General features: G+C 41.0%; 2 protein-coding genes and 1 long non-coding RNA gene across 3 annotated transcripts; 2 read left to right on the top strand and 1 right to left on the bottom strand.

The window, feature by feature from the left end:
* The first annotated feature begins 4,792 nt into the window (after positions 1-4,792).
* LOC145441759 (uncharacterized) lies at positions 4,793-6,626 on the top strand. Its single transcript, XR_013915886.1, has 2 exons — positions 4,793-5,985; positions 6,054-6,626. It is a non-coding gene; the product is annotated as an uncharacterized LOC145441759 (long non-coding RNA).
* Positions 6,627-17,517: 10,891 nt separating this feature from the next.
* LOC145441758 (A disintegrin and metalloproteinase with thrombospondin motifs 18-like) lies at positions 17,518-42,234 on the top strand. The gene is made up of 24 exons (XM_080319697.1): positions 17,518-18,105; positions 20,636-20,741; positions 22,774-23,084; positions 24,888-25,050; positions 30,731-30,999; positions 31,063-31,146; positions 31,406-31,562; positions 31,713-31,818; positions 31,887-32,024; positions 32,092-32,248; positions 32,477-32,578; positions 32,649-32,861; positions 33,211-33,325; positions 33,389-33,519; positions 33,582-33,705; positions 33,764-33,875; positions 34,578-34,719; positions 34,780-34,915; positions 34,978-35,104; positions 36,547-36,748; positions 37,213-37,386; positions 37,711-38,031; positions 38,454-38,604; positions 40,555-42,234. The coding sequence occupies exons 1-24, from the start codon at positions 18,049-18,051 to the stop codon at positions 40,677-40,679; spliced, it is 3,723 nt and encodes a 1,240-aa protein (XP_080175823.1). The 5' UTR covers positions 17,518-18,048; the 3' UTR covers positions 40,680-42,234.
* A 4,020-nt stretch (positions 42,235-46,254) lies between these two features.
* LOC145441757 (solute carrier organic anion transporter family member 4A1-like) lies at positions 46,255-58,845 on the bottom strand. The gene is made up of 12 exons (XM_080319696.1): positions 57,873-58,845; positions 57,096-57,227; positions 51,989-52,264; positions 51,807-51,922; positions 51,134-51,224; positions 50,377-50,592; positions 49,678-49,850; positions 49,455-49,616; positions 48,354-48,517; positions 47,764-48,012; positions 47,508-47,678; positions 46,255-47,411 (listed from the first exon to the last, which is right to left on the bottom strand). The coding sequence occupies exons 1-12, from the start codon at positions 58,211-58,213 to the stop codon at positions 47,322-47,324; spliced, it is 2,181 nt and encodes a 726-aa protein (XP_080175822.1). The 5' UTR covers positions 58,214-58,845; the 3' UTR covers positions 46,255-47,321.
* Between the last annotated feature and the right edge of the window lie 2,188 nt (positions 58,846-61,033).

The following is a 61,033-nucleotide window of genomic DNA, read 5'->3' as shown; positions in this document are numbered from 1 at the left end:
ATCCCATATCGTATACATTGGCTATATCGGGTGGTAATTGTCCGTAGGCTCATACTGCATGTGTTTTGGAAAGTATTTACACAATTATGGCATAATTTTACAACTTATGTTTAAAACACTTTGTTTAAAACAGGGGTGTCAAACTCAACTTGCGTTGCGGGCCGAATTGAAACCTTCGGGACGCTCCCGATCCGCACCAAACAAATGACTTCATAATGTTACCTCGAAAATCCATGGCCTCGTTTTTCTCTTAAATACTTTCATTATATTTAGGATATTAGGGGTTCCATTCTAGCAACACCGTTATTCGCAAGAAACGAAATTGGCAAAATTCGATGATTTACTGGTTTAATACATATATTAACCACTAAAACAGTAGCTCCAACGGCGATGTAAGTGGTCATATGTTAATGCTCCCTAGTTTTAGTCGTTGACGTTACCCTTGCGTTTTGTGAATACAAGAGATAATAACCGTACACGCGGACGTTGGAATTTGGTTTATTAGGCTATTATCATGAAATCGTGATACCAGTTTATGTGGAGGTCAGAAACTTTTTGAGACAGAAGAGATACAGCACTGCGATCACGGATATTTGAAGTATAATTCTGTGTAACTATTATATTCTGCATGTAACCGGAAAATGACAGTCTGCACTGCCGTTTTCGCATCTGTGAATAACTACTTCTCGATCATTTTGTGCATGAAACTTGAAATCCAGTGTGAAAATTTTGTCTTCTCGGAATTGGGTGTTAATGTCGCCCACTTATTTCCTAATGGTGAGTAGAGTTAAACTACAATACCAATGTCGGATGGTTATGTGGCCTATTCATACCCGACATTTGCTGCCTTGATGGGTTGCTTGATGGAAGTAATCCCTACCAAAAATTTCAACATTTCATAGAAATGTGCTTGATAATACAAGCAATTCTTTATCTACTCAGAATGGCTTTACGGGCCGGATGAAATCGTCTGGCGGGACGTATGTTTGACACTCTTGGCTTAAAACAACCGTTTATTTTAAATACAACCCTATACCTGCAACGCATAGGTGCTGCAGCGGAAGATGACGAGACACTACACTGTAACCGCCACCTCCAAGAGTAAGTGTTAACCAGAGGCCTACGATATCGTAGGCCCCGGTTAACCATATTCTGCTGATCCTACTTTAATATTATGTATCAAATTTTGTTTATACAGAAAATATGACACCGAGTATGCGAAGGCACGAGACGTCATCAGAAAATACGTTGGCGGGCCGTCTCAAAAATGTTAACTATATTCTGCGGCGTAGATTGAAAGCGCGTAATTGTTACATGGTGCTCAGTGGATTTATTGATATTAGACAGTTTATTGGTTATTGGTAATATATGGGATTGTTAATGTATAGGCAATGGGAAATGACAAAATTAATATTTATTTGTCGTCATAATTCAAAACAGTGGTAAAAACGATACATTTTAAACTCTTTTTTAGCCGACAGACACGTTGTATATAAAGACATTAAAATGTATCGAGGATATTACAAAGCTTGCCGAGGTCGCTGCCTCCCGAGCAGTGTACAGTTTACGGCTTGGTGAAAAAGGCTTTGTTGTTGATGGAAACTAGCAGTGCTTGCGAAATTAGCCCCCCCTCCCTTAGCCGAGTGTGTGTCTTCGTGTTGTTTTGCCATAATACCAACTTAAATAATACTCCACAGCGACGTGCTCGCCACAGACTGAAAGGACGGGTCCAACCTTGACTCCAGTAAACAAATAGGCAGTGTTCCGAATCTTCTTGGAATTTCGGCCGTCGGCCCTCGCCTTTCTTTTTTAGGCATGCCCGCCCGTTCATCGTTTCATCACGAGCACTGGTTGACTTGTTATACGAATTAGCGATTTGGAAACTTATCGCGTACAAATTGAAGCACAGAGTGTGCGAGTGTGACAATGGTAACAGAGAAGGGTTGAACGAAACTATATGGAAACAGTGACATTTTGTGACTTTAATTGTTACGGCACACGTTACTACATGGTTTTATTTCGAGCCTGCGTTACTCGTATGACGTACCTAGGCTACGTAAAAGTTAAAAACCACTGTCAATATACTCTTGAACTTTGGCCACACGAATATCTTCTGGCAAAGTGGCCATATGGATATTTATCGGATGCTAAAACGCTACTAGGTGTTCATATACCGTATAGTAGTTTACAAACTCACCACAAACATGTGATACCAGCAACACAACAATATAGGTCGTTAACTCGTTATACTTAAACTCGATGGCGAAAAACGGAAATGCGCCTCTTGTAACTAATCTACGGACCGTAAACCAGTTCAGACAAATAAATTAGTTTCAATTATTACCAAGATAACACGGGTTCAGTCATCAATAAAGCACGCATCGTTGCTGCATAGTCATTTATCTGTTTTCGCGACGATCGCGATGGTATTGATGCTCTTTCTTGATAAGCATGTACCTGAAAATGAAAATCCAGTTGTGCGGTCAACAGGTCACATGGGAGAAAACGCGAATGCTACTCACCTACTTTTGTGGCATCATCGATACGTCGAATGTCTTCGATTCAAACGAGATTTTTCGTTACGAGCAATCCATTCAGAAATATTCTTCACTGCGGTGCCGGCAACGTCACGTCACCGCGTTATTTATTTAGCCTGTCAGATATGTCAAGAATGTACTGCCATTAGGCCGTGATCGTGGCACAAAACACAATATCCCCCATTAAGCACCGCCCTCTATTCAAATATATGCAGCAACCGCAGTGGAGTGTGTCTTGGATCGATATTCACATTTCTTTTGAATAAATTGCTACGAGTTCAATTTACCTTTTTCGTGAATACATTGGATTTGAAACTGTCTGTGCCATCATGTCTTGAGATATTCCAATTTATTAGAGCAACTGCGTGTTTCAGTGGCATTTCTTCCATTCCCTTGTTTTAACCTCGATCTTTAGGTCTACACCGTACATTAACATCACAGCTTAGCCATAACGCCATCTTATTGCCGAAACTTTATCTTTCATTTATATTGCGATACCGTATCGGGCTGTACAATTTACACTCCCACACCGTGTGCCAAATTCTTCGTGGCAAAACGTTTTTTCGTTAGCTCATTGTTTCTCGTGCTTTCGCTTTTGAGGCGTCTATCGACGCAAAGCTCTTGAAGCCGCTTAATTCATCGAAAGGCGATTCATCAAAGTTCAAGACACCCTTAGACTATGTTTGGTTTATTTTAAGGTCAACGTTTACAATATACAATATGAGCGTCGATGGTGTAAAGGTTAGCATTGTTGCCTTCCAAGCAATATACTCGAGCCTCACGTTCCGACTTTGTGTAAACAGAGGTCGATATCTCGAGAATTTCTTATCTCGAGAATTTCACATTTCTTTTGAATAAATTGCTACGAGTTCAATTTACCTTTTTCGTGAATACATTGGATTTGAAACTGTCTGTGCCATCATGTCTTGAGATATTCCAATTTATTAGAGCAACTGCGTGTTTCAGTGGCATTTCTTCCATTCCCTTGTTTTAACCTCGATCTTTAGGTCTACACCGTACATTAACATCACAGCTTAGCCATAACGCCATCTTATTGCCGAAACTTTATCTTTCATTTATATTGCGATACCGTATCGGGCTGTACAATTTACACTCCCACACCGTGTGCCAAATTCTTCGTGGCAAAACGTTTTTTCGTTAGCTCATTGTTTCTCGTGCTTTCGCTTTTGAGGCGTCTATCGACGCAAAGCTCTTGAAGCCGCTTAATTCATCGAAAGGCGATTCATCAAAGTTCAAGACACCCTTAGACTATGTTTGGTTTATTTTAAGGTCAACGTTTACAATATACAATATGAGCGTCGATGGTGTAAAGGTTAGCATTGTTGCCTTCCAAGCAATATACTCGAGCCTCACGTTCCGACTTTGTGTAAACAGAGGTCGATATCTCGAGAATTTCTATTACGGAACATGACGTAATTCTTTCGGCTGCAACGCTAAGTCGCGTTCGCCTCATGGAGTCTGCAGTGGAGTGCGGCGGAAGTTTACTAACAGCGAAATCGAATAAGTTTGAAATAAAGTAATCGATTGAATCAACAAGAATTCAACAATAATTAGACACCCGGCGGCTAGATGCATGGTTGTGTTTGGCGTGACTATGAACTTCACGATAACGGGCTGCGAAATTATTACAATTTGCTGCTATTGTCACGTCACGAACGCAATGACGTAGAGCTGTTGACTATAGGTATCAGAATGCCGTTAAGCCCGTGGTTTTATACCTGCTATTGTATTTACAAACCATAGTTTAACGGAACGTGGATAGTTAACAATAATGTGTTGCAAGAGAAAATGCCGGGACAATAAGCATTAAGCATTTGAAGAAGAGGCTGACGAAGCCTTCGACGAATTAAGATCAGATCAGCGCAGTTTATCAATACATTTTCATCATTTCAAAACATCACTAGATTGCGATAGAATTGATTGACAGAAAAGTGTCGAAACGACTTGTAGCAGTCTTTGAATCAAACAACCAACCACCGTGACCTAGAACATATCTAGTCCTACGTAAGAGGCATTGTACACTCCGCACCGAAGGAAAAGTATCAGAAGAAAACACGAAAAGGGAAAGTCATACGAATGAAGTGACATGTGTCGGTATACTAAATAGATATGTCGGATCGTGATCCAGGAATCCCGAGAGCAGACGATAGTACTACAATTAAATCAACTACATCTGTGAAATATGCCACTAATAGATGACAGAATTGTGGGTAAATTTTAGCTGTTGCCCGTCAATGGTAAACTACGTTGCTAGCAGTGCGAATAAAAACTGAAAACGGATCAGGAATTATTGCTAAATTCTCAGACATGCGCAGAGTTCAAGCCTCTGACCCGCCTTATCATTGAGCACAGGTGACCGGCATCCTGCATGGCTGAGTGCACAGTGCACACTGTAGTAGCCGTGGTCGGCGTTTGAGCTGTGAGATATCGTTCTTGAGAAAAAGGTCGAAACCACTACAAATCCAGCTAGCCACGTGATCCGCAGTTGTGTAGCAAAAAGGCTACATGGCAAAATACGCTGATACTCCGTGATTTTTCGAAGTTAATGAAATCCGTTGTGTCGTTAATGTCGTTGTGTCACGTTACTACCAAAACACCGCCACCCATTGAAATGTATTCTTGGTTACACTCTTCTTCAGTAAACTCACTTTCTGATTGACGTCGAATTTTATACGTTGTTAGATTTATTTCAAGAGTCAACGATCGTTATTTTGCATCACACGTTATCAGTTATCACACGTCCCGTCCGAACAACACCTTTGCAACGCGGTGTTGAACTTTCAGAGTAAATATCGGATTATGGTTTTCGGAAGAGAAAGCGGAATTGATAAGAGTCGCCTTGATATCGGCGATGTTATCGGCGTGGATACGTGTTATCGCGTGAACCGATGAATCCATTTTTCGGAAATGGTGATATTTGAATTTTAAATGCGTTCTGTGATAAGGTCATAACTGCGTAATGGTACAATGTATACGTAGTGCAGTTTACGTAAAATATTAAGGAGAGCATTGACTTTCAGATGTTCAGAAGGACGCCAATAGTGCGACGCCACTTGAAACTTCGCGGAAAGTCATCTTAGTATACGACATGTTTATTTCCCATCCATTAAATCTAACACGCAGCGCTGCTCCGTTGTTTTATCACCACGCCGCATGGTCCCGTATAATATGCGAGCTAATATTTGCCAATAACACGACGATGGGCCGTTAAAATGGGTTTCCGGTCCGGCGTAACTCGAATTCAAACACACGGCACCGCATCCATGCGACAAAACGAACAACGGAGTTGTGATCTTTGCACCTGTCCAAGTTGAAAAGAGGAAAAGCTTATGAGACTGAATGGTCGGCAGAAAGGGATGAATCATTCAGCAACAGGTGCTTCAAAATCCATTCATGAATGCCGGCTCTGGCGAGCAGAAATTCGCAGGTAATCCCAAGAAACTGTGTTTTGGTCATACGATATTGTTTATTTAGATGTAATGTGTTTACAAGCAGTATAATCTTACAAGAGCGCGGGATATGGAATAGCTCCGGCCTACTTTTTGGGCAAAAAAGGTATACACTCGGATCTGTCATCGCGGTGGACACATATCAGCGGTATCATCACATTGCTGCATTTTGAAATATTTTGTTGAGACCCTGTTGGACGGAGAGCGTATAAAGCCATCCGTCACCAACTAGCCTTTGATGCGTCCGGCGAAGGCCAATATATCACGTACAATTGCGTATATTATCGCCCCCGATATTATTTTCAACAAACCCGTCGCAGTTTGTGTATTGAAGCCTGTGTATATGTGTTCGAAAACGTAGATGCACGCTATATATTGATATTTGGAATATGTTGGTAGAAATATCAGAAACTAAATGTTACCCACAGCGTTGGGTATAACGAATGGTGAGAACAGTTAAATTCGTATTCGTTTGAACAAGAGCTTTTATAAAAGGTTCGCTCTAAACATGATGAACGTGAACACGAACATAATATCGTCACAATGCGAATTCAAACATGTACCAATCAATTATCTGCCTTGCTGTATTTGTCCCTGTCAATACAAAATATCGCCGGAGTATAGCAGCGAATTAGTTAATTAATCAGAGTACGCTTCGTGTCATTCGAAGGATGTCACACATGATGATGTGACTTTAGAGAAATATCGGAAATATCCTATCATGACCTTGTACCGGCCTGTTGGTTGAATTCCCATGTAGTTGTGATTTTGTAGGTTCACAAATGTACCATATTCGCTCCTACTAATGTTGGGCTGCTCTGAGAATCTTCTGGGCCCAGGAACAAATTGCCAGTGACAGACCCAAACATCATTCGTAGTTTCATCAGAAATCATGAACTTTGCCACTGCGCCGTAAAATAAGCTCATGATCTAGCTCTTGTAGCTCTTTCCTTGGCGAAGCGCGTAATCGTACAGATGTCAGAGGCGAGTTAACAATCATGGCTAGTTATTTCAATCAGAAAAATTTTCGACGATGATAGGTTTTTTGTTTGTGTTGGATGTCTTTCTTTCCGGCCGCTGGGATGCGGAGATAGGAAGGTAACGTTAAAGAGATTTTGATCAAATACGTTAAGAATATTGTAAAAGAGTGCTATTACACAAAAATGTCGAAAGAGTGAACCCCCAATGTTCTTATGCGGACACGGACCTCTGAAACCGAACGCGAATTAAAACAGAAAGTTCGCATAATCCCCTATTTCTAGTATCACCAGTTGCCATCGAACCATATCAACCGCCGCTGAACACCCCTTAGGAACAGCATTAGACGCAGAGAGAAATAATCATGAAATAAGAGCGAAACAACTGGTAGCTTGACTGGATGGGTCGTTTGGTACATTCCGGCTTTCTGTATCAGTTGCCGAGGTGAAAACTGTATCATCATTCGAAAAATATTACAGACTTAGCAACAACATAGTCAATAACAAAATTCCTTATGTCCAGTTGTCTACCTCAACACGTATCGAAAAATCGTATGTACCCCATTACATTTCAGAAACGTTGTCTAATAGTCTTCACACGGTAGGTCATTAGTACACCATGTCTTGAGAAACCCCGACAGCGTACTTCCTAACTCTTCACCTCTATTCTGCAGCGTCCACGACCAAGTGTGACAAGCTTGATTTATTATTGCGATCACTAATTTTTTAATTTCTTTTATCTTCCCTACGTGATTCCGTGACTTTTTCTATTTGCCGTGTTTGTGTAAGACTATTTAACGTTACAGGAACTATTGTGGCAATGCTGCGTCTTAATCCCTTCAAAGCCCGGCTTCGAGTCTCATTCAATATCGGGTAGTACGTTTCGGAAATTGTGTATCATTAGTTATTGTCACGTTTGCGCCATGGGTAAACACTGTCGTTAGATGTCTTCGCGTGGAAGCGATAAGATCCCTGCTTCTCGCAAATTTCCTTGAAATGGGGATCATATAAGTGAAAAATGTCGATGTTTATGATTTACTATAGTTATCTTGACGCCAAATTTAAAAACGCAAGCCAGTATTTTGACTATAAATCTATAACAAATTCTCTACTAATGTATAAGAAGAATTCGAATGTAAATAGGCTATCACACATCTACCACATGACGGTTAGATAGAGCACTGATCTTGATATTTTCAGGCTATGGGTATGGTCGTTTCAACGTTCTCCCGCCTTTTCATTACATCAAGTGTGCTTTGAGTATAGCATTTTACATTGTGTGTCTTGAATGGGTGAAAATGTTAGGAGCACTGACTCTATCACATCTGTATGATTGTGCTGCATATGTGAATCGCCGAAACTCGTATGTGTTTGTACAATGTACAAGTACAGTACATTGTTCAGTACAAGCGTCGTTTGGTGGCGAGAGAGTAGCTTGCACGAAATCACATATAGTCAGTGTTGGGATTAAGTCACTACCTTCGAGTCGCGAGTCATTTCGAGTCATTGCACATTTTGACTCGAGTCAAGTCAAGTCACTCGATTTTTGGAGGTGACTCGAGTCAAGTCGGGTCAAGTCAAGTCAAGTCAAGTCAAGTCAAGTCACGAGTCAAGTCACAATTCAAGTCAAGTAGCCTTTTCGAAATATGAGGCATGATTACGTCATTGCATTTTGCTAGCTGTTTGAAATACAGATTCAGTGGTCATTGATTTTGAAGCAATGAACGAATATAGAGTTAAATATACACCCAAGAAGGCGCTGTATCGCTCACATATACGTAGCCTCAGTTTATAGTTACCAACCAAGATGGGGAATAGAGAAACGAATTGATAAGATGCAATACATTACCCTTTACCCATTTATACACATTGATATGATACAATTCGAGCCTGCGCCGATGGTTGAGGTGTATATAAACCATATTCGAATTCAAAATCACTAAAACAAGAGGTTTGGTTAAGGTAGATAATTTTCTAATATATTACTGTACTTCTAGTTTACGACAACGTAAGCTGTCAGCTTGGATCACTTCGTTTGTGGTCGATTTATTTGTTAGAGAACAATGGAGGCTCAGTAAAACGCACGATCATTGAATGATTGGTCGCTCTCACGGGTTACACCAGCGTTTCGCGAACAATTCGAACATATGCAAGATACAGTGATTTTTATCGACACCGATTAATTTATGACTTGAAATTGACTCGTGAATTTTGCTCCGAGTCACGAGTCAATCCACATTTTTGATACGCCGAGTCAAGTCAAGTCAAGTCATTTTAGCAAAGTGACTCGAGTCTGACTCGAGTCAAGTCATGACTCGAGTCATCCCAACATTGCATATAGTTGCGACCATTCTTGTTAAGTTATATGATTTTCTTAGACCAATAAACACATGCGACGGACTTCTATTATGAAATCAAATTATTTAATCTTACACAGAAGAATTACATCCAGACAGGCGAGCACTATATGCGTAAGATCACAACCCAGAGACCAGTTGAGGCCAGTACATCATAGAACACATGGCACAACAACGACAGGCACGCAAGGAAATAATGATTGGCACTATATCAGTCCTATACAAATAGGATGCAAACGACATCAACGTAAATGTCTGAACAAAAGAACATAGAAATTGTCACCGGCAATCTACAGGCCGCGTTTCTGACTGCTTATGACATATGTATCTCCCTACAGGCAAACACGAGTTTATGGAGAGTTTGTGTTGTGTCAAGCCCGACGTAATCAATTCCCGTTAGTTAAAAAACTTCCGATGCTACAGCGCGGCTACGTCACGCATCTGTCAGTTCTCCATTCTCAAATATTAGTTTAAACGATTATGTCTTTTCAAAGGCATGCTTGGTCACCTCCGAACGGTAATGTCAAGTATTGTGCTCAGTTTCCGTGTGTTTTAATAGCCGCCGAAGATAAATCTTCCGTCGGTGTCACAGTAAACTATCACTTTCCACGCCGCCCGATGATGTCTCCACGTTCAACCTCGTAGCCGACACAATTGCGCTGAGCCTATTGATCCGTCGGCTCAACGGTAGACTTTTATGCGATTGAATCGTGTGATGATAAACAAAATATGTGTGATACCTCAGAGCCTTCTCTAAATCATGTACGAAGGTTATTAATGTTTGACGTTTGAACGATGAAATAAATCGTATCAGGTATTTATATATCCATTGTGTTGAATAACGTGGATAAATATTCGATTAGTTGTTTTCAGCTCCCAATCATTTCCGTTCTTATCCCCGCATTGAGGCGGTCATTGTGACTTAAGGTGCTATATAATGGGTCATGCCACGAATGATAAATTCGCATTATCTTGCTCACACAGACGAAGGGATTTGACGGATGAAAAATCATTAACATAGAGACGGTTTGAGACGTCAAATTATTCGTTGTTTTCGGTCTTGATAAATGACAATGCGCTCTACTCGCTATCGGACGACAAATATCCTACTTGTCATCGCAGTATAGTGTCGGCCCTCAACCTGTGGGAGCCTTACGCGTCGTTTCATATGGTTTACTGCGAGCTTTCAATTAATCACCAAACACAACTATAGTTACAGCTGCTTTTACATGTCATTATTTGTGTTCACACTTCACACGACTATTACATATCTTCCCATTGATTCTTTGATGATTGCTACAGCTTCGTAACTGTCGTTCTGCATGGCGGGAATTATTTATACCACAATAAATAACCAGAGGCGCGCTGAACTTCACACAGAATCAATATCAGCCTGAAGTTGAAGTATTATTATTATTGAGTGTTACATTACGTATTATATTTATTATGGATTGAATGCGATTTCGTCCACTTTTGTAGAATTGAAGCATCAAAATCGGCCCATCCTTAATTTCTATAAAACTACTATGTTGCTGAGTGTTGTAACAACACGCAAATATTGACTGGAAAACCATTGCAATGGCGTGGGCTGGAGCTGTTTTACTAAATACGAAACTGAGTTAACCAAGCTGAATAGAGCATTCAATTAATTTTAGATTTTTAGGATCCGTACGTTTCACGATGTGGATCTCGGGTAACAACACACTAAGCCTTAAAGCAGAGATGAGCATGGATTAGGATTAGGTTTTGAAAAAACAGGATTTGTGAAATTTTGTCGGATTTGGATTGGATTTGGATTAGACATTTTTTTCTGAACGGATTAGGATTTGGATTGGATTTACCTATTTTCAGGGAGATTGAAATAGAGAATTGTGTCGTAATGAGAACCGTGTGGCGAATGGCGACAAACTTTATTCAGATCAGTTATTAATGTACTTATCGTTACTAGGTTATCTTGAATCAAGTGAATCGTTGGTTGTGAAAGAAAATTTTCGAATCCCTCCATTGCATAAATTAGTTTTTTTTCTGAATTTCCAGTTGGAATCGGATTAGGATTGGACATGGACTTGAATATGAAAAAGTTATGGATTAGGATTTGGATTTGGATTTGAAGGTTCGGATCTGGATTGGATTAGGACATATAAATTTCAAATCCGCTCATCTCTGCCTTAAGGTTCCTGTAAACCTGAGTTGGAAATCACGAAATGTGAGTGTGACAATGCCATTACCGATTCGAACGATTCCACCAGGTGACAAAAATGAAGCAGGTGTACAGGTTTCTCTATACCAGTGTTTCTCAAACTTTTTTAGACACGCCTCCCTTTATGATAGTAAAAAATGTCGCGCCCCTTATCGTCATATCACAAAATGCATCCAGAATGCTGGCAATCCAAATTGACAGTTTGATGGAATGAAAAGTTATGAGTGTTGATGAGATAGTTCTCTAGTATGAAATTCGGAGCAATAACTATGAATTCGAGGTAAATTGCGCGGAACGCGAATTTTTTTCAGTTGACCGCAGCTTCGCGCCACCTTCAGATGCTTTCACGACCCCGAAGGGATGGGGGGTGCCCCCCAGTTTGAGAACCACTCCTCCATACCGTCCCTTACCGACGAACATCTCGGTTCTGGGTGTATTGTTTACATTATAGAGAAAATCATACCAGCGTAAATTAATATTGTCATCTTCTATAGCAGGAGTGGGCAAACTACGGCCCGCAGCACCGTTTTGTGCGGAACGCGAGAGTCTCAAGAAACTTATTAAAAATGTTGATAAATTGCGTACTAAAAATTTACAGGGACTTACTTAAACTTTTTTTAATATATTTTACCATGTTAATTCTAAGGTAAATACTTCCTATATTATATTTTATGTATAATTTCTGGCGCGACAGCCCGACTTCAAGGCCCACGCATTTTGAAAGGTTTGAACTGCTAAACATCACAGAAATCCTTAACGGGATTGATATAATTCGGATCACGAGTGTGATTTCAGATTAACCACTCCAGCAACGTTTATTAATTTTAGTGCTGTGCTTGGAGAAAACGATATGCGGCAGTATTAGGTATAGATTCGTTCTCTGTATGCGTAAAACAGGGGTGTCCAACCTGCGGCCGTGGAAGTAAATTTGTCCGGCCGTGGACACGCAATTCAATTAGTATGTATTGGCGGCCGTCGACATGCAATTTGAATTTACGAATTGACTCCCAATTTCTTGAAATATATTAATAAGTCTTGAAATTTTCTTCGCGCGATTCAATTTCACTTCCTTTTTCGATTTTAATATAGTAGCGCTTTTTGCCATCAGAGCCCCACAAAGATGCGAAAGGCAGAGGAAAATGATGCACCTCTTATAGAAATACCAACTCGGAATCGTGTGCTCCTCACTATGCCGGCGATCCTGGTGGCAGATCAAGAAATAGCAGCTTGCAACAAAGTGACTAACAGCGATTGGCCCACCCGGAGATGCATCATAATTTATAACTTGCCCTAAATTCTCGAAAACACCCCCTTCATCAACTCTACCGGTGAATCTGATCACATGGGCCGAGAAAGGTTAAAGTCTAATAGTAATATGTAAAACTATATACTGATAATAATGACGAAATTCATTGGTGAATCTGAAAAAACAGTTCCGTGCCATTTCCACTACCCACCCGAGATTTAGGTTCGTATATCGTAAGCCTATGTCATTAAATAGACTAATCCGGAGTTAACCGGAAATAGGCATAGACACTGTAACATGGTATTTGACGCCCAGCTCGTTCTTTACGAATAAGCCCAGGAATGCGGCCTTACGCTACATGAGTAGTCGAAATGCGGCCGTGAATGGCCAAAAGGTTGACCAGCACACCTGGCGTAAAAGTAGGCTATTTCTAATTTATCTACACATAGTAGAAGCGTGTTTGAAGCTAGCAGGGTTTGATGATGTCAGCATTGTGTGTCCTGGAACTGACCCAAAAGTGGAATTAGCAAAACTATGAAGAGATATCTGGTCACTGATTTAAATTTCAACCCCTTTTCTAAGAATCGGGACAACCGACTTTTATCCCTATAGTTTTGACAAATTGGTTTTTAGGGTCGACCAGCCTATAAAGTCTTGCCACGGTTTCTGACGCGTGTACGATTTCGTCAAAGCAATGTTTGGTTGGTTTGGACGTATGGTAACCCTAAAATAAGCATATATAGACTATATCCATGTCCTCGCTATATAATCAAATTCCAATATTGTGTTTTGGTTTATATCCCAATTTTATATAGTGCGGCCCGTGAATGGACTCAGATGTTGAATGCGGCCCGCGAGCTCAAAAGTTTGTCCACCCCTGTTCTATAGCCAAGGAGACGAAATGAGAGTATTTAATATTTTAAAATCACATTGCCGTTCCTTATACAAGTTTCAAATCGAATTCCAAATAGAAATGATGATGATATATTATGCTTACTGCTAACGCCGGCGTGTCGCGATCAAAGTTTACATCTGGGAATAGTTCAACTTCGGGTACCAATTCAGAACGATCCTAACTCGAAAATGGCCAATCCAGTTCTAATATAATAATCAAACCAATATCTTTACGATGGTATTCATGTCAAAATCTCAAACCATGCTCGTATCAAGTCAGATTTCGTACATCCATGCCAATAAGCTGGCGCACGGAACGAATACTGGTGTCATATACGCACAGTACAAGGAACGACGCACACTGGCTTGTATGATTGATGAACACAACAAACCCACGAGCAATGCACACGAAGAAATGGAAATTGTGAAACAATAGCGTGGCAATCGGTGCGTCGTCCGTCAGCAGCGAGATGTATGCTAAAATGGTGGCGTAGACTTGATAACCTTACCAAAATGCTGTTTCGTAGCCCCATCGACAAAACCCCCTCGACGGTACATACGAAACAAAAAACTGATCTCTCATCAATGCGCCCAAGTCCGGATCGCATCACCACTAGGGTTGGATTATCAGGATAACGGTTAACAGGTTAACCGCAGGTTTTTTATTATCCGATATCCGGATATAAATCTGCCGGTTGACCGGATAAAATAGTATCGTTAATATTGCGTTTTACACTTTTAGGAAGCTTCAATAAGTCGTATTATCAGTGTTGCGCGCGGCCAATCAGCGAGAAGCGTGTCGCCAATTAGCGAGATACGTCAATGCAGTGTGTAACGCGACGCAATCTCCCGCTGAGAAGATCGCCAAATTAGATCATTGATTGCTGCGAACTCGACTATCGTTGCTGGCCTGATTTTTCGAGTCTTCAACAAGCCTATAGTTCCGCTGGCAGAATCACATCTGCAATAGGCTCCGTGGACTTTATACCATCACTGGTCCACGATATTATCGCTGGCCTACACAATCGCATCTGCAAAAGGCATGGTACGAACGATATCATCGCTGGCGTAACCATCGAGTCTCGGGCCAGGCATGCGTTGGCACCTATCTCTTGGTGGCTTGGAGACAATATGCCGCTAAGACTATTATGATCCGCGATTGTGATTAATGAGTGACATCGCGAAACTGAATGACATCGAATGTTCGCATTTCGCAAACATGTTCGTGCGTGCAAGCGTAATTGATTTCCGCTGATACTAAATTCGAAAAAAATCGAAACCCCCTCGTTTTATTTAAAACACCCCTCGTTTTATTTCAAACACCCACCCCCACTTATTTTTCGGCTGGCTACGGGCCTGATCATGTGAATTTCCCATGGAGGAATTAGAGCGAGCTATCATGTCGGCCTCAATTCCAGTATCAGCTACTCGTCCTTCCAGTACTGGACACCAAAACAGAAGAATAGGCAAAAAGGAAGCGCTGCTTACTATATTCAGCCCATTTAGTGGAAACAGAAAGGGCATTTAATACGTGTGGACTCTTTGTTACAAATCTCCGGTTCCGGCTACAGGATACCACTATTGATGTAGTGTACTTTATAAGGAGGAAGTTGCAGAAGCAGTGAACATTAAATTTGCGCGATTTTTCTCGTATTCTCGCTCGTACTGCGCGTGTACCTATAAATCTACCGTAACACTGTGTAATGATTTTGCGATCCATTTTTCATGCAGACCTCGTGAAATCGATTATCTCACTTAGCATTCATTATCCGGTTAACCGGTTAGCTAACTTTCAAATATCCGGATATATCCGTTATCCAGATAGTGAAAATTATTGATATCCGAACTAACCCTAATTCCCCACCGTAGGCACCATTAACAGCTTCCATAATTATCCATTTCAGATCAACATTCCAATGTCGCGCAGTTTGTTGGACTCCATTACCCAGGAAATTAGCCCTTTGGCGTAACAAAGTCTTACCACATGCGGTGAAAAGAATTACAATCTTTGTCTTCAATCGAACAGGACATCGATTCAAGCAAGGATTGGATTGTGACGATTGTACTGTACGTGCGTCGAAATTACATATGGATTTGAAAATACCGAAGTGTACGAGTGCCTGTGATGCGATTTTGTTGTTGAATCTGAGCCGTATTTTCTGCTATCCGCAACTCCCTTGCGCCATCAATCGAGATAGCACTACACGCATTCGCCCAATGTAAGTTACGCTTATTTGGCGTTCCGTTTGTGACATCTCACGTTTCGATATTCTGCTAGAATAGCGCAATCGATACGATCACGTTTGCGATATCTGCCCGCAACGATCTCTCGCCGTTACTGTCTTTCACGTTGATGCGATCCTCGCGACTCCGTGACATATCTACGAATTTGAGGTCATTCGGAAACCGACCAGAGCAATCGGGTCACACCCGAGTAGATTAACCTCCGCGAGCTGATGATGAGTCACGGCAATAGATTGCGCGAGGCGAGACCTTCGTGATGATTAGAATGATAATTTTTCAGGCCAATTTAAAGTTTTTTCCAGACTGGTTATCTCTTCCTCGCCATCGATTGATTCCCTCAGAAGCTATATTTGCAACGAGGAGCGTCATATCTGTCTTTTAGCTTTTCCATAGCCTACTGACGTACTGTGCCTATGGCTATGCAATAATAATATCATTAAAATCTTTAGCTTTGTATTGAAGATTTTCGGAATATCAGCAGGAAACCGCTGACAGGTCAAATCGATCTAAATTGTTTATAAACCCAAAACGCCGTTCGTAATCCTATAATATAGAACAGCAACGGGAGACTTGGTAGAAACACAAATACTGTGTTTTGCAGCGAGCAGAAAATTATAAAACCTCAAGCAGTGCAGAATCATAACGTAGATGCGTAGAGGTGGTTACGCCTAAAATTTCTTTGATCGCAGGCGCGAATTGGAAGTGCAAATACACGTTTGTATGGTTAGACAGTATAGCAGACAAGCGTGGCGCTACATAATCGCGCCGCACTTGCAAGTCGGGATTACCCGGATTTTCAGGGGCACGAACAGCCAGGAAACAGTAAACACTTACTCAGGTATCGCAACATGGTGGCTTGAAGGGGGATGTGTCCGTATTATTATGAAGTCAAGCAGTGCGATGTAAAACACCTCCGGGTTCGCTACTCAGAAGAGAGCCGGAAAGTACTCGTTAGAGGTTCTCTATGAATTAATTTGAGACGCGCGCACCCTTTTCTATATGTCATCGCGTTGCTAGTACGTAGCATCTCATTCATCGATGTTCATCTCTTGTTTGAAGCAAGGTTCGCGACCTTGATTTTCAAGGAAAGAGGCCCGCCCTTCAGACAGAACAAAAGGCACGCTAATATACGGGAAATCAGGGTGGATGATGTCAATATAACCAGATGCCATGGAGCAGGGTCGAGTTGAGCTCTACCGGCTACTGAATTACGGACTTGGACCACTAGATAATTCTATTAATTTAAATAGAGTAATTAGAGCGAAGCCGGTAATCTAATTTTAATCTAATTGGGGCAATGTTTCTATGCTGTAATTTTTATTCTTATTAAATTTCTGTCCTTTTCTTAAACTGATATAGGAGAACTGTACAATGCGAAACGAGTCAAACTCGATGCTGTACGTACTCTGCATACAGTTCCCAAGCTCAAGCTTCTTAGAATGATCTCTGATTTGTTATGAATGGTATTCTTCATTTTGTTGTATTTCTTGATGATCCGAAAGTTTTTGCGAATTCCTTAATTGTTATTCCAATCTATTTTAGAAATATGTGTATGCGTAGCTATCATTCTAATTCTAATGCATTTTGCAAAAGCCGAATATTTTCCAGTTGCCTAACTGTGGTGAATTAGTGGAGGAATCGGATTGACTGCTGGGTGTGTGATTGCAGCACAGATAGGCCGAGTTTCGTGATGACGTAATAGCAGAATTACGGTTTTGTTTTGAAGCACTGGTGACTTCCCTTATGATCTGCGTCGATGGCCCAATACATGTCACAGCATGCTGACTGTTGATCATTTCACGGGCGGGGAGTTTCGCTTCACAAAGAAACGCGACTTGGGTTGACTTTCCTCCCTCATCCGCTGAACTAGAACAGCCCGCAGTGAATGTGATGAGAGAGCGTTTCTCGCGTATTTGTCAAATTTGGAGTGAACCGCCCGGATAACAGCACTTATGATTCGGTGCGAGAAACAAAGGACGTGAAATTGTATAAAAAAGATCGTGACCTACTAGTACCAGGGTGCATGATATGCATTTTGTTTGCCTGTTTAGCGATCAAATAGCCATACCTATATTTAGCGTAGTTTTTTTGGTAATGCATCCGAGCTAGATGAATTGCTCATCATGCGAAAGGAATCCTTCAAATTTTCGGGATTAGTGATTGCCGTCCTAATAAAAACAGTGAGTATATGCCAGTATTTGAACTAACTAACTAACTCATCGGCGCTTTTCGTAAATTTTGTGCGACCTCTCTGGTCATTATACGTCGACTTTAGGCGTTAAGGAACAGGTGATATCGAATCTTAGCTGGGTCTTACACGCACGATAAACGTAAGCGTATTGCTACCTGGGATAGCTAGGATAGTTTTAAGTATCCTTGAATGCAACAAGCACGCACGCGAAAAATATTGTAGTATTGGTAATATCGGTAACAGGATATATATTCGATTCGCAATGCAGAACCGTAGCGGTCGGCTGTGGCGCAATTGCAACCCTCAATTGAGATGCCTTGTCACAGGGAATATAATTTAACTTTTCGTCTAGCGCAAGATGTGTTGACATCTCTTGTGTGGAACTATGGTGGCGTTAATTGCCGTATGAATTCATCGAGAAAGTGCGGATGAAACTGTTTTATTAATATCAATACTATTCGAGTTTACAATCGATTCAAACTTGTCGAATCTGCTGTGTGTGAATATTTGAAAATTGATTTCCCTACCAGTCAATGTCAAATGACTATTCGCCGCTAGGATTATAAGACTAAAATTCTCAAGAAACAATCAGCGATGATGTGGCGGTAGAAGTATTTCTTAATGGTCTGGTCATCGATGTTATGGTATTAGCTTGGAAAGTGGATAAATTACTCACCATATGGACTAACGACGATATGCGCCCTGCTAATTCGTAAGAGCTTTCACACTGGTAACAATATCATGTGCGACTATAGACTTTCAATATTAGTTCGCGATTTTCAAATCCAATTCTTCTATGAAAGTTATATAATTTTCAAATCCAAATTGAAATACAATGGTTCAATTTTGTCGATATCGTGCTCCACTAATATGCGGCTCAGGGACAATAAGAATATTCACCATCGAGTAATTCAATGCCAAATGCCAAACGGAGCTCATCTTTCTGAGGTTTTCATTCCATTCGATTACATCAATACCAACATGTCAAATTTGGTGTGGTCGATGAACGCTGATTATTATGAATAGAAATAATTAATTCAATGCACAACTCTCGAGTCGTTTCAAAAACTTATAGCTGTTACTAACACGGTAATCCGAAGGTTCATCCACTAGAAATATCATCTTCGTAGATATACTTCTCGGAGATTTCATATGCGTGCTAATAACGCAAATGTCTTAACATTGGTTTTGTGAATGAACCTACCACACTCGGTTAAAATCCAGGCTTGCAGATTAAAATAAGAAATTGTTTAGATTTGATGAGTTCATAATTCATAAATTCTCCTGCCAGAACGTTGTAATTATTATAGGGATGGTGTGAACCTCTGAAAGGTTCGGGTTCGTGTGAACGCGAACCTTTTTGAAAGGTTCTGTGTGAACACGAACGTGAACCTCGTGACGTCATATTGCTAATTACAACCCTATCTTTCAATGAAGTGATAGCCTATGATACCTAGCGAAGACTCGGGCCTCATAATGTCACATTGCTGAAGTACATATTGGCATTTTAAACGTCGCTAAATGTATCAACCGCGGTTATGAAGGCATACAACATTCTCATAAAATCAATACATTCCGTCGCTTTGCCAACAATTTCGACCAGGAATTACCAGGGAATATAAGCTTACGCCTTAACGGTCTTTGACAGACCGGACAATATGTTCGGAGTCTGAGTATTGCTACATTGATATTGAGCAGAGTGTAAAACGGGTTTCTATACTCGCTACCTATACCATAAACAACAAGTTATACACCTTAATCGCACGGATTTGGTTTTAATGATACAGTAAGGATATGAAGTCAAGATTGACCCAGTACGTCCGCTCGATTTTTTACATCAGAAAACGATATCAATGTCATTGATTGGTTGAATAAGCATCATTCACTGACTACGTATATCGCTCGTGATGTTGTGTGGTTGCGGGTCAAGCTCACAGCAGAGAGTCACTAAATATTCACAAACGGAAAGCTGGATATTTCGAGAAATTTTTGCAACAAAAAAGCAAGTAAAACTTTTAATGTTGTCAAGGTGCATGCTCGTTTAGTGTTGATTTTTTATGCTGCCAGCGCCATGCATAGAGTGACCCGCAGTTGAAATGCAATATATTTTAACCAAAGATCTTATAGTGAAGTCCAAATTACTATTTACCAAAAAGGTTCACAGTGCAGAACCTACCAAGGTTCTGTTGTGAACGCGAACCTCTAAATTTCCGAGGTTCACACACAGAACGCGAACGTGAACCTCGCGTTCACACCATCCCTAGTAATTAATATCATGTACCGTTGTCAACACTATAATCCGTAACCAATGTTTCCCATGTTGCAGTTACGCACGACTCACAATGTTATCGTATTAGTTATACACCGTATAGGATTATGGCGTGTCTATCAACAGTTAATCCGAGAGGTTAGCGGTTAATCCCGCGTTATCACGCTGTTGGTTTAAGTGTGTAGGCATCTTACCTGGATTGGTATCAATGGTTATGGAATTTTCAACAAAATTGATTGTCTTTTGGTAGGTATTCTCAACAAAAACGGATGGACAGCTTCACAGTAGGCATTACACTGATGCACACAGAGCCCTTCATCGTCTCGTGCAGCAGACGACCCACCCCCATTTACGAGGTTTGATAATTTGTTTATGAATCCATTCCCTAATGCACTAATGACTTTCATTATGAGTCTTGTACTAATCTTATCTTTCGATCAAAGTGGAATTCCTTTTCATCGGCTAGAGTGATGATACCAGCATTCTCGTTTTGTGGCATTTACCTTTGCTGAATCATACAAAGTCGATCTAATCCCTATTTACTGGAGATCCCAAATTCCTGCTGTTTGGACTTATGAGTTGGGTCATGTCAGTGATAAATTACAAAACAACAAGGATCCGACGTCGCGAATCCTCATTCAAGATGGATCAGACAAAAGAGAATCTCTGTTGAACGAAAATATGTTGACTGCCTGCCTGATTCAGAAAACATATCGCTCGCAACGTCGCGGAATTGCGGTGTAAATGGAAGTCAAGTATAAATGGTGAAAAGTAATTCGATGTTCTAGTTGTAGTGATGCGGGGAAATACGATTGATATATAATTTATTTCAATTCTGCTAGTTGCCGACGATTACTTCTGACGAGTATCAGCCGACAATATTCGGGTTTATTTCAATATGAATATATTATTCAATTAAGTATTGTAGTTCTGTGCTTCCTAGAAGCTCATAAAATTGGATTTTGTCAATAACATTCGTCTCGATCCCGACTTGACGGAATAATCTTGTCCTCAATGCGAGCAGGAAAAAACAACATGGTTACGTGTAAAAAAACTACTTTCCAGCCTTGCATTTCATATTGGATTGCTGAATATGAACGATACACCTACAGCACGTATTCCATGCTATAATCGAAAAGAGAAAGCGGCATTGTTTGGAGCATAAAAATAATAGCGTCAATAAAATGCCTGTTCTGTAGATACATTTCTACACGCATGCGCCATACGTGTATCATACGACCGGACCCTTAATTTTGCACGGTTGTAAACTCCACCCTCGCTAGTATATACATAAATGAGATTGACTCATCCAGCATGGAAATGTGTTGGTGGGGTGTCAGGTATCAGTTTCCAGAAGATTTTCCGACTTTATATTCGAGAAATCGCAAATATTTCCCTAATATCACGACAAAGTAGTGAATGGGCTTTAATTGCTGTTTGCGATGTGTTTATTGAATGCAATCAGCGAAATTCAGACATTAAAATCCCCAGAGAAATGACAACCGTGACTGGTCGCGGATTTCACGTTAAAATGATGATGGAATATATTTCTCATTCGAATTCAAGTATTTATCGCTCAGCGTTCGTCCCTTGTTTCCAAATGCTACCATATGCGATCTATCTACGTGTATAGACACATAGTCGGGATATATAGAACTCATACAAGAACGCAAAATTTATAGTATATACGCAAAACAATAGCTGCCGAAAAATGTAGTGAAGATGATGAAGACACTGGGAGTTCGGGAATTCGGTAGTATTGAGATTTTAGAAACACGGTCATTTGTTCGAGAATAAATGAAATTTGAGTAAACTAGCTGCCGGGAAACGGCAATGTTAAGTATTTGTAAGTCAATGATAATTTTAAGACGCGCCTCCTATACTTAAGTGGTTTCAAAAGTGGGCGATTTTGACTGCGAAACTCCTTGGGTAAGTGGATGCAACATACTTGGGTACTGCGAAAAAGTAGAAGGGTAACCTTACGGATGACCTCTATAGTCTGGAGGGGGATTAAGATATGTTGTGCTTGATAAGAGGGAGATGAGTCAAAAACGTCTGGGAACCACTGATCAACCCCGTATTGTGCTTACCCTTATACCTTACCCCGCAAAAAAGACAAATTACCGATATGACCCGTTCCGTGTCTCTACCGGATTGAATTTGATTTCAATCAATATATGTTTAACCTACACATTCGACATAAAATTGTTATATATCATTATGTATTATTATGATATTTGGACCGATTACTTTAGTCATTCTGAGATTCAAGATCCAGTAATTGTAACGAAACCCTCGTTGAGTCGCGACAAAACGAATCTTTCCTTTAATTTTTGCTACAAATATAATCCGTAATTCCGCTCTATTCTGGTGTTGATTATGCGGCAGATTTCGACATTGTCGTACCGAAGATATCAACCCCGTCCTCACGAACGCAATTTGAAACGCACACTGAATCCGATAAATCGCTTCTCCTCTCCGTGTCCTCTCGAGACGAAGATTTCGACATCGAGGTCCTACCAGCAGAGAATCACCTGATTAGTCGGGACTTCTTTGTCGGGCGAATCTCACGCACTATGGACGGCGATTCGACCTCAAGTTATCAGGACATACCGCTACCGTCAGTACGATGCCACCATATCGGCCGAGTTATTTCTCATGGCAATGGAACAGCTGCAATCAGCACTTGTAAAGGAATGGTACGCGTTTTCGTATGATTGGAAGTTGACTTCGATAAATTCATTTACGGAAAAGTAATAATTGGCGCCAAATTACTGATTATTATGATTACCGTACGATTTGACGCTAAAATGTACCTTTCATTCATAGCGTAACTCTAGTTTGACTTAAGTTTGACACTTGCGTCCCCTACAGTTTGATATTACCTGTTTTATGCACCTCGATGGTAAAGATGAAAATAAACTATATTCCGGTTTCCGCGTATAGTATAACGTGCGGTTTACTAAATAGAATCAATTTTCACCGAAAGCCAAGGGTACCTAATCAATAGGGCGATTCTTTGACTTAAAAACGGAAGATTTTGATCTAAAAAATCAAAATTTGGACATTTTTTGACCTAGAAAAACGTGATTTTGACCAAACTTTGACCTAACGTATGCAAATTAGGTGTTTTCCCACATAATGTTAGAATTGTACTGCTTATCTTCATTTCGGGTTGGAACTGTCTGTCCTTAAGAAGTAGTTTAGCCCGAAAAAACTTTTTTGACTCAACTGACAAAAAAACGAGTTTTAACGAAATCTGGCCCTATGAAGAATTCCAGTAGTTGCATCACGCAACTGAGACGTTGTGTGTACACTACTGGTAACACACCGGGTTGCTTCATCTGACGATGGCGTCAACATCACAATTTTTCATCATACGCTTCTTGCTATAAGAACCATATAATGACCACGCAGTCTTGCTTCAGTTAGGGTATTGCGGTACGTTGAGCATAACACCATGTCAACCTATTTGTTTCATTTGAATGTTTATGATCCACAATGAGCGGACAATGGGCCGTCTACAACGTTAGGCCTATAAAGCCGACTACAAGCTATAAAATGTGAAATGATAAGTTCAGTGCAAAATTTACGATACAAACGAAATGCAGGTTGCAAAAAAATTTTGAGTTCGTAAACAATTTTGACATTTTTTGACCTAACGCTACAATTTTGACGAAATTTTGACTTTTTATGACATGTCAAAAAAATCGCCCTACTAATCAGTAAGACTTAATGTCATGCATTGGCCAAGATATGCTTTAATTCTGTCCCCGATTTCAATTGTGATACAATTCTCATTCGGTGAGGAGTTTAAATGAACCAAGTCATTGTTTTTGCAGCAATTTATAATTGTTATTTTGATTAAGAGACCCGTCATACTGCGAGTCGGAATGAACTATAAGATACAGGTATACCCTGGTATACTGTGATATCTCTTTTTCACCAGTACCGCCGTGTAGTATTGCGAAGCTCAGTACAAGCGAATTTCTATCGAGAATTGACGTGCAAAAATCCGATTCAGATTTACTTTGGCCCACTTGAGACTGACCTTTGAGGTCATATTTGTAAATATTTATCGCATCTACGATACAATGGAAGTGGCGTTCATAGAATGTATGCATAGGTGCATACGAAGGCGCAGGCAAGGATCTGTATCTGATATCGGTAAACCGATCTGAACTGCGAACCGCTTTCTCGAGAGATGCGTGGGAATAGTGACCTTATCCCTAGCTTTTGTCCAGCAAATGACAAGATACGTTACGTCGTTGGCTATACTTCCAACTATAGAGGTACTTACGGGCCATACTGAAATGGTATTGTAGCTTGAAAATGTATTTTAAAAAAAGTATGCATCGCTAGCGCCATGAACTAATTCTTTCCACTGGAAAGAATGCGACATTTTCGTCGCGTACCAAGTTGCCTGTTCTGTAAATTTCGGATATCAATCCTAAACCTTCTTGCCCCATAACATCTTTGAAGTTATTCTCGTAATCTTCCAGACTGGACTTCTACGTACAAACTTGGATGATATTCTAATCGAACCGGTCCCGAGTCACCTGCCCCACCAATTTGAAGCTTCCGAAAAACCCCACATCTTGTACAAGAGGAAACATCTCTCCCCGAATCAACAAGATATAAACTTCTGCGGGAAAGCAAGGACGAGTAAGTGACCGTTTAATTCAGGGATGTCCGTATGGGCGCAATCATGGTGTATCAGTTCACTTGGTCACCGCTGTATTCCCCGATTGCATATTCACCGCACAGTGTTTCTTTAATAACGGGTATATGTCGCGACTTATCCGGCCTCATGCTACAGTACAAGCATATCATAGAGCCATCAATCATATCACAACAATAAGGATATAGGATTTCGGCGGATATAGGATTTCCAAACACTTACAATAGAATTTGGTTCGCCTTATTGAAGGCTGATTTTATGATATATCGCCAACATATAGCAAAGTCCACAATAATGCTTTGATATATTTCATGTGAACGCGCTGCACTTAGTGAAGTTCAATCATGTCGTACTTTCGACGTTCGCATCGCCGTGATTGCATTTAGTCCGCATCCCCGAGCCAATTGCAATTGCGTCCCAATAAGCAATAATTTTTACTTTCATATATGAATTCTTCGTTTGAGATTTAGAGTTTACGATCACTTATTGCCGACAGGGTTTGACGATGATACGATTGCAAATATACCTAGTCCCCGAATCGCAACAAAATATTATTTCATATCCTCGGGGTTGTTAAGTTCCATAATGAAATGCTTGTAGAGATGCGGACACTCTCGCTCATTTCATCAGACCGGATAAAACAATACAATGTTAGCTGAGAGCTGCAAGAGCAAGATGTATTGGCTTCGGCGTTATGAGCTAATCATTTCGATATCTCTATTTGTTGACTCTGTATTTAAGCATCGCTGTGTACACGTGCAATTAGCAATACATATAATCATTACCGATAACCTTTGACCTACTATTATACACAGATACTTGAAAGAGGCCGCCTTTAGCTGTGTTTAATTGAGGAGCATCTCTGTTAGCTTTTATTGCGGCGCACTTCTTACTTTGCGTTCTGTTTACTCATATAAACACTTGATCAAGAATGAAAACGGCGTGACGTAGTGATGATTATTGGATTTACACAACGCCTAGATGACAAACCCAAAAGAGCCTTGATTGATGATAACAGAATACATCAACAAAAGCGCAATGTCGGAAGTTGTAGCATTCGATGAAAAACTCCGCCACAAAATGCTGATATAATCAGACATGGAAATAATGCTATAATTCCCGTAACCGCATCTAGCTTTAACTCTGTCGATACCGATTTGTAATCTGCTACAAGTGAGATCATCCGTTCAGTCGGTCAAGTAAGCTAAGAGCCTGCGAATACGAAACATTAACATTTGTCACCTCATACTTACAACTTCTTATGACGTAAAATTAACAAAGGTGGCTCCACTCATCCTCTCTCATACTCTCTGAGCGTTAATGCCAATATTTGCGACATAGAGTGACCATGTCAATACGCAAAAATGTCACGGAAACGAACAGCTAATGCAGGCAAATATTATCTACTCATATACTACTATCCTGCCATATTCGCGGTGCGTAAGTAGCCTACTCAGACTGGTATCATGAGTCATGCTCATGACCTTGTCGCTGGGGTACACGCAATCCAGTCGGTTGCCTGTTATGACGAATAATCAGAATACCCGATAAAGTTACGAATCAATCCAGCTAGAATGCTAGGGTATCGTCTATCAATGCAAACATGTTATGCTGAGGGATTTATGCAATAGCAGATTTCGACATAACGTCTTAGAATATTGCCTACGCGTAGTATCTTCCATCGAATGTTATAGCTTAATATATGTGAGATAAGTCCAATCTGTAAAGTAGGGCGCGCTGCTTACGGTAGGCTAATGCTTTTGAGGCATAGGTATACTCGTCACTCGTCAGTCTACTATAAACGTTTTTTAATGGTTTTAATACAGAGGCGGGCCTGCGACTGGATTTTGTGCGGCCCGCAGCGGCCCGACATGCAGTTTCTACCACGAAAGTGAAATTCTAATCTGAAAGTATCGGCAAATTCTATGCGTCACAGAATGAATGCAAGTTTGCCAACCTGAGAAAGATGGTCATGAAACTGCTTGTTATGTTCGAGACTGCACTCTGCATACATTTGCGAGCAAACATTTTTAACCATGAACATGAACAATTGAACATTAACAAGACAAGGCTGAGTTCCAATATAACTGATGTTCACCTGCAGTCTTTACTAAGGGTTTCTACATACGACATGCAGCCAGAGTTCAAAGAACTTGTGGGCAACCGGGGCCTACGATCAGGGCCGTAACAGCACTTCGTCAGGCCCCCCAAACTTTGGTCTTGGGCCCCCCATAGGGTTATAGACCGAACTTCTGGGGGGCTTCGCCGCCCTCCGCCGCTGCACTGTTTACCGCTATTCATCATAGTAATTGGGAGTTTCTTTAGTGAATCAGCTTTTGTCGCCTAAGCGCACGAAGCGCGGAAAATTTATAGAATTCATGATTTCATCGGTCAGTATGATCGGGAATCGCATAGGCTTTATTGTTATCAATTTTTATGTTCTCTCTGCTCACGTAAGCAGATTTGCCGGTAGAGATGAGTGAGGTGTGTTTGAAAAGGTAGGACCACTTAATAATAATTAAACATCTTCGGGCATATAACCGTTGGCAGGAACGAAACAGCACCTCGTCAGGCCCCCAAAAACATGGGTCTTGGGCTCCCAGGGTGATAAAACGACCCCCCCATCACGTTGTTCTCGTTTGTCACGAAATTATCTGTACTGTATTTTGAGCCAGCCCGAAGCGCGAAAATTTTCGATAATTTATGATAAAATCGGTCAATCAGATCGGCGATTGCATATATATTATGCTATCAATTTATTGTCCTCTCTACTCACGTGATTAGATTGACCGGTAGAGCTGAGTGAAGTGTCTTGAAACGGGAGAGCCCGTAAATAATGATTAAACATCTTCGGGCGGGCGGACCCGTTGATATGACTTCGTTACATGATGTTATTTCGTGACTTTCAGTCTGCTATATCAAAAAATATAGAATCGCCCAAACGTATAAACTAAGAGACGCACACGATTTCAAATTGGTACTTCTTCACTGGCATAAAATTTTTCCCAGCGGGATGGTATTTGTCTTGTGTGGTTCAGATTGCAAAGACAGGAACATTCGGCGCCAGTCATTTATGCGCCTATGGACAATTAAACCTATATGTATTTTGTATAGTCTATATAACGAAGTCTTCGGTCTGCATAAGGGCATAGACTTTTTCGGCCAAGCTTTTCTCGCTGCCGATCGTTCTGGCACACTTCTTGGAGTCGCATGTTATATGGCCTAAAACTTGATTGTATGTCTTGGTGGGTCGTGGCGCGGTAATCGCCCAATACCCAATAATATAGATAAATGGCAACTTGAATTCGCGCATGGCGCGAAAAATTTTTGAAAAAATTGTATAAATTTTCAAAAAATACTCTATGATTTATGCTAATTCACGAAATAATTTTGGGCCCCCTTCGAGCTCGTTCCCCCTTCAATTGGGGGGGTTTGGGGTGCGGCAGTTACGGTGCTGCCTACGATATTCGAAGGCCCCGGACATATTTGTTCGACGAAAGATGTCTGATTGACTTCAACAGTTATCGAAGTACATTGCGTTAATGCATTCATTAAATACTGTTTTGGTCTCCATGCTTAAAATTTGAAGTTTACATTAAATACGATTTATTCCTTGTATAGGTGGATAAATACGCGTTTAATGTATCGATTCTGTAACCCGGCCCGCCAAGTAGCCTACTTGATTTTCCCATATCAGCCCGTCGACCCGAGAAGTTGCCCGTCCCTGTGTTAATACAAGCCATAGAGTATATGCGTGTTCAATAAATGTCACTGTTAAAACAGATGCGTTCCGATCCATCCTTCATACTTACTCCGCTGTGCCGCTTTCATCCGTTCCATCCTCTTTTTTCGCCACGTGTCATAGCTGACGAAAATTCTAAACAGCGCTTAAATGCTCATAAATCATAAAAGTAACTATTAGAGGATTGTCATTGGTAGCACGCAGTCACGATATGTTTCTCTGCGATATACAAACATCGTTTCCTAGCGCTAGGAAGACTATACATTGTGGAAGAATATTTGGCTACTGTTGAAATGACGTACAGCGTAATCTGGTATAATCCGCAAGTAAATTAATCCCGAAATCGCATGAAAAAGATCGCCCCCTCGGTAAGTCCCATCGATTGACACTTTACAATGGAGACAGCCCAAGTGTAAGAGAATCGTGACCATATTGAATCACTGCGCACCAGAAATTCAATATTTGTAAACTATGCTTCATAACGTGGATTATCTTTATCAGATGACAATGTTTGTTGAAGACAGGGATATGCCCGGTTGAAGATATACTTTGATAATTCCAAACCTTGGTGCATCGATCTTAGACTTTGAAACATCGGCTTCCCATAACAAAGTTTAAACAGGAATTAGATACAAAGCTTTATTAGATGGAGGAAAAGCATCACTTCATAGGCACGTTCCAACAATAAAGTTTTATGTTTGAATAGCACACTGTTGCTTTCATCAATCTAAATTTATCAGAAAAAAAGTCTACTTATTGCTCGAAATTTCGCATCGTCATTCAATATTGTACTGTTAATTATCATCATGAGCCACCAGTCGGATTAGGAGCGAAGCAGCGGATCATTCCCACGCGCAGGAACAAAGTGTAAACCGTATTTGTAGATACAATTGCTGAAACTGGACAATATCCTTATCGTGGAAGTCATTGGGAAAATCTGTCTTCGGTAGCTGGTATAGTCTGTAAAATGGTGTAAGTCAAATACACCATGAATGCATACTGCCGCAAGTCCGTCTGATGAGGTTTCATTTGTTTGTTTATTTAACACATACAACAGTGGAGTTTATCGCCTATTAAGGTCATGTAGGCTCCACCACGACAATGATATTTGTAATGTCCAGAGTCTTTGCTTCGTATTCTTTCCGGACGACTTCCACACTCGCGCGCTACCAACTTCAGTCTCTCTCCCTCTCTCTCTTTCATGCATCCGGACTTGTCCTTGACTGCCGACTTCTTACTGGTGCGGCTCACCATTATACTGGGCTTTTTGAGACACTGCTATGGCAGTGAGGTGAGTGATTAGGTTAAACCTCCGACACGTAGAAGTTGGTTCGAACGCTGGCGCTTAACCAACTGCGCCACTCGCTTCCCCTGTCTGATGCGGTGTTTACCCTTTAAGTTGGTGTTTCCAAACATTTTGCATCTCGTTACCCCCGATAATAACATTACAGACGTGAATTACCCCGATTTCAACTATATAACTAAACTTACTAACAGTACAATTATGATGTCTTAATTTACATTCAAGTGCTAGTTTACACTACAGCTATGGATATTGGATAAGGCCGATTTTGCTATTTAGAAATCAAGATATGACGTACAGAAAGAGTCGAGGATAGGATATACAGTATCCTTGCATATCAGTCTTCGTTTTGTCCTTTTGCTGTTCTGTCACACATAGCATAAGAACCACTGCATTAGGCATTCATTGAGAGCAGTTAAATGCTGTAGTTGGCGTGAACACTGGACGTAGGCCAATACCGTGTGATTGTCATCATATTGCTCAATGATTCATCATCATTATCATTTTATTAAAATTGTTATCAAAACAATACACCGCAAGATAATCGATTATAGACAATCTAATGAGTAATGACTTATGATCTCACCTTAGTTAATATTTTTTATTGTATTGACTTTAGAACCTATTCCAACCACGTTGAACGATCTAACCTCCATCAGAGAGTTTTCCAACGGCAAGATTGCCCCTAGTCCAGGAGAGCGAGTAAGCACCGGTACTGAAGAGAGAACCAACACCAGGGAGCGCAATAGGCGCAGTGAACCGAAGCGGAGGCGGGAATCGAGTAAAAGAGTCGTGGAAACTCTCGTTGTTGCTGATGCAAGTCTCGTGGCGAAACACTCGTGGATGTATTTAGATGTAACTCAATACATCTTGACTGTACTGAATATGGTTAGGTGGAATCGAGCATATAAGCTTGTCGAGTATTGGCTAACAATTGGACGACTTTTGCAGGCCTCGGCTTTATACAAAGATCCCGCTCTCGACGTGGAGATTGAATTTTCTGTCGTGGGTTTGATATTGTTGGAAGACGATCGGGTAAGGGGTTGAAACAGGAATGGGCATTTCGGCATCTGAATAAGAAGATTGAAAAATATACTAGGTTAACCATGTCTGAAGCCACCTAATTCAATACCACAAAGGCCACAGAATTTATAACTGAATCGCGAAAAGTGCACACATTGTTAGATACCATATTCTGAATAGGTCCTGATTAAAAATCGTTCGATACATTTTGGGCCTGATAGTAGCCTATCAATGCCCGATATGACCACATTTGTTTGAATTTACTGAACAGAGCTTCAACCTCGACCACAGAGCTGACGTGTCGCTTGCTAACTTTTGCGAATGGCAGTCACGCCTTAATATGACGGGAAGGGCTAGACCGGATCATGCCATTCTTATTACCGGAACCGATATATGCATTGATAAGAATGAGCCGTGTGACACATTAGGTATGTTCATAATTGCTTATCTGATCGCATTGGTGTATCATTTACATAAAAAATCAATGTCACAAGGATGGAGTTTCTACCGGTAGTAGAACTACTTTATGACAATAAAAAAATTAATTTGATCAGTACTGATATCTAATGAATTATCAGGTCTAGCTCAAATAGGCGGTATGTGCTCACGAAGCGGAAGTTGCACTTTGAACGAGGATACTGGATTAGGAGTAGCATTCACTATAGCACACGAGACTGGACACAGGTAACTTGGCATGCTCACTTTGGATCATTCTCAATCCACTATTTACGTAGCGAAAAATATCAATTAAGTTTTGGACTGAAGCATGACGGACAAAGTAATTCATGTGGAACGAGAGATGGCCATATCATGTCCTCCACATTAAACACAGACACTGGCGTGTTTTCCTGGTCTCCGTGCAGTCGGCGAGAGATGTCGAATTTTTTACAGTACGTTCTGTTATTTCATTTACTGCCATACGATTGGCAAGAATCACATACATTTACATTTATCTAGAAGCGAACAATCTGAATGCCTCGAAAACCAACCGGTAGCCAATGATTTTTCAATGCCTTCGCAACTCCCTGGTCAAATATTCAACGCATCTCAGCAGTGTCAGTTGCAATACGGTAGTACGGCCGACGTGTGCTACGAAAAATATTTTTATAATTCGGTAAGTTCGCCGGATACTCCTGAGTATAACACTTGCCTAAGAACAATCTTATGATTCGAAATTTCCAAAGAAATTCAGCAGAACTTTGCTCACGATTTTTCCAACTTTCATCCGACAAAGAAACAAAATGCTGATATGATGTCTATTTTATTCTCTGTCCCAACGTATGCACACGCACACGCACTATACTTTCAACATTTCATCAATGAACTCATTGCCTTCATTCAGGCACCGATATGCAAGATTTTATTTTGCTATTTGGAGGATGATAGAGTATGCAGGACAAAGCATGTTCCCGCGGCCGAAGGCACATCTTGCGGTCAGAACAAAGTACAATTTTAGCTATATATCACTGATTATTATAAATGCGTCAAATTTCCTTCACTTGATTTCCTTGCAGTGGTGCAGACGAGGTACGTGCGTTCCACTGCACTCATCCGGACCTAGACCAGTAAATGGGAGGTGGTCGAACTTCACCCCGTGGTCCGAGTGTAGTAGGACCTGCGGGAATGGCATTTCCTTCAAAGAGCGCTCTTGTTCAAGACCGAAACCCCGTTATGGTGGAAGGTATTGCGACGGGGAAGAGAGAGTATACAAACTATGCAAGACACAGGTATGACTTGCACAATATAACATATTACAAAAGTGTAAAGGAAAGGCTTTCAAAACGAAACAGAACGATGTAGAATGTAGAGCACAGTAAAATCGGACCTGTTGCTAGATTGACGCGCAGCTTAGGCTATTCTTTTCATTTTCATTCGGTGACGTAGTATACGTCTACTTTTCCGTATTACTCAAGTATCTTGCTTATCCAAGTGGTCATATAGAGAGACTTCTTCGACTTCTATAAGACAGACTTTTTACATATTGAGTTTATTTGAGTACTTTTCAAACCATTCATTTCCACTTCCACTTGTATGTGAGTCGATATTAACGGCATTACTCCTACTGCAATCTTTCAGGACTGTCCGCCGAATACGCCGTCGTACAGAGCTCAACAATGCGCAAAGTTCGATAGTCGTCCGTACAGACGAAAGTATTATTCCTGGATCCCTTTTACGCGATACTGGAAATATAGTAGGGTTTACCACCGTGTGTGTTGGACGTAAAATATTGTGAAGCGAATGTTCTCTTGTGCAGGTTATAACAGGTGCGAACTCTTTTGCGAAGCCAAAGGACGCGATTTCTTCGACCGCCTGGCGCCCGAAGTTCTGGACGGAACACGGTGTGACCAGGACACGAACGACATTTGCATAGAAGGACGCTGCCGCGTACGAACACCGTACTTTCGCGCGAGTGTTTTCACTTAGCAGTCTCGCATTCTTATCTACAGCACGTCGGGTGTGATATGAAAATAAACTCCAATGCCACGGCAGATGCGTGCGGAGTTTGCAACGGAGACAACTCTACGTGCGCGTTAACAAACGGAAATTTCCGAAAGAAAATTCACGCCAATGGTTTGTTGAATCGATTCCTATTGTTTCAAAAATCCTTATTCGAGTTGTCTCCGTTAAGGTTATTTCTACGTAACCAAAATACCGAAGGGAGCGCGTACCGTGCGGATTTGGCAGGAGAGATGCTGCACCCACACATACATTGCAGTAAAAAATCCGCTAAATTCATCCGAGTATGAATGAAACCTGGTTTTATTTCGACGACATTCTACTTTTCTGTTGTTGTTGTTGTCTTAGTATTCATGGTATTTAGACTACATTGATCATTTTATCCAGACCTATATTCTTTAATATTATATCGAGCCTTCACCTTCTAGCACGGCCCGCTTTTGTTATAAACTTTTGCAAGACACCGCTTGCTCGGATCGGTCGAGCGCAGACTCGCAACTCGCAGACTCGCTCTGGAATGTACCACTGCACAGTTTCGCTGATTTATCCATTTCCTTCACTGCTCCTATTTTTCACTAACCCCTGCTCCTGCACTATACCTACAAATCTTAGCGGAACTTTATCCAATCGCATCGCCGTTCTTACGATTTCCGTGACCATGTAGAAAACACGTTTTCTGCAAAGAGGATATCTATTTGGACATCGCTATAGATGACTTTTCATACATGAAGTAAAGAGCACCTGGTCCGCCATATATATTTCCGAATCTTACACGATTGGCACTTGTAATATACGAGTAACGGACGTATTCCGGTCCGGATCCGTCTCATAAATCTAAACATTCCCGTATGGTCGATAAATATTGCTGGATTTATTAAACATTCCATCCGCGAAGATGAGTGGCATGCATCATGTCGCTGTCATGATAACAACAAAAAATGTATTTGCGAATCGCTCAATTATGGTTTCTATTTTTTGCGTACCAGCTATCATCTTAACGGAAATTGGAGGGTCAATTTGTATGGCAATAAGAGATTCGCTGGCATAACTTGGCTTTACGAAAGAACCAAGCTGGAAGGCGATACTTTATATACTCCCGGGCCGTTGAAAGAAGCGGTTATCATTGAGGTATAACAACTATGTCATTATCGCGTGTTTAGAATGAGTAACTCCAGCATATCATTTCAGGCACTAGTCATAAGAACGAATCCTGGTATCCTGTTCAGCTACGCGATGCCTACTACATCAAACGAAACCTCATCGGGATCAAATTTATATTCGTGGTCCGACAATTACTCTTCCTGTTCAAAATCCTGCGGGATAGGTAACATATGCTGCGCTTTTCACTCGAATCTTCTTTCGTGAATTTATTTCTGATGAACGTAGGCTTGCGACGTGTCGTCGCGAAGTGTGTGGACAGAAAGGATCGCGCAGTTGAAGGAAGATTTTGTGCTGGCATTGCCAGGCCAGAAAATAGAACGATAGCTTGTAACGTTGAACCTTGTCCAGCGAGGTTAGTATCCAGACCAGGGGTCGCCAACTCAAACTGGGTCGCGGGCCACTTTTCAGAATTTTAGGGGCCGCGGGCCGCATGACTTCAATATCGAGATAAAAATAGGCAACGCAGTTTAACAACCACGCTGTGCTCTCTAAAATGGACGACGGGCATAGTTACCACAAAAGAAATAATCTTTTATTGTAGAAATACAATACAACAAAAAACATCGTGATCATCACTTTCATTCTATTTTGAACTGTGAGCTGTGCACGATAACCCCGATACCAATCTTCAGCAACTAAAGCAGGGGTGGCCAACCTTATTGCTATTCTCGGCCGCATTTCGTTTACTTATGTAGCCTACGGCCGTATTCCAGTGCATAGTCCTACTGAACTATAACTGGAGGTCAAATACCCACGTTGAACTGTCCATGTCCAATAGGGGTGTTCAAAAATGACTCTTCTTCTCAAATTGTACTAGGTACTTCATAAAATTGTTTGGTTACCCAATTACAGCCTGCACACCAAGTTTGGCTCGATTCCAACCAGTAGCCGCATTACTACAGAAGAGCTTGGTCTTTTGGGGAGCCCGAATTCGTTTCGGTCTTGGCAGTGGTGGGCCATTGCACGTCAAGACAATATGCCCATTCATATTAGAAAATTTTCCCCCATGAAATGATATTACCATCGCTGAAGCCGTATCCGCTAGCGAGGAATAGTGCTATTGGGCACAGGAGAATAGCTTACTTTGAAGTACAACAGCAACAACATGTTTAAACTGAACATGTTTAAACTGAAATCAATTTCAGTGTTTCAAAATGTTTACTAAGTGTTCTACTGAAATTTCAAATCAGGACGCGGGCCGCAGAATATGACCTCGAGGGCCGCGTGTTGGTGACCCCTGATCTAGAGTACACAATACATATAGTACAAGCCATGATACCAAATATTAGAAGCATTCATGATATGTATTTGCCCTCTCGTGAAAGATGAGCGGATGTAATAGTTTTATATGCGAATTCTTTTCCGGTTTTGAGAGTCGATTCGACGGCCAAGTCTGCATCAAAATATATTTTAAGTCACGTCCGAATCCAAGCATCATTCTGTAATCACTGAAAGTTATTTGACAATCACGTGAGAATTGAAGATGATTAAAAATTTCATATTCAAGTCTGAATCCTTGTTCGATTTTCAAGTTGGAAATCGAAATATCATCCCAGACCTGCCAAAAATTCCAAATGCTATTTCCGACCGGCCAAAATTTTATAGCCGTATATATAGTTGCAGGTAGTACTATTTGTGTATTTGATGATTAATTTTCATAGCAAAGCGAAAACGTCAAATGTATATATCTTGCATAGCGCCAAATATATGCATTTTGTACATAATGCGATACCAGTGCTTATCCACCTACATATTCAAAGCGACACCATACCGTAATCTCTTACTGCATCGCAGGTGGTTACCTGGTAACTGGAGCTCATGTAGTCGTTCGTGTGGAGGCGGCGTACAGATGCGAAAAATCGCATGCGTGCGACGGATGGGTGAAACGTATTCGGTGGTCCCCACGAAGCAATGCAGAGCGCCAAAACTGAAGAAGCATCGCAAATGCACGAACGAGGAATGCCCACCCGAATGGAAAGCCACCAGTTGGTCAAAGGTATGGGGACATATTTGCAGATATGTGTAAACAAATGATTGTTGCTATATTCAAGTACAAGTACAAATAACCTCGAACATTTCGATTCAATCACACGTAGAAGGGGCATATAAAGACATGTCAAAAGCTACTTCAAGTGGAAGTACAAAACGAAAGGTTTAAAAAGTACTCATGTAATCAGTTTCAAAAAGTAGATCCCAAATTTTTCAAAATCCAAATTGGAGAAAGTAAGTAATTTTGCCTTAAAACTGTTCGAATAGAAGTCGAAGTAGTCTAAAGATATAACCAATTGAGTAATAGTGGATGTATAGGCGAAACCAATTCGTGCGTACTCCTATACACTTCTACCCCAGAAGTACTTCATCACTGACCAGCTTTGCATATTTATATTCCATCTTGTGCACTTGATGTTTCATTACATGTTCTCATAGTTCCCAATTTGCTCACGCTCGTATATTTTGCAGTGTAGCAGCTCCTGTGGGCGTGGATATCGCCTTAGAACGGTGTATTGCAAGAGTGGGTTCCGTAAAATTCAGGAAGTCAACTGCGACGCTTCGAACAAGCCGAAACCGCGACAATCGTGCTTGTTGCGATATTGCAAAGCCCGGTTTCGATGGTCTGTTAGCCGCTGGGGGCAGGTGAGAATATCTGTAGTAACTCGCTTAGCATACGCATAATCCCAACTCTCTTTGGAACGTATAAGGGCCAACTTACGACTAGTGAATGCTGGGTAAGAAATTTCAGAAGGTGGAACGAAATTGAGTACTTCGTTACTAACCACATCTGCTGCTTATGACTAGAATGGCCTTGAACTCGCACAAAATATGGAGATCGTCGATTATGACAACGATCTCAAATAATTCATTCATTGTGGCCTTTAATATTAATATGCAGGGTTCGGAGCGTGAAGGAATTGTATTCTGGCTTTGAATTGCACCACATGATATATTTCTTTCGCGCAGTGCTCCGTCAGTTGCGGGATAGGAACGCAACGCCGTCAATTGAAATGCACCCGCAAGGACCGCCAGACTGGCACACTCCGAACGGTGCATCGCAGGCTTTGTAAACGCACTTCCAGACCGCGTTCGTTACTGCACAAGCGGTGTGGCAGACCAGACTGCGTCGCCACGGTGCCTACAGACATCGCACCAACACAAACCAAGCCCGGACCTATACTTAAAAGTGGAGAAAAGTCTCGGGAAACATCAACAGGAGCAGGAAACGTAGAATCCAGTCGGCGAATAGTTTCAAGCGCTTCGTGGGTGTCGGGCGCGTGGCAAACGGTAACGTAACCAGAATCGGACAACGACAAAGTATTCAGCTCTGCCAATTTATTTTAAAAATGGAAGTACTGAATTCGAAAAGAAGTTGAATCAAATTTCAAAGTAATATGCAATACAACAAAAGCTCAGCTCATATCAAATCAGAGGTCATTGTCATAAGCATGAGAATTGCAAATGTATACGCACCAATCTTGGCTGTTTCGCACCATTCAATTCTCTTGTAGCATTTTAGAAAAACGAGAAATTTGATAAGAACTCAAATTACCGCATAGAAACTTTTCAAAAATTAGATTAGAATTAGATTACCATAATTTCGCTAATTAATTAGACAACTACTGCAGAATTATCTGTAGTTGTCCGAATCTGAATGTAACTATCGCGATTATCGACATATACGATTAACGTGCGTGTATTTCCTGCAGTGTACGCAAAGCTGTGGCGGTGGTCGGCAGGTACGTGCAGTCAGATGCATGATGAACAGCCGGCCCTCCGTGACGTGCAGCTACAGCGTAAAGCCCCCGCACACGAGAGAGTGTAACAGCACGCCTTGTGCGGGCGCAGCGACTCGTGCAGGTGAGGAATGAAGACATGTTGTAAATATTGTACGGAAAATTTCACAAGGACGTTCACGAGATTGACACCCAAGTATGGATAAATACTGTGAAAGATTCTATTTTTGATCTGAGAATAGGTTGGCCGACATTTGAGCATGCGACACATTGAAAAACCACAGTTGAGCATGTGATACTTTATCATGCGACCCCATAGCCCCCGACTAAACCGAACCCTAAGTCCCTAACCCCGAAATTAATCCTTACCCTAACCCTAAGCTAGCTCCATAAGTGGTCAGTAACGAAGTACTTCTACTTTTTCGAAGTATACTCTTAGGAGATATTGCTTCTTTGCACTACTTACTGAAGTGGTTCTGATTTAGGCTACTTCTACGTCTACTTGAGTACAAACACCAAGGTTGACTACTTTGGCCATGTCTGCCTAACTCTAAATCAGTAACGATGTACTTCTTTTTTACGAGTACTCAAGTAGGTTTTTGGACTTGCACTGCTCAAGTGATCATGTTATTAGGCAGCTTTCACTTCTGCTTGCGAGTTCTCATTTTTTAGACAAACTAGACCTAGAATACTTACTTTATTACTCACTTGGAACTCGCTCTCAATACATGTACTTGACTAAAAATTTAGGACGTTACTTCTACTTCTACTTGAGTACCAACGATTACTACTTGGACCAGTGGTTCCCAACCTTTTTATGATAATTCCCCACTTCCGAAGTATTCCGAGCCTTCATTCCCCACCTAAAATCTTTATATCCATATCCACCCTAATGCTACCTTCAATAACATTTTGCAAGACTTTGCTTAGTAAATAGTACGTGCTATTGGTGATTGTTAAGATCCCTGGAATTGATCAGCACACAATAAAATTAACACAGCAGTGAATAGGTAACCGTAAACACAACCCCGTAAATATGTATCTATACCCCGACGCGCAGCCAGCAGAAAAATAGGAGGGGTTTGAAAATCTTCCAAATGCGCGGGGTAGCACCAATTTACATACGTAAACTTCCTGATGTTGATGAACTCATGCGTGCGATATATATATATAAGCCGCCGTAAACTACACTTTCGCACAGTACTAAAAAAACTTAATTTATTTGTAATGAGTCCGGATGTGCTATCAATTGCCCAGTCCATGATCTCCCTTGAATACATGTTCAGCAATATGAGCTCGTATTACAACGAAGCAGAAATTTTCTATCAATATGTTTCGTGACCGATGACGGTATGCAAATGAATAATAACATTTGCTGGAGATTGCGTGTCGCTATCCAGGCGATTCTCGCTAATTGGATGCACTGATATTATGAATCGCTGAATTGCAAATGAACTAAGAAATATTCGAGATACGATCGGCATTTCAAAACGACATTTATTAAAAGAAAATATTACTGTAAAGATTTTTGCAAAAGTGAGTCTATTCCCCACCAGAAATCCCGAAATTCCCCACCAGTGGGGAATTCCCCACCGTTTGGGAACCACTGACTTAGACCAACTCTGTTCATCCGCGACCTAAACATTAACCTATACGTATACATGCTCAAGTGCTTCTTGGAGGTGCATAACTACAATATACTTTTGAATAGTATATTCATATTGAAATGAAATCGGAAATTTGTGGCTGGCATTCGTCATGGGTAATCGTCAGCAAGTAGTATAGAGAATTGGAAAGAGCATTGTATACGATGCGATTATTGATATCCAATGTTTGTGTTTCAACTCTCTATACTAGCTTATGAGGCACACCCCTGGCGAGTGTCAGCCGAACATATTCGGGTTCATTTCAACATGAATATACTATTCACTTCCTTAAGTGTTTCATGCCCAATGCCCAAGTATCGCATGCTGAAGTGTCGTGAGCTCACTGCTCATATGTCCTCGAACCCTGGCAATAGTCGTATGGCGAGGAGTGAATGGACTTCCACCATGTAAGCGCACTTTCTGTTTAGGTGCATGCGTGGATAACCGGTCGTGGTGCGTGAATGTCTTTCGGCGTGGGAACTGCAACAGGCCATATTTGGCGGAGCAATGCTGCAAGTCTTGCCATTCGGCGCGCAGAAGGGGGCTACTGTAGTTCAAACGGGCGGGCACTGTGTATTTACCTTACTTTACATTGACAGTTGCCTTTACGCAATTAGCTCAGCATACATTTGATACTTTTCGTAAAGCCAAAATTACCGTGGCCTCCGATTCCACTTGTTCCAATATGTCTTTCATCTTTTTTTTATCCTTTTTATCCCAATCTGAAATATGTTCTCTATCGCGCATTTAACTCGGCGTAGACGTGAAATTTACATCCTCCAACACACGTATGGGTGGCATGCAGCAGATATGGGACGATCGTTGCACCGATGCAGTCGATTTCGAATACGATAACGAATGCAGTAATCGCGATTGCTCAGTGTTCACGAGTGTTATTGCTTCATCGAACTTGAACGCACATGCGAAGAGAAAACATCGTTTGTGACGGGGCTGCAACGTGGCTTTACAAATTTTTTAAAATTGTGACATCATTTGTGCGTTTCGTCACAATATGCCCGATGGAAAACTGTATCGCTGGCGATTTTGGGCCCCCACTAATTCCGCTCCACGTGCGACACATGCTAACATGACATAGGCAGGTGGTTGCTAGCCTATCCAAATATTTCAGCGAATAATGGAGAAATAACGATCGGTGCCCGCTTCGCAGAATAAGAGAAAATGAGCACGAAATTAGGTCATAACGAATATTGTTTCTGGGACCGCCAAACGAGTACTCCAACAATTTGTTCAATACGGATATTGCGAGCAACAGCTCTTGGTTGTTTGTTGTTATCCAGGGATATCGGCTGCAACTGCGCGTCAATTCTATTCGTTGCGGTGCAATCAATAAGTCATAAGCATGGCCAATTCTTGTAATATAACAATGAACAGTGAGGCTCATAAATCCGCAGTTTCTACTTTCAATAACTGGATACCGCGGACTATTCCTTGTTCAGTTTTTGTCGCTTAATCCTTCTAAGACAGTGGTTCTCAACCTTTTTTTAGACACGCCCCCCTTTATGATAATGAAAAATTTCGTGCCCCGGTTATCGCCATATTACAAAATCCAAACGGGATGCTAGCAACCCCAACAGATTGTTTGATGGCGTGGCAGGTTATGACTGTTGATGAGAGAATTCAAAAATACGCAATTCGGAATATATAGAGAGAAACACGCTTGAATTGGAGGTAAATCGCGCAGACCGCGAACATTTTTTTCAGTTTACTACTTCTTCGCGCCCCCCAGGTTGAGAACCACTGTTCAAGACAAAACATTTTAGTAAACTTTCTTTCTACAGAACAATCGATTATATATGCAAGATAATCAGTTACGATTACTTTGTATTTTTTTTAATGCGATCGAATATGGTTACTAAAAATGCTGAAATCCATACAATGACAATTTACGATCAACCCATGTCTGGATTGCATACAGTGGGACATTGGACTATACGTGAATAGAAATATAGTGTCAAATCGCGGCCAACTCACTGTGTCTTTTGCAACCACAATCATGATGTAACCGCACATTCCTTGTAACGTCTTTAACACGATTTTTAACGCTATTTAATAATAATATATAAATGTTATGTTCCTAATGATGAAAACGTTTGTGCTTTTGTTGTCGTGTTTTCGTGTATAGGGGTCTTTCTCTATTATCGTTACGAAGCCATGTTTATTTCGTGTCATCGCCATTGGTGATTGATTTATAGGGGGTTAATAACCAATATTCCAGACCTGGCGAAGGGGGCTTACTGCTTAGCGCACCAATTGCACTTAATGTAGATTGTAGATAATACTCTGAACTCGTAATGGATGCAGCCGAATATAATTGGAGCTGCGCATGGCAGTATACAAGAGAATGATCGCTGTTGAACTATTTCTCGCCGTCCGGTCACCTCTCAGCATATGAGAGTTGGTCTTGCCTGGCAGCTATGGCAATCTTGTCTTGTAGCTTGTAATTCACCCATTTCTTACAACTGTGGGTATTGTCCGTTGTCCAATGTTTTTACCACACGACCAGCCACAAAATTGTTTTTCACTACACGGTGTAGGTCTACCAACCTGAATTATTTATGTTACTTGAATGCGCCGGTATTTATTGGTTATTCTGGTTAGTACTATATCGCAACACCAATGGAAAGCAAGAAAGCACCATTTAATTAGATCATTGCAAATGTTTCTTATGGAGAAGCTCATCAATCTGGGGTATGACATAACTCACAGCTCTCTTCGTGCCGTTCGCGTACCACCTGAAAAGCTCTCGGGTACCACTAGTGGTACGAGTGCCACAGTTGAAGAACCACTGCTGTAACGCAATAAGACGCCCGAGACGACGTGTGTGACAAGTGTACAATTATACAACTTGCTTATACCGAGGATTACCTATTCTTCTACGAAATGGAATATATTATTCGATGATAAAATATTCGCCAGATCAGGTCATACGGAACGAGAGTAGTAAAAAGCCAGGCTTTGCGTAAAAACTGTGCACAAACACTTTAACATCAACACTTCGACAACAATTGGTATGATTACAGTCCAGCACCAGTGACAGAAAACGACCAAGTAAAAGTTCTGAAGATGTACCAGTTATAACTGACCGCGAAATCAGGAGCAAGCCCCCGGATGTGATAATCAAACTAAAAAAGACAATAGAATGGTTGGTTGGTTGAATAAGGGAAAATTGGTGCACCGACTACGAAGTCATTTCGCACCATGACTCAAGGGCCCATCATAAAGACCAGATGGTCAAGCAATCAGATGGCTCGTCCGGTGGCATTTACAAATTCCAAATTTAGAAACATTCTGGGGTCAGACAATAAATCGTCCAGTACAAAACATACGCCCAATTAAAGAGAATTGAAGATAATGTTTTTTTATTGAACTGGCCGTCCCGTCTGATCAAAACATACTACTAAAGGAATCAGAAAAACAATCAAACTAGAAGATATGCGGAAACTAGAAATCGCCAAGCTTATGTATCAGTTCCACTGCGGTCATTGCCCCGACTATTTCAATGACTTTTTTACCTCGGAATCAAAAGCGCACAAGTAGGCTACAACACACGCGCGTCGCGCGTCCACGTCATCCAAATATCATATGATCGACCGAAAAGATTATCGTTCTAGCAAATATGCATGACCTGACCTCCCGCTGGCCATCCGATAGTCGATTAGCATGTCCACATTCAAGTCGAAATACAAGCAATTTCTACTAAATAAATACTATTCCGCCCTCAAGATTACCTGACCACGACCTGACCTATCGATCTCGCCTTCCGTGACATACCACCCCATTTTTGTCGCTTGCTTTTTATTATACTATCTTCTTTTACTTTTTCATTCAGTGTAGCCTACATGCCTCCTTTACATCGCCTAGGCCTAGGTGGGTGTCTGATTCCAAAGACTACTTCAAGTCGTTTCCACACTTTCCTATCTTTACATTCTATCGCATTTTTGTGGTGTATTGAATTGCTAAATTAGCTAATAAACCTAACCGAAAATACGCAGACCTTAAAATGGAATGTGTGAAAATGTGGCGATGTAAAATAAACATTGTTCTGATACTCTGATATAGTCCTTGGCGCTACAGGGGTCATAAGCAATAAACTCACGAGACATATCCAACAGATTCCGAGAAACGATCGATTCGACATGATCAAAAACATCACGTTATTGGGCACTGTACATGTTCTTCTGAAGACCTTGAATGCACCACTGGACTAAAATTACACTTGTGCACGTGAATCAAAGCATAATTTCTGTAATTTCGATTCTCCATTTTCAATCATCTCTACCCCTGCTCTGCAACCCTTGCCAATTCTTCATCTACCGCAATTCTGTAATCTGACCTCTTCATATATTGCATAGGAATAACAATTTGACTGTATTACTGAAATTTTAAAAATTTACGGCCATCCCGCCATTTTCCTTCGGGGACAGGTTGCTCCCCTGATTTTGTGTGTATGTACCAGTTTTACTGTGAATAAAGAATATAACAATACTTTATAACACTATATGGCATATAGTGATGTCGGAGAATTCTGCTTGTTATGTCTCGCTATTACGGATGTAAATATTAATCTGGTTCGCTTTCGACGAGTTGCGTCGTTATGAGAGACATGCTACGAATGACTCCAAACGCACTGTGATCAATGAAGTGTACCCTTGCAATAGTTAGGGGCGTGAGCATCATCGTAAAATCGATTTGTGTTTTGATTACCATTCCGACGTAATGTGTTTCTGTTTGCGTTCGTGTTCACAGAACACCCGAACATTAGGGGTTAGCACCAGCTCTCGTCAACATATTTTTTAGACGCACGACAAACAGTTTCAATTGTGGCATGTCGTGCAAATTCCTTCCAGTTGTTGTGACAGGTGCTCCGCCCAAGGAGTCCGAAAGAAACGAAACGAATTCTATTTTCCCGCGTAAGTACTCCCTCGAGCCTACAAATGCGGTTAGTTGGAGCCAGATGAACAAAGTTTGGACAACTTCAAGTGGGTGGCTGAGATGATTTATTCATGGGTGAAGTATGAATGTCGCGACTCTTTTTATTTCACCGGCCTCTCAGATATGCTATAAATATCTCCAAGGGGGTCAGTTTACCTCGAAAGGACGGCATCATGAGTTTGAACTGTTTATCTTTGCTCGCGAATTGTCTACTCGCGTTGATGGCTAACAAAACACAGCTTCCCATAACCAGCTTTACCGCGGGAATAAACCCATGAATCTAAGGGAGATTTTGTGGATTATAATGACGCATTTTGACAGATGAATTAGCCTCGATAAAGTCAGACCTACGCGTAGTGGTAAGTAAATACGTGCTTCGTGATTGTCGCACGCGAATACAATGAAATATGTCACGCCTAATAACATGAAACAGACATTTTATGACATGGCATATTCTCTAATGGACCTGAAATCTAATCAGAATCTAGTTTGCAATTACCTAATACGTCAATTAGCTCTGCTGTGAGTTGATTATATCGTTTCGCTTATCGATTTTGTCTCGGCATCGGTTGTTAAATATTTGATTTTCAACCGGACGCCAACTTACCTAGCGTTCCAGTTACAAAGGCTTCTGTGGTCGGATGACTTGATGCGTCCATAAATGTCAATGAACAACCCATTAGGGTCGGAGAGTCAAACATTCCCACTCAAAGGACTTCCGTTTCAGCGACCACCTACGCGTTGAGATCTATAAAGCTAACACACATATCGTTTGCGTTGCTAAACCAGCCACGTCAATGGTAGGGAGTTCATGTATCGGCTCAACAACAATCAAATTCGAATAAACATCATTATACGAAAGTCCCATTGTATTGTTCACGAAATCGTTATGCATACGCAAGTGAATACAGGTCATAAGGAAAAAGAGCTGTTCTCTTCACTGAAGGCGGTTGCGCTTCAAATCAATCTCGTTCCGAATAAATCTTGCAATGATATTATTAATCGCTGTTGTCGCGATTTCTAGTACCGCCAAGGATTTGTATCCGCAACAATTGCTTCGCGTAAAGACATCAGAATAATTTTTATGCGTTATCGCTTGTACGTGTCTACCATGATACTCTATCGACGGGATCTATTAATGTAAATATGTCGACAAGCATCCGACCAAAATACTTCTTTGGAGACCGGAGAATTATATTGTGAAAGCCTACAATTTGCTCCTGTAGGTATGCTGGCACAGTGCATGATGACGACACAATCATTTTCAACGTTTTGTATTTCTATGTTCAGTAGAAAACGCATATTTCATTACAAAAATTGCAATAACACCAAGTAAGTGCACTTGTACTGTATTTTTTTTTTCAGAAAGTCGAGCAGTCTGCGAAAAGTTCGCATCATTACAAAAATTGTGCAACTATCGATTGTCGGTTCTCTGTTGCCATATAGCGGTTGAATATACGCCATCGGAGAAACAGAAACATTGGATCACAATTCAATCTATCCGTTATCGGCGCTAGCATTTTTATCGGCACAAGATACATAATGTAGAATGCGATAAACAAGACTCAATGCGAACTTATCGTTGGTAACATTTAGTTGAAACTATTCACGAGTGTTCCGAGGCATATCGTAATTTTAGGTACTTTCATATATAGGTCATCGCGAGCACATTGGCCACAGATGTCTGTGGTATATATGACCATGAGCACACTGTGCATTGGGTAGTGATGAGTACTGAGCTGTACCGATGATTTGCTCTGATCTTAAAATATAGGACAAGATTCTACCAGACTCTTAAGTGAGAGTAGGCCTATGTCAACTGTATAAACGCCAGCTGGAGTATTCTGCTTGTCGACCGATATACCCAACATATCCATCCTCAAATTGGGAATTCATTATTATCAATCATACCGACATTGGATAATAGAAACGCAAAATACTCTCGCTAGTTGGTTAGCAAGCATTAACAAAGCATATGTGGTTGGTATAGTTGTTCAGCATGAAAGTCAATATGACATGCTGACGCCCATGCTACTTGATCTTCAATTATGACGTTTTCGGAGAGTGCTACATCAATATTGCAAGCACGAAGGATTTGTAAATTATTTATCCTCGTCGACGCTGCTTGATGTTCATCTGACATCTACCATTCCTGACACTTTTTGACTAGGTCTAGAATTGCTTTGCTGAGCCATTGGCGTGCTTTCCCATTCGCGTCTGCATGTCGTGATCGGTGGAAAATTTAACTCTCGTTAGATTCGTTCACTATTGCGTCGCTGTTTGAGGGTTTGTAAAGACACAGGGTGAGGATTTGTAACACCAAGCATAGCACCTAAAATGAGGAGAGAGGAGCACGATAAATGATGTGTAAAACGTAACAAAAATGTACAATTGCATGTGCACTTGTAGGCCAGTTTATATGGCTTACCATTTGGGAGCAGATAAGATAGGTCATGTAAGTTGATACTCGAACAGTGTCATACGCCCTGCACGCCCCCAATGATCCACATTCAGTGCTCCACGATATGCAGGCTTTATCGATGATCCCCCCCGTCAAAATTCGCCCCGGTATAGTCCCAAGCAATGTGAACACCAACCTCTGCAACATATTACCAGATGATCACCGAAACTGGCGTGGGAAACACGTAGAGACGTCGTTCGTGAAACGTGAGAATTGCACATACCTGCAGGCTAACGGCAGTCGTGCGTATGTTGAACGGGATGCATCTTATTGTAGCTTGTAAGTTCGGAGTTGTCTTCATGATCGTAAAGAGTGTCATGATGAACACGGCCGCAAGGAATGGCCCGAACCAGACGCAATTGTTTGCATTGCACTCCCCCCGTACCGCAGACCGTGCAAGAGAGGAAGTTCCTCCAAAACTACTATTGAACTTGCTCTCGGAACTCGGTATGCAACTGCAATCATGGTGATGCTATAAAAGATTCAGCTAGTTTTAACTATTGTCCTCTAATGCACCACTGTTACGATGACGCATTAATGAAAATTATCAAAGGTAAACCAAATGCACTGATTTGTGAATGATATATTAGCCTCATGTGGTAACGAACTACTTTTGGTTGAACGGGGTATCAACTATAACGCGTTATCAGTTTCTGTGCCCTACCAACCGACTGCTTTTTATAATATTTGTTTTGTTTATATAGTTTCGACTACAACGGACACCGTATATTATTGAGCACCAGTAATTATCCTTAGACATGCCACATATATACATCAACGTCAAATATAGAAGAAATAATAATGCATTCTTACTGTTCCGTTGATTGTCGTTCGACACCCAGCGTAGCAAGGCGAAAAATAAGTAATCTTGTCGCTACCACAAACGGGATCAAACGCGTCCGCACTGCATCCACAACTCACACTGCAATTAGGTGCGGTTGGCTTCTCACCCACAGACAAGGTTGGTCCAACGAAGCCTATAAAAAGCCTAGCAAGTAATGACTGCGGCGATGGATGGATACGTGGAAGCATACGTGTCAATTAATACAAAATTTAGGTTGTTCCATTGCTATTAATGTATATGGATTATGGCAGTGGTTCCCAACCTTTTTCGTCTCGTGCCCCCCTTGGCCGATATTTGAGCTCAAATTCCCCCCCTATGAAAAAGTTGCCTGTGACTAAAAAAATGTACTTTTTAACGCGCAACCATTTGTTGACTGAGCAATTAATGGCCAAACATATTCAGAAATGTCCGAACTATGGCGAATGCGGACCACACTAAACTTTGGTAAAGTACAGTCAAATTGGACCTGTTTTTGACCGGTCGGGTAGCCACTGACGAAAAATAAATCACCAAGTCCGCTTGCTATGGACTTGAGTTGAATCGATGAATTTGGTACGGTATGTTTTTCACGTTAGCTCATATGTTGGCTTAAAAAGTTAAACAATTTCTCTAGCGGCCTTGTTTATGCTGAATTCGGCTTGACGTTTTCCTGCTTAGTAGCAATTTGGTCGAGAGGCTGTCGCGGACCCAACGATATAGTCTCGTGAGCCTCACTTTATCAGGGGGTGTAATATCTACGGAAGGCATTTAAACAAACACCTAGCTTGAAATCCGCCAAAGAAACATACACAATTTTAAAGAACTAATTTCTAACAGTTCTATACCATAGAAATCTAAAAACCTTGTGAACCCAGTGTATCTTCCAATACAATGCCAAAACCAGATTTCCCCTAAAAAAATTAAGCCAGATTCCCCCCTAAAAATTTCAAAATTCCCCGCCGGTTGGGAACCACTGAATTATGGAATAATAATATACTATTAGTCAAACGTAGCATATAGGCGTGGATCCATATCGAAAAATTAAACCAGGACTAGTAATTATTCATATTTTAGCACCGCGTGCAGCATACCTGTGTTTGGGCAGTGCATCAGAAATCCGAACGAAGCCACTATCGCGATAACAGTACACCAAATCATAAACTTGAGTATTCCTTCAACGGTGAGTTTGAATTTTGTAATTACCCAGCCTCCTACAAACTGACCCAGAGCGGCACCGAATATAGCTGTAACTCCTGTGGAAAACGGTGAAGTTGTAAATTACACCTTGTGTATCAATGGTATGGCGAAGTTTACCGAATGTTAGTGATGCCATTGATATCGTCACCCCAAACACGGAAGCGATGTACTTTGCCCCGAACGTATTGAATCCGTATACGAAGGAATAATTGATACAGCTGCTCAACGTGAGTGATACGTACGGCAAATTTGTTACGAGCAACCACATTATCTTGGGCGCGTCCCTCCAACTGAAATGTCGTTACGGATGAGAGAATGCATGCCTCGTGCCATTCCTATTCCGTGCACTCTGTGCGAATGCCTGGCATGTTGTAATTGTTGTCTTATTGCGTTAATATTAGTCCACAAATGATAGGATGTACCACTCCTCGATACTTCAAGCCTGGTAATTGGTACTTTAATTACCTCTTGTTACTGCAACTTTAGCGGTATTTTACAATCTTTTTAATCCTGAGATGTTTTGCTAATAGGTAGTCACTGGCTCACGCATAAGCACCATATTAGATTGAGACGATATGTACGTTGGTGTTCTGATCGCTTTCCGTTTCACGTTTCGGTCCAATTAAAATCATTCCTAATAATATTTTGAAATATTATAAGCATACTTCCTCGTCTAAAACTAAAGTCTAGCTACGCTATAGAGTGCATACTGCATATGCTAACTACAAAACTCGATTATGTTTTTTCATTTACTGTTTTGGAAATATGTTACACCATCGCAAACAATAGTCAATGCTCAAAGTGCTCACTGCTCACCTTCTGCCGAAGTTCTCATCCCGAGATATGACTTTGACCGACGCCTTGTTCCTATGCACTTCGGAATTGCGATTTCCACGATACCTTGCAGTCCCGGGCAATGTTCTCGGGAACATGGCGATAAATATCGATAGTGCGATGCAGAATATCCCAACTACGAGAAAACCGATCCACCAATTTCCAATCCACAACGCATCGCCGGATTTTGCGTCAATTCTTTGTAAAATATGAGGTTTTATGCATTGCGAAGTGATATAGTGACGCATTGCACGATACTGAAAGAATTCACTACATGGCTAATATTGACTCAATGAAACATCTTGTATTCTTACTAAATCTCCTTTGCGGTTTGACGAAGATGGAAATGCGTATCTAAGACCTATAGTTCGCTGGAACACAGGCAAATTGGTAATGTACATCATATAATGCAAGCGTGTACCGACCCAGTCAGGGGCCTAACAACTTCCGTTAAATGTTTACTTGGATGTTGTGACGTGATCTGTTTTACGCCATTATGGATGCGTCTATCTGTGCGAACATCCACGTATCTACAATCTACATATGCGATAGCTAATACCATCATTATAATTACTTGCTTCACAAAGATATGGAAATACGGATTCATGATGCCATAGGTGTTATGGCCTCGATTTGAATTTGTCAGCGGCGTAAATGACCATAGCAGTACAAATGCCCCGAATGTTGTCAAAATACTGCAATGGTGTATTGTGTTACATATAACATATACTATACTCACGTTGAGTTTAGGTATGTGTATGTGCTTAGCAACGCACTTCCGATAAGGTAACCTGCTGCTGGTCCAATCGCTCCCATTGAATAATAAATCCCTGTAATTATATAAGGTTTTATTCAAAGGTATTTCATTACATCATGGATTACAGTGTCATAGCGTATAGTCTGTTGATGATCGCGTAATCATGTAATGAGTATGGCCCCCAGCACATTCCGAACACTGTCGCCTGAACGAGCATATATTTAAAATTAGCTGCTGCGATACGTTGTCGTGAGATTTATGGCATGTATACCCGAAACGGTGGATCAATTACTCCACGATCATCATCGATCATTTGTGTTTGATTATTGTCTAAAATTGAATTAAGAATTTACCATACACAACCTTGTAATGCGATCGGAACGCGTATCATCACTTTCCGAGTTAGTGCACTGTGGCATTGTCTTTATTTAATCCATTTATAGCCAGATGATTTGATACAATTTAACAATGAACTCGGCGAACCAGGATGCAGACTCGTAGTGGAAGGTAAGCGCCGCATGTGCTCTTTCAATATTAAATAACAAATAAAATATGGCAGCATTCTACCATGGCCTAACATGTCATGGTCATAGTTATTTGCATATATTTGTTTGTTCGTAAGGGTAAAAATAGACAAGATTGGTTCGTAAGTTACCTCCGTATATGGCGGAATTTTTCTGCTTCACGTTTTCGTCGATGTAGGTAATTGCGATGGTAAAAAGCGGAGTCGACCCGAGGCCAATCAGGCCGTTCGCGAAGAAAAATAAGTATCTAAAAACGACGCGACAAGATCTACCTCACACTCGTGCGGATCATACCAGTCTTGCAGCAACTCACCTGTAATTCCGAAGATTTGATACGTGACAAGAACCGACTGTATCGTTCATGCCGCAAGTGGAAGCGCTAAGCGGGGAAACTGGGTTGTAGACAGGAGCGGTGAAGTGCGGCAGGGCGTACAGCACGCAACCAAGCCCCATCATAAAGGTGCCCCATCCGAGCCATTGCGGCTTGAATATTCTGTCCCCGGAGAATGCTATGGCCAGCAGCGCCAGGCATGTGAAGATGTCAAATCCACTCGCGACGACTGCGCTTTCTGTGCTCTGGATTTGGAATCTGTATAGGAAAGCCAATGTTGAGAAATGTAAATATGTAAATCTTAAGAATAAATAGATACTAGACAGCCTGTTGGACAACTTCAGGAATTCCAGTTGATTGGTTGTCCGAAACACATGCAATATGCAGATATGCGTAGCCATGATGGAAACATTATAACTAAATAGGCGGAAATTGAACATGACCCGCGATGTCACTTAACTGCATAAACCGACTTTACCGTCAACAATCATATTCGAGAACGTGAGGGTGGTATTGTTGCGAAGACATGATTTCGGACATTGTGACGTGACGTTGTTACGGGCATCGCAACAATGGCCTGTAATCTGGTTGCAGTTTGATGGAGACACATCGTTCCGTATAACAACATAGCCACGGCAACGAAATGAGCAAATGGCTTCTCTTTGACTTTCCAACTTGAGTATTTATGAGATCGTTGGTTTTCACTACGTCACTGAGATTCGTGCCATCATGTCTAGAGCCCGACCGATATTTGATTGAACCGATACCGATAAAACCACGTTCATCGATAACGACGATAACCCAGATATATTCAGCCGGTGTCAAAAAGAAATGGCATCTAACTTAAGGCGCGTTTCCAAAACTTCATAGCATTTATTTAAACAGTTATACACCCATTTCTATGCTCGGACTCGAAATAAACTTGAACGACTGCATGTAGTCATCTGTAATAACAATTGGTCGAGACGTGGTCATTTCATGATCCAAAACAACTTCAACTGCACTCTAAAAATGATGTGGTCTCAAATTGAAGGGCAAAACGAAAGAAAAATGTTGGTCCCAGCCGTTTTCTTCAGAACGTTACCGTAATGGAGCTGTAATGTATTGAAATTTCCACAGATGCATCACGCTTCAGCAGTCACGCAGAGAACGAACTTTGTATAGTTGTCACTTGTCAGCCGATGTTATGAAGGAAATAGAATACTCTAGGCCCGATTTTGACATAAATCTCCTGACTGGACATCTTCCGTTGAACGCGGTATCTAAACCACCTTGGCGTGTACGACATATTTCCTACATAACATCGGCTGACAACTGTATAAAGTTCGATCTCTGCGTTCTGCTGGAGCGTGATGCATCTGTGGAAATTTCAATACATGACAGCTCCATTACGGTGGCGTTGTGAAGAAAACGGCTGCGGCCAACAGATAATTCTAGTTGTCTAATTTCACTAAATTAGAGCGAAATGCGAGTAATCTAATTCTAATCTAATTTGTGAAATATTTCTGTGCTCTAATTCTAATTATAATCTCATTTGTGAAATGCTCTTATGCTCTAGTTCTAGTTCAAATCTAATTTGTCAATTGTTCCTATACTCTAATTTTAATTTTAATCTAATTTATTGTTTTCCTGAAAATGCCTCTTTGTCCGAGGCATTTTGCAGCGAGTTAACAAGAATATCCCTGTCGCGCAGGAAAATCCAGTGACTAACCGCCATCGCTTTACTTACACCGTACAGGCATGGCAGTTATTGTGACGAATAATAGCCATATTGGCATAGTAGCTTGTAGTCTGCGAACAACATTCTAGTTTTCATCACAAGTGGAAGTGGAAAAATATTTCGAAACAGAGAGTGAGAGCATGGACTGTAAATCTGTGATGTTTTGAGTTACTGGAAAAGACAAAATCGTTTTCCTCGTCTCAAGGTTGCTGCTCGAGAACTCATAGACATGGCTGGAACATCATCGTCATCGGAAAGAGTTTTCAGCCATGCGGGAGAACTCTATAGTGCAGGGGTCGCCAACTCAAAACGAATTCCGGTCACTTTTAAAATTTCGTGGAGGCCAGGGGCGCAAGAATGCAATATTGAGACAAAATAGGCCACACAGTTGGGCAACCACCTTTTTTAAAACTTTACGTTAGAACAACGCCATGCTCACTACTAACATAGGCGGTGGTCATGGTTACCACAAAAGAAGTAATATTTTATTAAGTAGTACAAATACAACAAGAAATATCATGATCACAAATCTCATTATATTTTGATCTATGAGCTGCGCACGATACCTGACCAGTGACTACGCTTTCAAATCAATTTCAACATTTCAAATGCTTTACTTCGCGATCTCCGAAAATCACAAATCAGAACACCGGCGCATGTGGCACTCGTGTTGGTGACCGCTGGTATAGTGCAAAACGAGCCAAGCTTGGTGTAAAGACGTTAACCATTATCATACTTGGGGGAATTCACTGTGATTTGATATGAACTGTACTTTGATTTGGGCTGTAAATATATTTCTTATTTAAAATTTCATTCAATTTCAAAGTTTTTGCGAACTCAGTAATTCTAGTTCTAATTCTAATCTAATTTGGAAAAGAACTGAGTAGCTCTAATTCTAATTCTAAGCTAATTTTGAAAAAGCTGTGTAGCTCTAATTCTAATCTAATATGGAAAAAATGTTTTGCTCTAATTCTAGTTCTAATGTAATTTGGAAAAAACTGCGCAGCTCTAATTCTAATTCTAATCTAATTTGGAAAAGCTGAAAATTTTCTAGTTGTCCAAGTCTGGACATGATGGCGCGAATCTCAGTGACGTAGTGAAAACCAACGATATCATAAATACTCAAGTTGGAAAGTCAAAGAGAAGCCATTTACTCATTTCGTTGCCGTGGCTATGTTGTTATACGGAAAGATGTGTCTCGATCAAACTGCAGCCAGATTACAGGCCATTGTTGCGATGCACGTAACAACGTCACGTCACAACATCCGCAACAACACCACCCTCACGTTCTCGAATAAGATTGTTGACGGTAAAGTCGGTTTATGGAGTTAAGTGACATCGCGGGTCATATTCAATTTCCGCATATGTAGTTGTAATCCTGGGAGAAACTCTCACGTGTGCGAGAGCATGGTCCGAAACCAGCTGCTTCACTTTCGCTCGATAAGGATCGGCACTGTTACAGTATCTCGTAGGCATATTTTCGAGTGTCGATGATCTCAATTATCGGTAATGATTTTGCTGTGACAGTCATTGTTGCTCATGATCAACCGCTTACTAATTTTCCTTGGAGTGACGCTATAATTTCGCGGGAGTCTATAAGGACCATAGTGTGAACAATGAACATCAATAAGGTTTGACGACTCGTGGTACAATGTGCTGCGATTCTATTGCTTTATTACTAAACAATCCTTCTACCATGTGTCACCATAATAACTACTCTGCGACAATCACGTATATTGCCCAGGTCTGGCACCCCCAATATTTTACGGACTGTACTAAAATCCAATGGGTAATAGTTTTGCGTCTGGTCGTTCTTTTATGGTTGGGAATTCACCATTGGAAATATTTTGCGTTTGAATCTTGCACGAGGACCTCTCGACTAATTGATAATAAAATATAATAATTGTATGTGCTATATTCGGAACAGAATCAAGATTGTTATAGCAACCATCGGGTTCGGGCTCATATCATCGGTTTCGAGCCAGATACAAATACCGAATTTAATTCTGCGATTGGCAATACGGGGAGGTTCATTGTATTATTGGGTCTTATTTTATTGTTTCGCGTAACTTGTAAATCAACTGAGACCGTGGCGGAGATCTTTGCTCGCTCGCATTGAATTTAGTGCTGCACTCAGTTATTAACTTTAACATGAATGTATTCCAAACAAAGAAACCCATATTATATAATGTTCAGGTGAGGTTGCGGGTTACAACACTAAATAGTATCATCCGTTATGATACGATGAAGAAATATTCTGACGATTTAATTATGTAGCTCTCAAATGCACGTATATTTAGTTATTCATTTCAGTGAAAAACCTACAGAGCATCTTTAATGTACAAAGGACTCTCACTCAAAAGTGGTACAGTGCCTCTTCGATTTCGACACGCAGTGCGCTGCTGGATACAATACCTAGTTCGAAACATTTTGTGGAAAATAACCCAAGCTGGCGCGACGGGAGTGTTTTAACGGGGAATTACCGATCTAAAACTACACGCAATACATTTTACATTAAATATTATTAACTACTTCATTTATAAAAATACGTTGCAAATATCGCCGGTATATACTCTCGCGCACTGCGACGAAAAAGTTTGAGATTGGACAGATTTTGTCGACTGGTAATTGGCAATGAGAACTGCGGGCGCTGTAGCCGCCAAAGTTAAGAATCACTCATCTACAATCAATACGTCACAACATATCACACACGCTATTGATCAAAAATCCCCTCCCCCACAATAAATACAATATTTAAATAAATAAATAAATAAAACATTTTCTAGCGTCAAAATTCAAGTTGGACGCTTCTGGGGGTATCGGTAGCTGAAGATATATTATGCAATGGACTCGGCAAATTACTATCGCAAAACGGTATGAAAATAAGCAACGCATTCCCCGTTGGAAACTATATAGCTTATAAGTTATATAACAATACATATGGTGACATTTAGTATATAACCACTTGCCCGCTGGACTAGTAAGAGATTGGCATTTCTCGAGCGATTTGCGTCACTCTCTAGCCACAACATCATAACCAAAATATGGACCGGGGCCGACTTCAAGTTATTACTATTTATTAAAAAAGCGACTGTGCAGTGTGCCTATGTCCCGATCCAAATGTTAGCCTATAGAAGAGCTAGGGAACATATTCTGACATAACCGATGATGATGATAATGATGATCAAATTCCTTGCTGTAATAACGTTTGATATCGATTGGAAGCACCGTCGCTGGGATGAAACCAGAAGACTTCCTTCCTCAACCTCACGGTTTAGCGGCAAAAACTCAATATGTGTAGAAAAGTCCGCAAATTTCCCATTTCTCTGGAAATAACCTATTAGCAATCAATTACTGCGGAAAGCGTACCGCTTTTCAATCGTGCTGATCACGGCGTTGAACAATCCGGCGTTGACGAGACCTTCCATAAACAAGGCGAAGCACAAAAGGGTGACTGCGCCTTTTGCATTGTTGAGGAATTGCATGCATCCGACTCGGCGTCTGCAACGAGACGGCAATCGTTGAATATGCGGGAATTGTATTGCAAATGGCACATGATTGACAGAAATAAATAAAGAACAGCCACATCAGAAAAGAAGAATTAATTAGCTCGCTACATTGCTAGCTTCGACCAATCTCCAACAGAGATGCCGATGTCACAATGCATCACGAATATAAGCACTATCGTAGCACCGATCCGAGTATCGAGACATGAGAAATGTGATTTCTAGTTCAAATTCGAATTTTATATTTGTTTCTTGTCATCATTTATGAAATCCAACAATTAGTACGAAGCTACGCACGTCAGCTGAAATGACATTTCTGTGGAGCTGTGATACAAATTAACAATTTAGCGATATGACTTCGTTTTTGCTCGGCTCTTATCACTCAGGCATTTCTTTGGGCCCAGCGTCACAGTCATGGTGCGCACGTCGCAGCATACGCGCAATCAAGGAATGGATAATTAGCGCTTAAATGGAGTTATAGAGGATAAGCGATTTTCATTGCGCCGCAGGACATAATATGTACCGTACAGTGTACACGTTGAGTGTATCATAATAAATTGTTACCGGCCACAGAACTATGAGTTTGAACAACAAGTCTATAATTCTGATTCCAGTGACGAAATAAAGATGCAATCGCTACCTCGTTGATCTGTAAGCACCGCAAATTAATTCGCATCCGTAATCGTCTTCTTCCTTGTTATTGTTTGGTGCTCTCGAAACAGCGTTCTCTTTTGGATATCCTGATTCCTCCATGTGAAAAAGATTAGGCACACATATACAGATATTCACTAAATAATCTACGGCATCGAAAAACATAAATGCATAAATATGATAATTAACGCAATGTAACACGTTCTCTCTTCTGGATACTGACGATCTCATACGTGGCGCGGTCAGGTGCCATAGTAATACCTCACCGACCCAAACACATCTTCCCCGAAGCTTTGAACTATTGAATCTATCTAGCTTCATAACAATCATAGAGCACGCTCCAGTGCAATAAGTGGGCCTTGCATTCGGTAAAGCTCCAAAAGCGATGTACCGTCCAACTACATAAGGGGGTACTTTAAACTAACTTTCACCATAACCTGCACTACATCGAAAGTGCATGACACTGAGTCTGTCGTTGACGATTGAGACTAACGATGACGGTATATACTCATGCTACGTATATGAGCTATATATGTCTGGGTAGGAAATTAACGCCGAGTGATATCATCGATCTCTAATAACATCGGGTATAAATCTTTGAAACCCTCGATCCAAATGAAATGCTTGCACATGCACATAGATGCTGCGCGAATATGACGTGAGAAGTCATCATCATTCCGTAAGTACTGCTCCGCAAAACATCATGCCAACAGCAGTAATTACTGATTACAGTCAACTCGCCTATATATATTTTTTCCGGAATAGATGCACGATTCTAAAGTATAGCGCAAGCATACGGTGTAATTGTATATAAAATGCAAGAGTCAAAACATCGACATACGGCGACAAAACCTTTTCTTCTTCCGCTGCTATTCTGTGGAGCAATCTTCCTGCTTTTACCAGACTATCTGACTCACTAAATGATTTCAAGGGTAAAATCGAACACTACAGCAGTAGGCTACTAATATTCTCCTTTATTCCTAACAACAATGCACTCCGACTTCTATACATACGCTTTTACTTTTAATTTGTAGTGTGGGGATGGCATATTGCTATACGGCGCTCCCTAAACCATTAATATATTATTATTAATATAATGGTGCATGTACGATGCTCGCAAATCTACGATGTCAGTATGCATTGCTGGCCTGGCGAGTCATTTGAACTGCCAATGCTCCGTACCATGTATGCACTGAATTCCTCGCCCGATTATCCTAAGCATTCTAATTTCGTGATTCAATAATCTTTCCTGTCTTATTCGCTTCTGAGACGCTTCACATTTAGTAAGCGCTAAACGCATAGTCACGCACCGCATTTCTTGTGCTCTGCGTCATGCTGTGGCACATGTCCGGGTTATACATAAACATTATGAACTAACTGGTAATCGAGATAAGGAATTGACGTAAATTCCTCCCGGTATTATTAGCACCGATTGAGCGGTTGCGAAGTTTGGTTTCGAAAAACGCTATCTCGCATAGTAATCAATCTGTCGCCGTGCAGTTCCGTCATGCTTAAATGCGAGTGAACGATATTCGTGGGGATGTATTACATCCGATATAATTATAAAAGTGTCCAAGCCGAAGTTATTATCGTTGGTGAAAACGCCGCGGACAAAAATGGCTCGAATAGTCATGTAATGATTGAAGACATTGATTAGTGCCCGGAAACTTTTCGCCGGGCGGAATTATTCCACTTGTTGACAACCAAATTACATACCGACTGATTACATATTTTTATTCGAAAGCAACCGCACAGTCTTCGACGCCACCCACCATATCAGAGAGTCAGGTGTAAGCTTGTTGAATCTCTCGCGCATTATGTGATGGAATTCCAGCAGAAGAAAAATTACAGGGTGCACTATCTAATGTAAACATGACCATAGGGATTTCACACCGCACCAATGTCGAGCATTAGTCACAGTCATTATGATCAATACAGACAATTACGGTATCGGCTGAAGAGGCATACGGTGTGCCAACCTTTATTTAATAATACCAAATCGTTGGTGAAAATCGCTATGCTATGCTATAACCATTTAATTTTAATACAAGGCGACCAATAAATGTGTAAGCCGCAGTCCTGTAAAGCGGATCTTAGCACATATTATGCTTGCCTTAGGTGTTGGATCATATTTCTCGGTTGCTGAGTGTACCTGGCGAAGTGATGCCTAGGTTTAATTTTCTTGGTGAGTGTACATTACAAGAGAAGCGAACTCGTATTTATGTATAGTTGTATACGTGATGTCGTCGCCATTTTGGTGGTACCCTGATGCCAGACTTGACTCGAAACGAAATACTCAACTCGCGACATTTTCCCTTCAGTTAATTTATTTAGCGATTATGCTCATTTCATGTCTTCCATGAACGTAATTTTGGTCATTTCACAGGAGGACAACTATAGTAGCCTATTCCGTTTCGAGATCTTCAACAATATTGGCTATCTCCACCCTAAACTTGTGAATGTGAGATTGTGATTTGATATAAAACGCGATTAAATTTCGGGATTTTACCAAGCCGATGGCACTTTACGTCGAGGTTCCTTCCCTAATCGATCCTTGTCGACGTCGTCATTAATGCTACCGAGGTAGAAATAGAGTTATACACTTTTATCTTTATTGTAAGTAGAGGCAGTTGCGGTTGTTCTTGTTGTTTGTGGTATTCATAGTGTTTGTTGACTACTACGGTCATGGTCATTTATACAAGGCCAATTTTCTTCATTTTCATTCCGTAGCTGCCACAATGACTTGGACTCGGACTCGATTCTCAGCTCAATGACTTGGACTCGGACTTGACTCGGTAGTGAATTGAAAATGACTCGACGTGACTCGAGTCAAAACTATAAAAGTGAGATTGACTTGTGACTCGGAACCTTGTGACTTGGTTACAACCCTGGCTGCAGCTGTGAATTATACCACTACGCTGTCTCACCATCTTTATAAGTAAAGACAGTGATATCCAAGGCAGACAGAACAACATTCCGGTGCATAAAAGTGCTAAGCAGAACGTTTCACAAATATTCGTCTAATGTTACTGAAGACGTAACTCTGCCGCAATACGCTTTTTGAAGTTACTATCGGAGGTGGTCAATAACAATTTCTGCTACTTTTTCGGGGTACCTAAGTAGATTTTGCCTACTGGAACTGCTTACTCA

The sequence above is a fragment of the Botryllus schlosseri genome, chromosome 6, assembly GCF_051294905.1.
Source record: "Botryllus schlosseri isolate E-star chromosome 6, Bs_hap1, whole genome shotgun sequence".
NCBI lineage: Eukaryota > Metazoa > Chordata > Ascidiacea > Stolidobranchia > Styelidae > Botryllus > Botryllus schlosseri.
This window is presented reverse-complemented; position numbering and strand designations above follow the sequence as displayed.

What these genes read in the sequence shown, in the direction of transcription:
- LOC145441758 (XM_080319697.1), top strand. Translation starts at nt 18,049, where the DNA reads ATGCGAAAGGAATCCTTCAAATTTTCGGGATTAGTGATTGCCGTCCTA. An exon ending in TATTGTTGGAAGACGATCGG is followed by an intron (nt 31,147 to 31,405) that starts GTAAGGGGTTGA and finishes TTTACTGAACAG; the next exon opens with AGCTTCAACCTCGACCACAG. An exon ending in ACAAACTATGCAAGACACAG is followed by an intron (nt 32,862 to 33,210) that starts GTATGACTTGCA and finishes GCAATCTTTCAG; the next exon opens with GACTGTCCGCCGAATACGCC.
- LOC145441757 (XM_080319696.1), bottom strand. Translation starts at nt 58,213, where the DNA reads ATGATTGTTATGAAGCTAGATAGATTCAATAGTTCAAAGCTTCGGGGA. An exon ending in TACACATACCTAAACTCAAC is followed by an intron (nt 50,593 to 51,133) that starts GTGAGTATAGTA and finishes TATTTTACAAAG; the next exon opens with AATTGACGCAAAATCCGGCG. An exon ending in AATGGCATCACTAACATTCG is followed by an intron (nt 49,617 to 49,677) that starts GTAAACTTCGCC and finishes CGTTTTCCACAG; the next exon opens with GAGTTACAGCTATATTCGGT.